This window comes from Amborella trichopoda, chromosome 13 (assembly GCF_054954075.1).
Source record: "Amborella trichopoda isolate Santa Cruz 75 chromosome 13, AtrichopodaSantaCruz75HAP2 v2.0, whole genome shotgun sequence".
Taxonomy (NCBI): domain Eukaryota; kingdom Viridiplantae; phylum Streptophyta; class Magnoliopsida; order Amborellales; family Amborellaceae; genus Amborella; species Amborella trichopoda.
Genome location: NC_142348.1, coordinates 24,064,547 through 24,136,635, shown reverse-complemented (window position 1 = coordinate 24,136,635; position 72,089 = coordinate 24,064,547). Strand labels below are relative to the sequence as shown.

Sequence of the window (72,089 nt, the reverse complement as noted above, 5' to 3'; positions counted from 1 at the left end):
TATACATTTCTATATACACTGATGTTTATGACCATATATATACACTTATTATTTGTTTATATAGTTGCTTGATCTCATTTACATACAATTATCAATGTATATATACACTGATATGTGTACGCACATGCACCCTAACGCGTTGATAAGTGCATATATATTGTGTATGTATACACTAATTAATACACGTATTTTATATATATTAGATGATATATGTGCACGTATCAACGTGTAAGGGTGCATGTGCGTGTACGTAGCAGTGTATATATACATTGATAATTGTATATAACAGATAGCAATCAATTGTATACATACACGCATAAACATATGAGTATATACATATCGTATATATACACACATCACCTCATACATAACACGCATATATGTGTAGTATATATATCTGTGAGTGTGAGTGTGAGTGTGAGTGTGAGTGTGTGTGTGTGAGTGTGAGTGTGAGTGTGAGTGTATGTTTGTGTGTGTAAGTGAGTGTCTGACGATTGTGTGAGTGTGTATAGTATATAAATCAGTGGACATATATGTTAATATATGTATAAATTGATAATAAGTGCATATATAGTCATATACTTCAATGTATATAGAAATGCATATTTTAGTGCAATGTATATATACAATTATGCATTTTACACAGACACACATATCAGTTTACACACATCGCCCATACACACATATCAGTTTACACACATCGTATATATACAGACATCACGCACACACACGCACATAGCAATGTATTTTTTACACACTAATAACTGTATATATAGCAGATAACTAATGTATTGTGCTGTAATATGCATCAGTATAACTAATGTATAGCAAATAACTAATGTATTATATGATTATATATAGGGAAAAAAATGGTATATACTGCTTTGCATCAATACGTACAGAAATTATGCTGATCACTGTATATATCACTGATCATAAGTATATACATGGTCGTATACATTAGTTTAAATATATGTCATCTAGACATATGCACATGAGTGTGTGTATAAACATATCAGCGTATATATAAGCTAATAACTGTATAAACTAATGTATTATATGATCATATATATCATTGTAAATAAAAATGTATGTATGCACTATCAATGCGTAAGGGTGCATGTGCGCATGTATTTCAATGTATATATACATTAATAATTGTATATAACAGATAGCAAGCATACACACATGCATAAATATATCAATATATACATATCGTATATAAACACACATCAGTCTATACACAACACGCATATATGTGTAACATATATTTATGTGATTGTGAGTGTGAGTGTGAGTGAGTGTGAGAGTGTGAGTGTGAGTGTGAGCGTGAGTGTTAGTATGAGTGTGTGTGTGTCTGTAGTATATAAATCAGTGTACACATACGTTAATAACTTTATAAACTGATAATAAGTGTATATATGGTCATATACCGCAATGTATAAAAAATTGTATATATTAGTGCACTATATATAGACAATTATTTACTTTACATACAAACATATCAATATATACACATCGTATAGATACAGACATCACACACGCACACACATATCATTATATTTTTTGTACACTAATAACGGTATATATAGCTGATAACTAATGTGTAGTACAATTATATACATCAGTATATATATATACACTGAAAGCAATGATATATATTGCTATATATCAATATGTACACAAATTGTGCTAATAATTGTATTTATCACTGATAATAAGTATATACATGGTTTTATACATTAGTCTATATATAAACCTTTTATACATATACATATGAGTGTGCGTATATATATATATTAATGTACATATACGCTAATAATCGTATAAACTGATAATAAATGTCTACATAGTCATATATATCAGTATGTTAAGAAATGTATATATGCATTATCAATGCGTAAGAGTGCACGTGCTACGCATATCAGTGTATAAATAATTGATAGCAAGTTTATACATGCATGCATAAACGTATTAGTATATATATATCGTATATATCTATACACTGCATATATATAAACTGATAATAAGGGTCTATATGGTTAAATACATTAGTGTATATAGAATGCATGTATTAGTGTATACATATACAGTATATATGCACTTATCAACGCGTAATACTTGTGCATGCGCATGCTGGTGTATATAAACATTGATAATTGTATATAACTGATAGCAAGAAAACTATATACATGCAAGCATAAACCTATTAGTATATACATATCGTATATATAGACATATCAGTCTATACACAAAATGCATATATGTATAATATATATATAAACATATCTGTGAGCATTAGTGTGAGTGTAAGTGTGAGTGTGTGTGGGTGAGTGTGAATGTGTGTGTGTGTGTGTGTGTGTGAGTGAATGTGTGTGTCAGTGTAAGAGTTTGTGTGAGTGTGAGTGTGAGTGTGAGTGTGAGTTTGAGTGAGTGTGTATGTGTATGTAGTATATATATCAGTGTGAGTGTGTGTACAGTATATATATCAATGTTCGTATACGTTAATAACTGTATAAACTGATAATACGTGTATATTTGGTCATATACATCGATGCAACTAGAAATGTATATATTAGTGCGTTGTATATATACAGTTATGCACTTTACACACACATATAAGGATAACACATCATATATATATATACATTCATCACGCACACACACACACACATAGCAATGTATTTTATACACACTAATAACTATATATATAGTTAATAACTAATGTATTGAAAGGTTATATGCATCAGTATATATATATACACTGAACACAATGGTATATATTGCTAGCCATCAATACATACACCAATTGTGCTAATAATTGTATATATCATTAATAATAAGTATATATGCAGTCTTATACATTAGTGTATATATAAACCGTTTGTTTATATGTATTTGAGTATGCGTATATACATATCAATATCCATATACGCTAATAATTGTATGTGAATACAGAGTAAATCAAAATATATGAAATGAATAAGGGTGCATATGTATGAGCATATCAATGTATATATAAATGATAACAAGTTATACATACACGCATAACTATATCAATATATATATATCATATATATATACACACTGTATATATATATAATCAACAAATGCGTATCTATATGATCATATATATCATTGTATATGGAATGCATCTATTAGTGTACACATACACAATATAGAAGCACTTATCAACGCGTAAAGGTGCACGTGCGTGTGTATACCAGTGTATATATACTTTGATAATTGTATAAAACTGACAACAAACAATTATAACATACACGCATAAACATATCAGTACATACATATCGTATATATACACACATAAGTTTATACACAACATACATATATGTGTAATATATATATTTATGAGTGTGAGTGTGAGTGTGAGTGTGTGTGTGACTGTGTGAATGTGAGTTTATGTGAGTGTAAGTGTAAGTGTGAGTGTGAGTGTGAGTGTGTGTGTTTGTGAGTGTGTTTGTGTGTCTGTGTGTGTGTGAGTCTGGGTGTGAGTATGTGGGTGTGTGTGTGTATGTTTTAGTATATAAATTAGTATACATATACGTTAATAATTGTAAAAACTAATAATAAGTGTATATATGGTCATATAAATCAATGTATATAGAAATGTATACATTAGTTTACGGTTTACATACAGTTATGCCCTTTATACATATACGCATATCAGTATATACACATCGTATATATACAGACACCACGTACACACACACATATCAATATATTTTTCCACATTAATAACTATATATATAGTTGATAACTAATGTATTGTATGGTTATATGCATCAATATATATATATATATATATATATATATATATATATATACACACACACACACTGATAGCAAATTTATACATATATGCATAAACATATCAGCATATACATATCGTATATATAGACATTGTAGATATATATATATAAATTGTTAATAAGGATCTATATGGTCATATATATCAGTGTATATAGAATGCACGTATTACTGTAAACATACACAATATATATGCACTTATCAATACGTAAAGGTGCATGTGCATACGCATATAACTGTATATATACAGTAATAATTATATATAACTAATAGATAACAACTATATACATACACGCATAAATATATCAGTATATATATATTGTACATATATGCACCAGTCTATACACAACACACATATGTGTGTAGTACATATATATGTGAGTGTAAGTGAGAGTGTGTATACGTACACAATACATTGACACTTATCAATGCATAAGGGTGCATGTGCATGCACGTAACAATGTGCATACATTGATTATTGTACATAACAACAGATACAAAGCAATTGTATACATACAGACATAAACATATCAGTTTATACATGTCATATAAGTACATACACAACACGCATATATGTGCAGTATATATATCTGAGTGTGAGTGTGAGTGAGTGTGAATGTGTATGTGTGTGTGTGTGTAAGTGTGAGTGTGAGTGTGAGTGTGAGTGTGAGTGTGAGTATATGTGTGAGTGAGTGTGTGTGTGAGTGTGAGTGTGAGTGTAAGTGTGTAGTATATAAATCAGGGTACATATACGTTGATAATTATATAAACTGATAATAAGTGTATATACAGTAATATTGATCAATGTATAATGAAAGGTTAAATGCATCAGTATATATATATACACTAAAAACAATGGTATATAATGTTATACAACAATACGTACAAAATTTGTACTAATAATTGTATATATACCTGATATTAATTATATACATGGTATTAGACATTAGTGTATATAAAAACCGTTTATACATTTGCATATGAGTGTGCGCACATATATATCAGTGTACATATACGCTATTAACCATATAAATTGATAATAGGTATCTATATGGTCATATATATCAGTGTAAGTAGAAATTTATGTATGCACTATCTATGCGTCTGGGTGCAAGTGCATGCGCATGTCAGTAGATGTATAATTGATAGCAAGTTCATACATACACGTATAAACATATTAGTATATATATATTATGTATATATACACCCTGTTTATATATATAAACCACTAATAAAGGTCTACATGATCATTATATTAGTGTATGTAGAATGCATGTATTAATGTATACATATACAGTACAAAAGCACTTATCAATACATAAGGGTGCATGTGCGTGCGCATATCCATATATATATATATATATATATATATATTGATAATTATATATAACTGATAGGAAGCAACTGTTTGCTACACGCATAAACGTATTAGTATATACCTATCATATATATACACGCATCAGTCCATACACAACGTGCATATATGTGTAGTATAAATATCTGTGAGTACGAGTGTGAATGCGAGTGCGCGAGTGTGAGTGTGAATGTGAGTGCAAGTGCGAGTGTGTATTTTTTACACACTAATAACTATATGTATAACTGATAACAAATGTGTTGTATGGTTCTATGCATCAGTATATATATATATATATATATATACATTGAAACCAATGGTATATATTACTTTACATCAATATGTTTTCAAATTGTGTTATTAACTGTATATATCACTGATAATAAGTATATACATGGTCTTATACATTAGTGTAGATATAAACCCTTTAAACATATGCATATGAATGTGCGTTTATACATATCAGTATACATAGACGCCAATAACAGTAAAAAAGTTTGGGTAAAAAATAACAGCAAAAATTGATAATAAGTGACTATATGGTCAAATATATCAATGCATATACAAATATATGTACGCAGTATCAATGCGTAAGGGTGCATGTGCATGCGCGTATCGGTGTATATATAACTGAAAGCAATTTTATACATACACGCATAAACATATCAATAAATACGTATCGTATATATATACACACTGTATATATATATATATATATATAAACAGCTAATAAGTGTCTATATGGTCACATATTTCAGTGTAAGCACTATCAATGCATAAGGGTGCATGTATGTGTGCATATCAGTGTATATATAACTGATAGCAAGTTTATACATAAACGTATAAGCATATCAGTATATGCATATCGTATATATACACACTATATATAAATATAAACTGCTAATAAGTACATCGAATGCATGTGCGTGCACATATGCGTGCGTATATTCTTCGATTATTGTATAAAACTGAAAGCAAGCAAATGTATACATAGTATATACATATCGTATATATATGTATATATACACACATCAGTCCATACACAACAAACATATGTGTAATATATATATCTGTGAGTGTGAGTGTGAGTGTGAGTGTGAGTGTGAGAGTGGATGTGAGTGTGTGTGAGTGTGAGTGCGAGTGCGAGTGCGAGTGCGAGTGCGAGTGTAAGTGTGAGTGTGTGTGTGTGTGTGTGTGGGTGTAGTATATAACTCAGTATACATATATACCTTCATAACTGTATATGAACTAATCAACGCGTAAGGGTGTATGTGCATGTGCATATCAGTGTATATATATATTGATAATTGTAAATAACTGATAACAAGCAACTGTATACATAAACGCATAAATATATCAATATATACATATCATATATATACACATATCTGTCCATACACAACATGCATATATATGTAATATATATATATATCTGTGAGTGTGAGTGTGATGTGAATGTGTGTGTGAGTGAGAGTATTAGTGCACGCGTGTGTGTATGGGTATATGGATGTAATATATAAATCAGTGTACATATCATATATATACACACATCAGTCCATACACAACACGCATATATATGTAATAAATATATCAGTGAGTGTGTGTAACTGTGAGTGTGAGTGCGAGTGCGAGTGCGAGTGCGAGTGCGAGTGCGAGTGCGAGTGCGAGTGTGAGTGTGACTGTGAGAGTGAGTGTGAGTGTGATTGTGAGTATGAGTGTGCGCGTGGGTGTAATATATAAATCAGTGTACATATATGTCCATAACTGTATATATAAAGTTATGCATTTCGCATATACACATATATCAGTTTATACACATTGTCTATACAGACATCACACACACACATCAATGTACTTTTTACACACTAATAACAATATATATAGCTGATACCTAATGTATACATGCAAGCATAAACATATCAGTATATACATATCGTACATATACAAATATCAAAATACATAACAAGCATATATGTGTAGTATATATATATTTATGTGTATGACCATATATACACTTATAATCAGTTTATACAGTTATTAGTGTATATGTATATATATATATATATATATATATACTACACATATATGCGTGTTGTGTATGGACTGATGTGGGTATATTTACGATATGTTTATGCGCGTATGTATACACTTGCTTGCTATCAGTTATATACAATTATACATGTATATATACACTGATGCGCATGTAGATGCACCCTTACTTGTTGATAAGTAAATATATATTGTGTATGTAAGTATGTATAATATATGTATTCTATATACACTGATATATATGACAATATAGATACTTATTAGCAGTTTATATATATATACAGTATTTAATATACGATATGTACATACTGATATATTTATTTGTGTGTGTATACACTTACCATCAGTTACATAAACAGTGTTTATATATTCGATATGTATATACTGATATATTTACGCTTGTATGTATATACTAGCTATCAGTTGCATATAACCTGATGTGCACACGCACATGCATCCTTATGCATTGATAAGTTCATACATACATTACATATACACTGATATATATGACCTTATAGACACTTATTATCAATTTATCAGTTATTAGCTTATATGTGCATTGATATGTATATACGCACACTCATACGCATATGTATAATATATAAGACCATGTATAAACTTAATATCAGTGATACATACAATTATTAAAACAATTTGTGCACATAATGATATATAGCAATACATACCATTGTTTTCAATGTATATATATATATACTGATGCATATAACTATACAATATTATAGTTGTGTGAGCATGAGTATAAGTGTGAGTATGAGCAAGTGTGTATGTGTTTGTGAGTGAGGGAGTATGTCTATGTGAGAGAGAGTGTGTGTGTGTGAGTGAGTGTTTTTGTGAGTGTGAGTGTGACTGTGTGTGTGAGTAACATATAAGTTAATAACAATATAAACTGATAATAAGTGTATATATGGTCATATACATCAATGTATATAGAAATGTATATATTAGTGCACTGTATATATACAGTTATGCAGTTTACACATACAAACATATCAATATATACATATCATATGTATACAGACATAACACTCACACACTCACTTATAACAATGTATTTTTAACACACAAATAACTGTATATAAAGCTGATAACTAATGTTATGTAACGATAATTGCATCAGTAAATAAATATACACCGAAAACAATGGTATATATCGTTATACATTTATACGTACACCAATGGTGCTAATAACTGTATATAACACTGACAATAAGTATTTACATGGTTTTATACATTAGTGTACATATAAATCGTGTATACATATCCATATGAGTGCATATCAGTGCACATATACGCTAATAACTGTATAAATTGATAATAAGAGTCTACATGGTCATATATATCAATGTAAATAGAAATGTATGTATGCACTATCAATGCTAAAAGGTGCATGTGCATGTGCATAACAAGGTATATAACTGATAACAAGTTTATACATACACGAAGAAACATATCAGTATATACATATCGTATATATACACACAATATATATATATATATATATATATATATATATATATATACAAAACAACTGTATACATACATGCATAAACATATAAGTATATACATATCGTATATATACACACATCAGTCCATACACAATACACATATATGTATAGAATATATATCTGTGAGTGTGAGTGTATGGATGTGTGTGTGAGTGAGTGTGTGACTAAGTGTGAGTGTGAGTGAGTGTGAGTGTGAGTGTGTGAGTGAGTGTGTTTAGTATACAAATCGCTATACATAAACGTTAATAATTGTATAAACTGATAATAAATGTATATATGGTCATATACATCAATATATATAGAAATGTAATATTAGTGCACTGTACATATACAGTTTACACATACAAAATCAAAATATACACATCGTATATATATAGACATCACACACACACACATATCAACATATTTTTTACAAATTAATAACTGTATATATAACTGATAACTGACATATTGTAAGGCTATATGCATCAATATATATATATGTACACACTAAAAATAATAGTGTATACTACTATACATCAATAAGTTCACAAATTGTGCTACTAACCTTATATATCACTGATAATAAAGTATATATATGGTCTTATACATTAGTATATACATAAACTGTTTATACATATGCAAATGAGTGTGCGTGTGAACATATCAATGTATATATACGTTAATAACTGTATAAACTGATGAAGGTGTATATAGAAATGTTTCTATGCACTATCAATGCGTAAGGGTGCATGTGCGTGTGCATGTGCGTGTGCATATCAGTGTATATATAACTGACCGCAAGTTTATACATACATGCATAAATATTTCAGTATATACATGTCGTATATATACACACTATATATATATATATACAAACTGATAATAAGGGTCTATATGGTTATATATATCAGTCTATACATAATGCATGTATTAGTGTAAACATACACAGCATATATGCACTTATCAACACGTAAGGGTGCATGTGCATGGGAATATCAGTGTATATAAACAATGATAATTGTATATAACTGATAGCAATCAACTGTATATATAGACGTATAAACATCAGTACATACATATCGTACATATACACATATCAGTCCACACACAACACACATATATGTGTAGTATTTATATCTGTGAGTGTGAGTGTGAGTGTGAGTGTGTGAATGCGTGTTTGTATATATGTGTGTGTGTAGTATATAAATCAGGGAACATATAGGTTAATTACCGTATAAACTGATAATAAGTATATATATAGTCATATACATCAATGTATATAGAAACGTATATATTTTAACACACTAACAATTGTATATATACAGTTATGCACTTTACACACTATGCACTTTACACACAAACATATCAATATACTCAACGCATCTATATAGACATCACACACACACACATATCAATGTTATTTTTACACACTAATATCTGTATATATACCTGATAACTAATGTGTATTAAGGTTATATGCATCAATGTATATATTCACACTGAAAACAATGGTATATATTGCTATACATCAATACGTACACAAATTGTACTAATAACTGTATATATCACAGATAATAAGTAAATACATGGTCTTATACATTAGTGTATATATAAGCCCTTTTTACATAAGCATAAGAGTGTGCATATATACTTATCAGAGTACATATACGCTAATAACAGTATAGACTGATAATAAGTATCTATATAGTAATATATATTAGTGTATATACAAATATATGTATGCACTATAAATGCTAAAGGATGCAAGTGTGTGCGCATATCAGTATATATATAAATAATAGCAAATTTATGCATAATCGTATATATATACACACTGTATATATATAAAAATAAAAATAGCTAATAAGTATATATATGGTCATATATATCAATGTAAATAAAAATGCATGTATTCGTTTAAATAAGTATCTATATGGTCATATATATGTCAGTGTAAATATAATGCATATATTAGTGTATACATACACAATATATAAACACTTATCGAGTATGGGTGCATGTGCACGCGCATAAGAATGTATATATACATTGATAATTGTATATAACTGATAGCAAGCAACTGTATGCATACACGTATAAACATATCAATATATACATATCGTATATATACACACATCAGTCCACACACAACATGAATAAAAGTGTAATATATATATCTATGAGTGTGAGTGTGAGTGTGAGTGGGAGTGTGAATGTGTGTGTGAGTTTGTGTGTGTATATGTATGTGTGAGTGAGTGTGAGTGTGAGTGTGTGTATGTGTGTAATATATAAATCAGTATACATTATATAAAATTAGTGCACTGTATGTATACATTTATGCACTTTACACATACACACATATCATTATACACACATCGTATATATATAGACATCAGATACACACACACATATCATTGTATTAACCACTAATAACATCATATATAGATGATAACTAATGTATTGTACTGTTGCATCAATTTATATATTTACACTGAAAACAATGGTATATATTGATATATTGAAGGCTTCCGAGCTTGGCGGGTCGTGCGCGGCAGATCGGGTAGCATGGGCTCAGTATGCCCCTACTGAACTCGAGTCTTATATGCTGATCGCGTAAGGACCGGTTCTTGATGGTCCTGGGATCGTGACAGTTTGGTGGTCAGGTCATATTTTATGACGCTGACCACTATGCCGGATTCACGCACTTCCTCTTCGGGCCCTGTGATTTGAAGAGGGTAGAAGGGGTTCTAGTGAACAGGGTCATCAGAGTTGGCTGCCCCGATTGTTTTAGTGGCTTCTCTGATCAGGATTTTCTAACCACTGTCGTGCTTAGCTTTGAGGCTTTTATGGACCTCATGCCAGAATTGCGATTGGGATTGCGGCTGGCCGACTTTTCTTGCGCAAGAAAGAGTCGTCTCCATCAGATGAAGAAATGGGTGTGGGTCAGGAACTGGAGTCAACCTAGGCCAAGGAGGACGAAGGACTTGATCTCCCAACGGGTCATTACCCTGAGCTCTCTTATGGGCTTTAGAGACATGACCGAGCCGATGGAGCTGGCTCAAGATGGTACTCTTGGGGAAGGCCTTCAGATGTGCAGATGCACAAGAGGCGAATAAGGTATTGGAAAAAGTACACTCAAGCATATGTGGGCTGTATCAGTCCGGCCCTAAGCTCTATGTACGAATACACAGATTGGTGTATTATTGACCTTCGATGGCTGCTGATTCCTTAAACTATGCCAAGAGGTTCCCGGTGTGCCAAATGCACTCGAGCCTTATTCATTAGCGTCTAGAGCACCTACTCCCTACAATGGCATCATGGCCCTTTTCACAAAGGGGTATGGACATTGTAGGTCTTATCGACCCTCCTTCTGCAATGGGTCATGTCTTCATTCTAGCGGCAACAGACTATTTCTCCAAGTGGGCTGAAGCGGTCCCCCTCAAGCAAGTTCTTAGGGCTACAGTGGCCAACTTTGTGCGGTATCACATCATATACTGATTTGGGGTGCCTGACCGAATTATATCTGACAATGGCCCTCAATTCAGAAGCCATCATCACATTGATCGCTTGGTTAACCATTTGGGTTTCAAGTGGAAGTATTCAACTGTGTACCACCCTCGGGCGAACGGCTTAGCTGAGGCTTTCAATAAGACCTTGCGCAGTGTTTTAAGGAAGTCAGTATCAAAGACGAAAAAGAACTGGCAGGAGAAGCTTCTTGAAGCAATATGGGCCTATCACACCACCACAAGAAATGCCACCGATTCCACTCCTTATTCTCAGGTCTATGGAGGTGAAGGAGTCTTACCTCTTAAGATTCAACTCCCTTCGTTGTGTCTCACCATACATCAAAGACTGATCGAAGATGAGAGGGCTAAGCTTCTCTATCAAGAATTAGATGGCCTCGATGAAAAGATGTTAGAAGCTCAGCAGAATCTCGAACTCAACCAGGGGAGAATGAAGAGGGCCTTTGATAAGTCTGTCAAAGTCTGCTCATTCTCTCATAGAGATCTGGTTCTCGTCGTCAAAAGGCTGATAATTATGCATGGGCATAGTCATGAAAGTCTCGCCAAATGGGGCTTACATACTGGCCCATCCTAATGGAGAGGAGGCGATGCCCCCCATCAATGGGTGATACCTAAAGAAGTATTATCCTTGATACTCTCTCAAAAGACTCAATAAACAACAAAAAGGAAGTAAGAACAAAAAGAAAACAAAAGGAGGAAAAGAAAAGAAGCAAGACAGTTCAAACAAAGTTTAACTCTTTTTATTGCATTAGAAGGAATTACAAGCCAAAAAGCCCATTATTAGGGAGATTACAAATCTAGCAAGCAGTATTGCTCTCACAGCAGAAGAAAAGAGGGTAGTTGTGCCAGAGTTTCGCCCTTGCATCTGAGGAAAAGATGATGGTTACAGGCCAAAAAGTTGGTCTCGCATCAGAAGAAAAGAGCGTAGATGCGCCAGAGCATCGCTCTTGCATATGAGAAAAAGATGATGCTCTCGCAGCAGAGGAAGGCAAAAAGGGTTCTAGATGGCTTTTATCAGACATACAAGGCAAACCCTTCTAACAAGGAACTGGCCTATGATGGAGAGCACGCCCCCTTCACAGTGAGTATCCTTCCACAGAACAACATGGAGTTCACAGTTGTGCAGGAGGACTTGGCTTCCAACAGACTTCATAAGCCTGGCCTTACCATTGGTCACCACCCTTTGCCTACCCAAGTCATCGTCGTGCATGACTATCGCCGCGCGTGACTCAGCGCCATGTGTGATCATCATTGCGCACGACTCAGCGCCGTGCGTGATCATTGTCACGTATGACTTAGTGTCTTGCGTGATCATCAGCACGCATGACTTAACACCGAGTGTGATCATCGCCGCGCATGACTTAGCGCCATGCACAATAATTGTCGTCCTCAACTCACTGCCGAGCATGAACACAGTCGGGCACGACTTGCCGCCGTCCATGAAAGGATCGCCGAGTGGGCATGAGGGCATAGTTACTGCCGCTCACTATGAGAGCCGTGTGAAACCTACCACTGTACGTGTTGGCCTGCAATTGTTCAGGCCCTGTGAATCTTCGTCTCCCCAGAGACTATTCAACTCCCTTCAGTTTCTGTGACCCTTCGGTTGCTTATGGCTCTTTGCACCCTCCCAGTGACCGTTCGTCTCCCCTAGTGATTGCTCACTACCCTACTACCTCTCGGTTTCTAGCTAGGAAACCTTATACCCATCAAGGAACTCTGCCACTTAATGGGACCTTTCCCCTACCTCCACACCATCAGAAAACCGTCAGAAGTCTGCGGAACTACACCCTCAATCCCTATTTTCTCGCTCGACCGGTATCTCAGAACCCTTGCCATAATAACTTAGCTAACAAGACACCAACAATAGTGACCCCCGCGAACACCTCGGTGTTCCCAGCCAGAACTCTCTTTCTTGCTACTCTCGCCCTATGTTCTTGCCAAAATCACCGTCAGGAAGTTTCCCTCTGTCACTGCTAAACCTCTAAACGTTTTACCTTTAGTAAAATAGTGAAAAGGAGTTTTACCCCCTTAAGTAGACGCCATTCCCTAGAAGTGCCCCAAACAATTGAAAATGCCAGTCAGGTCCTTAAAGGCCAAAAGGCGATGGGCTGGACCGGAAGCCCAAACACAGGTCACTGCTGCCCATGTAGCGCCGAACATCCAGTGTCAGCCGGATCAAGATTAGGTCGAGCTCAGGCCTTAGGCCCAAACCTAGCATCGCGCATGAAAGTCACTAGCCAACGTCGTGCATGACCGTCGTTTATGAGCGCTGCTCAGCGCCGTTTGTGCAATTGTCACCTTGCCTATCGTCGCACATGTTGTCGTCGACCACACTAGCGTCGTGCGTGCCTAAGCATGGCTACCGCCATTTGTGTTCTACGGTTATCCCTAGTGGAATTACATATGTGCCCCGGTCTGTCATCCTCAGTGGAGTTGCCAAGCTGGTTCTCGCCCTCCGAGTGGTAATGACCACGTGGCATATGGCTCGGGTTTCAAGGAGAACCCGAGACTTGAGATCGCTCTCTCGAAAACCTTGTTAAGAAACAATGGTAGGTACACCAACCCGTGAGAGAGGAATTTAATGTGAGGCGGGACACACCTCACCTGGGTTCGTGACTCACTCGGGCTAACTCACGTGGCCACCCTCTTAGATCACGACGGAAAGCCCCCTAGTCCTACAACTAGTTAAAAATTGACTCCATTGACATGTACTCTCATGTTTTTGCAATCACACATACACGATTAATTTACAAGACAAGTGGGCCAAGGGACCTCACCTTATCTTTGGGCCAATTCACACACATTCAAAGGAGAAAGGGAAGAAGTGATGAGATGAAGATTGGGGTGATGGAAGGAGAAGAAAGAAATAGAATAGAGAAAAGAGACATTTGACCGAGTGGCTAGCCTGACACAGTGGCTAGACTGGTATGGTGGTTGACCTAGCGTGGTAGCAAGATAGGCACGGTAACTCAAACTGACACAGCTAGCGGTTTTGGGATGAACCATACCTGGGCTGTCATAGATAATCAATGGTGTCATTCTATTCTCTTTCCCGATGGAAGGGTGTGCCATTAGTGCCCTATGTAATAGGAACCCTAAAAAGGGACCTTGTGCCTAATCCTATGGGTTCCCTCCACAAACGGAAGATTTGGCTGAGAGCCACTGATATCCCCCTCCATGTGTGGCATAACAATACTTCTAGACAGATTGGTGAGACCTATGGCAATTTCTTTGCGGTCCATTGGAAGTCTTTTAAATTTCTCCCATTGGACACCATTCAGTTGCTCATTGAAGTCGTAGATCCCCTGCTCATACCTTCCAAGTCATGGCTTGCCATAAAGGCCACTTTTTTTGGGTTCATATTGCTTGGTATACTAGCTAACCCCAAAATAGTTGGGATAAAGCTAGGACAAAGATGATGATAGCCTCGCATTCTACATGATATACTCTTGGCAGCCATGGGCAGAACCATGGTGTAAAGTTGAAGAGGGACTATGGTAAGGTCCATTTAGAACAGACAACAGAAATCCATGAAGGGTGAACTGCTGTAATCCACAGACACCAAGGAGAGCTCTTGTAACTATCGAATGGTAAATCTTGGGGGTCCTCATGTTCGTACCACCTCCGTTTAGATTCTAGATGCGAATGCATCTCATCATTGACGCTCCCTAATCTCTTTTGTGTAGCGCTGACACATGCCCTAGTGAGCTCTCCCCCAACACCTCCACTTCAAGACTACCATCATCATGTGTGCTAAAAAGCCTGCTAGTTCATGTAGAGGGATGATCAACTTGTGATCCTGGACCTGTCGATCTTCCCTACAACCAATACATGAGACAACTGGCTCCCCTAATCCCATCTGATAACCCACAATCGCCCCCCCTTCGCCCATCATGTGATATTCCACCACGTCTCCTCGATACAATCGAAGGCTGCAGTTTCATGGGATTGTGACACCTGTTCCCCCAACCTTGTCCTCTCATGTTTCCATTCGACCTATTTCTTTGGTTGTCACTTGTCAACTAACTCACCCTTCCCCACCTCTCTTGAGTAAAGAGTTGCGCGTGCTACTGTGGGAGGCACCCTCTAGCCATCTCCAATGTCATGTCAATCCCCTGTCACCGAACTCATCACCACCTCCCTCTCATCCACATGTACTCTCCCCTAGGGCTCTACTTTCCCACAATCAATGCAGGTTCTGACCCCCCTCCTTTCCTAAGTAAATCCACCACACCACCTCTCATCCCCCATCTTACCTCTACCATCTCTCATCCTGCATAACAGGATGTACCCCACCTATTGGCCCCCATTCCGCTTACAGACCTGAAAAGATCAATCCCATGGGTGAATGCTTAAAAAATGGGTGAATGCTTAAAAACGAAACTTAATTACAATTTAGGAAATTGGAAATAAATCCCGAAATTAGGCGCAATGACCAAAATGTTCCTGAGATCTTTTCGGTTTAATGTCGAAGCCGTCTCTGCATGCAAGTTGTTTTGCCATGGCCAGATCTTGGAAGCTTTTTCTGCAACTTGTGGTGATGGTTCAGATGATTCGTAAGCATATCTTCAATGTCCTTGCGACTCTGAGCGTTTTGATGCCCTTTAGTATTGCTGTGGTGGCCTTTTCCCACGGGGTGGAAGTCCAGCCAAATTTGTGAACTTTGTTTGCCAATGCAGTTTAACTCGCGATGTTCTAGCTCCTGGCTCTGCTTGCAAATGAGAGAGGAGATAGTCGCAGTCATTTTGCACTAAGTTTGGGCTGATTTTGTTCTGGTTTACGTTTTTGCCTAATTTGGGAGGTCACCAGAAAGAGGGATTTCGGCAACCGAGAAGATTTACTTATTCTATGACCTGGGGACTTGCATTCATCGGCCCTTGGAATGCAAGAGTCATACCAGTCTGCAGCTCTTTGCGAGGCGGTTGCATTGAACTCGTCCCCACTTTGATTCGATGCTTGGATGTTGAGCTATGCTTCACTGGATTTGAGGCTTTATTTTAAGCACAACTTCGGCTTGCCGGTGTCTTGTGTACCCAGAGGACCAGGCTGTTGCCGGCTCTCTCCTTGTTCACTTGGGAGATGTAAGTATGTAAAAAATGACGTACAACACTCACGCTCACCTTAAAGTAATCTCAGGATTTAGCGGGGCAATTCCAGCCTTTGCTTGTAGGGATGTCTGATCGAGGTACGAAGAGGACTAGGGTCACATTGCCCGCTGAATTACCCGACTCTGGTGAGCAAGTTGAGGTAATGGTGGTGAGCCATGACGGGGAAGACCCTAAAAACCCAATGGCTTGCTATGAGAATGTAGTAAACAACATTCTTGACAAACTCAAAGGGCTGGAAGACGTCTGTCCTATGGTGTCTTCCCATCAGGAGGTGAACTCTTCTCTTGAGCTGCCATGTGGAGAAGAGGAAAGACCTCAACTTTCCCCTCTTGTCTAGGCCTCGAGGCCTCCGAATACCCCTGTCTCTCTTGAGGACCAGCCCAATGTAGCTTCCCAAGCTACGCCATCGATGTTCACACAAGAGGACGTACAAAGATGATCAATAAAAGCATCCAAGACTTACAGGCGTCAAAAACACATGAAAGTGTTTCATACCATAAGCCTTATCTGCCTTTTATTGATCAAATCCCCTTCCCTATCAAATACTAAAAAAAGAGATTGTCGGTCTTTGATGGCACTGGTTCGCCTCAACAGTACATGGCCCACTGCATGTTCGCATGCCCTCTTTCTCTAACTTCTTTCTCTCGTCCCTCTCTCTCCCTTTCTAAACCCATAAAATCCTTCTCTCTCTCTCTCAAACTTCTTTCTTCTATCTTTCCTCCCAATCCACCTCTACTTGTCAATGGTAAAATTTAGATAATATATATCATCTTATATATTCATGGGGACAATGGGTTTGCATGATTAATACTGTAAAAATGTGAACTTCAGAGTAAAAGCATCACACAGAAGGAAAGGGATAAATGCATAATTTTTTCCACTTTGTTTTTTCAATGCAGCGAGAGTTGAATTCCCCGATTTTCCATTTTTCGATGCAATGAGTTGACTTGCAGGATTTTTTAATATTGTGCGATGTTGTGAATTTCAAATTTCAGGTATAATATTGTAAACTTTACAAAATAGAAAAATAAATATCAGAAATTTCCTAAGGGGACACAAAAACCACTAGTGTTGAATCAAGCAAAGTGGGATAAAAGCCTACTTTTAGGTTTACTTGTTTTTTCTCTTCATCGATTTTTCAGATATTGTGCGATGTAGTGAAAGTTTCAGAGATTGTGCGAGGTAGTGAGAGTAGAAGGAGAGTATGATGATTTAACAAAGAAGAGAATTGCCAGGTGTAAAGTAAAATGGATAAAATGGAGTAGAGAGAATGAGGAAAGAGAGGAAATGAAGGAGACTTGAAAATATCAATATCATACGTTTTATAATATTGACGGTGGTTATGAGATGTTTATAAATGACATTTCTTTTGGTGGAAAGGTATCTTTGTAATATTTTGCAAAATAAGAGGGAGGTGACCCATTCCATAAAAATAGGGCAAGTCCTCTTTAAAAAGAGGGAGATAACGGTGTAGTTTTCTATTTTTAAAGATGGGGAGAAAATCACGTATCTTTTGGTGGAAAAGTATCTTTGTGATATCCATAGCTACTAATCTCCCGAAAAAAAGGATGGGGAAGAAATGACATATGTTTTGGTGGAAAGGTATCTTTATGATATTCATAACTACTAATTAAAAAAAAACAAAAAACAAAAACTAAGAGGGAGATGACAATATCATAAAAATAGTGCAGGTTCTCTTCTGGTTTAAGATATAGTAGATAGATAGATGGATAGATAGATAGATAGATAGATAGATAAGGGAAAGGTTTATCGTGGGAGGAGTCTTTAAACAATCAAATTTGTGCCTCTCTCAAAAATTTTAGTAGAAGAGGTTGTTTTGATGCCCAAGTATCATCAAATTGATCATCTTGAAATTAGACATGAGAAAAAAATAGATTTCAAGTTTTAAAAATAATATATTTTGTAAAGCATTTTTGATAGTCAATTTTCAAGATTTTCATATATTTGTCCATCTACACTATTTTGAAGCTTTAAACAAAGATGAAAATATTATTTTAAAAATAAAATGACAATTGTCCACTTGAAATGCGGCATTAGGGCCTAGCCGGCATCCAACGGGGCCTGATTGCAGTCGCTGATGCATATTTCTTCTTCCCTATTTTATTCTGACTGGTGAGGATGGAGATGAGCACAAGATTGGGTTTGCATACAATACAATGGAAACAGAAAAAGGGAGGGCAAGCCCTGTATTCAGTCATGGAAGGAGGGAATTTGAAAGGGAGAGAGCAGGAGCAGGTGTCAATTCCTTGCAAAAATTCCATCTCAACTCCACCTCACAAAGACCATCTCCCTCTATACAAACATCGACCTCCACTCCATTTAATTCTTTCTTCCCTGATTCCACGTCGCTTGGCGGTGAGCTTTCTTTTTATTTTCTCTCCTTTCATTCTTTCGGATTCTTGACTACATTTTGATTGTAACTTTTTGTGTTTCCCTCTTTGTTTTTCTCATATCTGATGTTTCTTTTGTGAGGAACATCCTGTTTTATCAAAACTTGTGTGTGATGACCTGATTCATAGATGATGAACTTATGCGTGGTGAGGATATGATAGATTGGTGACAATGATGGTTGAGGAGGTTCCATTTCTGTTTTTTCTTTATGATGAACTTATGCGTGGTGAGGATATGATAGATTGGTGACAATGATGGTAGAGGAGGTTCCATGAAATGCCCCCAAACAGAAAAGAAACCTCGGAACCTGAACACTCTATGTATTCTTCTATGCTGGTTGTGTTCTCATTGTCCTCTTTTATGCCCATGGGGCAATGATACAAATTCAGGACCTGACTGCCGTTACCAATCACACTGATGTTGGAACCTAAATGCTTGTTTTCTTTTACAAAAATGATGTGTTTTCAGTTCTAACAGAATTGTGATGTCAATATAATCAGCATCTCTGCTCTATGCTCCTTTTGATCCGAGATGGGTCGTGTAGACTCTTCCAGGGATAATCTGTCCATGTTTGAGTAGTCACGAAATGAGATGTTAAGAGCGCATTCTGTACCAAGAACTTGTATTTTGACTTGAATTGTTTAATGATGAACTCATTGGTTATTTTTATGATCAATCCATTTGTTTGTGCTTGAATCCTTTTATGTAGGTGCCTGCTACCAGTTATCTCTAGTGCCGGGTTTGCTAGGACTTAGATGCATTTCAGTTGTTTTCTACTAATTAATTTTTATTGTATGAGGTGATTTTATGTGTTGTCTAGGGCTGGAGGCATTGATTGTTCTGGATCCCAATCAAATTTGACATTCATGGATAATTTATTGTTTTTGATAATTTTTAATTGGGGTGCTTTTATGTTTTTGACGAGAAAAGAGTGTTAAGTGCCATTTGTATTGTCAATCATATGTGCTTTTCTCATTCTAATTCTAAGTATAATTGGGCTCTTTTATGGGCTAGAATGTGAAGTTAATAGCATCGCTTTGAGAGTCAGTAACCATTGAATTGTGTGTCTTGTTATATTGATGATGACTAAGTTTCTTAAGAAGTGAGTCATCATGGTATGTTTTCATTGCCAATGTTTGATATCCATCCTAGATGCTGCAGTAGTGGTGGTACCTGGTAGGTGTAACATTGTTGGAAGCTATTAAGGTTTATCTTTGGCTTTTTCACTTGGATTTTTCTGTTATGGCCCTGCATAGCATAGATTAATGTGGTAGAGCTGGACTGTTAACCTTGTGCTTGAAAGAATTTAATAATTAGCTCCATGGAAATCAACTATTCTTTTTCCCTAAAGGACTCTATAGTAACTACTACCATTTAATCCACTTGTTATCCACAATTTTCAGGCACTAATGACAGCCTCAGCCCTCTATTATTCCTGCATGATTCCCATATAGATGGTATAGTGTGGTCTAGATGGACACTAAACGTGGTGTTTGAAGGAGCTGGATAATTAGCTCTATGGACATCAACTATTTAAAGGAAAAACAAATCTTAAAGGAAATTCCTAGTGCTCTTCAATTACCATATGTGTTTCTTAGTTGGTGGAGACCACCCTGTATTGTTTGCAATTCTATTTAATAGCAACCATTAATTCTTTACAAGGAAACGAACAAAAATTTGAATTACCCTCATGAGTTCCTCCCTTGATATATCTTCTTCGAATAAAAAAATAATAAATTTCTTTCTTTTCTTCCCAAAAATCCTCCCATCTCTCTCTCCCCCCTCCCTCTCTCTCTCCTAGATATCCAACTATATAAGTCATTTAAATTTCAACAATCAATTTTTCTTCTATACTCTTAAATAAAATCTGTCACATATCGGCTCTTATTAAATCTCTTTTAGTCACATTCCCCCTTTCTTTAACTCTTCTTCCATAAAGAGGAACTGAATAATAGTTTCCTTTTTTCTTTGCATACATGTTGCATTATCATCTCAGTTGCATGTGGATTGATTTATATCAATCCCATATCTTGATACAATAGATAGGGTGGTAAAAAATAATTCACATAGAAGTGCTTGACATGAGCTTTTTGGAATCAATGTAATTGATGGTTTGATAACTTCAATCTAGGTTACATGGATTCTTCTGTTTGGGTACTGTAAGGGTGTCAGAGAAATATTAAGACCCATACCAGCATGGATTATTTGTTGGGTAGATTGCTCGCCTGGTGTGCACTAGTGGCATACAGTGCAGTTCCTATGGTGGCATTTGGATCAATGTTTAAAAAATCGTCGACCCAATCCAGAATCGGGCGATTCGGATCGGGAATCGTTCAGGCCATCCCGGATACACTAATAAAACAGGATCCTGCATTTTTCTACAGTGAATCATCATGATGATGTTATGATTCGGAAATGAATCGCTATTATGACAACATGGTTCGGACACCTCACATGTCCGTACTGTTCTGATGCCATCCCTAAAAGAGTTTTTTATACAAATGGACCCCGAGCTTTCAGTGGCCTCCATCCGTAAACACGTGTACTGATCATGAGGGCTTTTTCCTTTTATAGAGCTTCATGCTTTTTAGATTTCCCAATGTGGGATAATTATCCCAAGTTTTTGTGGCACACAACAATCATCTCTCATCCATAAATAAAAATCAATAGCTTCGATGCCCTTCCATACCCCCTTTGTCTCTCTCATCAACTGTCAGTACACTCCAGTCTCCAAACTCCCATCTCTCTTTCTCTCTTCAATATTCATCTTCCTCAGTACACCCATCTCTCTCTTCAATATTTAGATCTCTCTCTCATCAATACTCATCTCTCTCTACCTCTATTTTACATTGCAGTCAACACTCTTTTCCCCACCCTCTATCTACTCCTATCTTTCTATCTCTTTAACAAGACTCACATAACCTTTTGAACCCCTTTCTCTCTGTATAAAATTAGCATTCCCCTACATTACAAACTCCACCACCCAAAACCAAATCTCCCAAAAACCCAACCCAAACAAAAGCTGAAAAAACTGATAAAAATGGCCGTAACAGAAGCCCTGCCTTCAAAACCAGATACTCTAAAGAGATTACTCTCCATCTCTTTGTAGTAATTTATAGGCAGATCGATCGATCTTTTTTTTTTTTTTTACCTAGTTTATCCTCTCCCTCTCTCTCCCCCCGTTAGCATCCGTCTCCTTATCTCTCTCTCTCTCTCTTTGTAGCTATTTGGGCCACAAAGTGGCGATTTTGATAACTTAATTTTTTCGGATATACATATTTAATGTCATAACATTAAAATAAGGTGAGCATGAATCATGGACAAGCTTCGGGGATTTTGGATTATGAGCACAACAAAACACTAACACTCAGGGAGTTAGGTATAGTCAGGTGCCCACTAATTTGGATGATTCGTTTCTAGATCGATTCAATGAATTGTCACGCGAATTCAATCGATGGCACCAGTGTGACCAAGATGAAGAACGACATCGTCTTTTATTTTGGTATTAGGTCATATTTTACGAATTGTATGCTTTATTGTAGTCCATGTATGACAATATACTACATCCATGATACTTTTATGCTTCTCCTTTTGTGTGATGTAAATTTAATGGTTAACAGTAGTTCATACAAAGAAAGAATATCTCAATATTCGCAAAAAAAAATGAAAGTTTTTAATGGAGTACCCCCATTTCTTATTGGACTCCTAAAAAATAACATTTATAATGATTTTAATATATTTTTTAATATTGGTTTTTGGATTTTTTCAAGCCGAATCCGATCGATTCGGTCGATTCCCGATCCGAATCGTCGATTCACCGATTCGGATGGGTTTTTGGGGTGCTCGATCCGGGGCATAGATCCGTTTTTTAAACCACTGATCTGGATTATATTTTTTCGAAACCTAATCTTGTCCAGTGTCTAATTTCCATATAACATTTATGCTCAACCCTCGAATGACTTCAAGTGGACCTCCATTGCAATTAATCAAGAATTAGACATGTACTGATGACTCACCCCACACACCCCACACGCCCCCCACAAAATATAAAAGAAAAGCTTTGAAATGTTTCAAATGGCAGAAGGTCGTTTTCAAATGGCGGAAGGTCGATGTCGCCAACGTCTTCCTCATCGCCACCGTCTTCCCCATTTCTCCTGGAATGAAATTTACGCGTTATACCCAATAACCCATCTTCGCACCTCCCACCAGAAGAGACTTCCGCCTCCATTTCTGTCCATCTCTCAGTCCTATGCTCGAGTTGCATCTTCCCCCCCTCCTATTCTACTGGAGAAGAAGCATCAGGAGTCTTCCACCCCTACCGCGTTTTCTCAGATTTCCCCTTTTTTACCTTACTGTATTACCACAATCCCAGAAGAGACAGATAGACTAGTCAGGAAACTTTCAGCATCTTTGGTCGGGAGTTTTCACCTGGGGCGAGATGACTCAACAGGGATCGAGAAGTGGGCCAGAACCCTTTGGGGGGAGCCCTATCTTATCAGTAGACGGCTCTCTAATGGAGACTACTCTCCTTCCCCTCTTAGGAACAGGCTAACCACCCCTTACTCAAAGAACCTAACCCTTCCTTCAAAGGTGTTCCCTGCTCCTTGCGCCGTTGGTCTCCTAAAGAAAGTTCCTACAGGAAGCAAAGGGTATGGCTTACCCTTCATCATATCCCGTTGCATGCTTGGTTTCTAGAAACCCTTAAGAGACTGGCGGCATCCTATGGTAACCTAGTTTCCATCCACTGGATCTTGCTGGAGTCCTTGCCTTTGGGCTCCATTCGCCTCTTGGTCGAGGTCCTGGACACCACAAAGATTTCCGAGCACTCTTTGGCTAGATGTCAACGAACTCTTCTACCCTATTTCGATCTCATGGTCCTTTGCTTTGCCTCCCTCCCCCGATTTCCGTCACCAACCTATCGGGGATTCTCTTCTGGCTACCTCAGCAGTGGGTGGTGGTGACAAAGAAGAAACACAAACGTTTGAGACCTCGTCGAAGACCCTCAGAAATGCTGCATCAACAAACTTGGCGCCCTCGCCGGTCGAATCCTACTCAGAAACGGGCTAGGAAATCCTCTTCGATCCTGGTAAGGGATTCACAGGAAGGCCAAACTCAGTTTGACTCGCTTACCTCTCAGGAATCGGTGATGGACTAGATGTGGTCTCCGAGTCCTTTGGAAGATGCGAGTGTTGTCGCCGACTTAAATCGATGCTTGGGGAAAGAGGTAATCGTGGACAACATGCCTCAAAACTGTTCGGGGTTAGGCGATCGACCTGGCCCATCGTCCCCCCTTCCCCCTCTTTTGCTTCGCAAGTCTCCGGGTCGTCCCCTCTACCCGACCCATCCTATCCCATTCCCCTCATCTCCCCTTCTCACTTTGCCTCTCTCTCCTCTCTTGAGGCTACCACGTGCTCCACTCCCCCACCTACCCCTTCACATATGTTGCATGCCTTGGAACCCACGCGGCCGCCTCAGCTGACTGCCTCCTCTCGTGTGGCATCAGATAGCTCTTCGCAGCAGAGGGAGCAACCCGAGGCCATCCCCTGTCCCTGCTTCAGGCCGCCTCCTCACCCTCTCTCCCCCAGGTGTCACCTTCCGACAACTCTGACCCCTCACCTACCCCATGTCCTTTCCCCCTTGGTGGCGAGCCTCAGCCCGACCCGCCATCCCTTGATCTACCCCTCTCTCATCCCCCAAAGAAGGGCCCGCTACCCGATGTTATTGCAATGGTCCTCTGTCACTTGATCCCAGCCAGCTGGCCATCATCCAGCCTTTGTTCGAGAAGGCCCCGTCGAATAATATTGACGTACCTCCTACGGAGCATTCATCAAGAGGCTCTGTTACTCCACCAATCTCCTCCCTTATATGTCCCTCCTCACAACCACCTCACCCTGAATCTGGGTCTGTCTCCGTTCATACCTCCATCTCATCCATTGATTTTGGGGTGGTGCAGCACGTCGAATCTAGCCTTGTTTTGCCTCAATCTGCTACTTGGTGGGTTCGTCCTCATCTTCACTCTACCTTCCTCTCTCTTTCTTTCTATCTGTTAAACCTTGACTCCCTCTCTCCCGTGGGCTCCAGACCGTCCCCCGCATAGAAGATGGACAACGATCTCTTCCCAGTTGGCATCGTCACCGCCCAATCGCTGGACCCTTCCCCTCTTGATCCTGCTTCAGTCGCAGACATCCTGGCCCCCCACATTTCCTTTACCCCTCACCTTGTTCATATCCAAAGAACTCAGATCATCCACTATGTGTGGCCCCCAAACTCCCCTTACCCTCTGTCCTCCTACACCTCCATCCAGACTTACCAATTCCTGACTTATATTCTTGCCTTCTCCTTCCTACTGATAATGCCTTCCCCTATCTCGGCTAACCCTACTACTCTTAATGTTCAGGACCTGGAAAACACTCCGGTTGATAACTCTCCACTATACCGCATTCCGAATAGTTCCTTTGGTCAACCTCTCCATCTTTCCGCTCACGACATTGACCCTGTGCTGACCTTCTTTCCTCCCGCTCATACTAGCTCTAGCTCCCCTCCTCTTCCAACCCTACCCTCTGACCTTTACCTGTCGGCCCAGCCCTTCAACTTTTCCTCTTAAAATCTTGTTGAACCTTGGTCCCAAGGTGCCGAGGTTGCAGAAGAAAATTTAGAAGACAGGTCTAACCGAGAGGAAGATAGGATGAGAACAATGTACATGATAATGGGTTTTGAGTACAATGGACCTGAAGGACCAGCACAGGTTCATCACGGCTGACGCAGAAAGTAGAATGTAGGTGAGAATCAAAGGACAAAGAGAGTTAAGCAACTTCTTTTCTTCCTTTTCCTTCCCAGGGAAAGTAACTGATTTCAACCCTTCCCCATCTATTCTTGGTCGCCCGAGGAGGTCCCCCAAACTGTCATCCTCCCTTGCTATCACCTATCACAAATGAAACGACTAATTTGGAATATCAGAGGCCTTGGTCAGGACTCTAAGAAAGACGCCGTCAAAGCCTTAACCTTGAAACTCTCCCCAACTATTCTTGCCCTTCTAGACCCTGACCTAAAGCTTGTTCGTCTGGTCTGGGGCAGGAGACCTTGCCAATGGGTCTCTCTGCCGTCTATTGGAGCCTCAGGAGGAATATGGGTGATTTGGCATCCATCAGACCTTTCTCTCATCTAACATTTCGTTTGGAATTTTCTATGACTCTCCTACTTTCTAATAATTCAGATGGAATCCCTTGGAAATTTTCGCCTGTCTATGGCCTGAACTCAAACACCATCAGACAAAGATTGTGGGCTGAGTTGGATCACATTGCCTCCCTTCCACATCCCATTTGGTGTGTTGGGGGAGATTTTAATGTGGTCCGCTGGTCCCACGAGAGGAACTCCTCGTCTTCAATCACCCAAGAAATGAGGGATTTCTTAGATTTTATTAACCGTAATCAGTTGATAGATATCCCTCTTCAAGGCTGCAAATACACGTGGTCCAACCACAACTTAATAGGTTCTTGATAGTTTCTTGATTTCAGCAAATTGGGAGGAACATTTCCCTAGATCGCTATTGTTGGCCCTTCCTAAACCTACTTCGAACCACTGTCCCATCCTTCTAGACACGAATCCTGTAAATAGGGGCACCCGACCTTCCAGATTCGAACTGCATTGGCTCCTAGAGAAGGACCTCCCAGCCCTTGTTAAATCTTGGTGGACTTCCTTCGATTCTCAGGTCTAGGTGAGAGCGGGATTTATCCTCCAAAGGAAAATTCAGCTTCTCAAAGGAGCTCTCAAATCTTGGAGCAAAACCATTCCTGAGAACTTCGCGCAAGTATAGTCCTCTTTACTAGAAACCATCAACAACCTTGATGATATTGAAGAGACCAGACCCTTAGGCGTCTCAGAACAGGATCTTAGGTCTAAGACTAAGATGGAGTATCTCGCCACCCTAAAAAAAGAAGAAATCTTTTGGTTTCAGAGATCCAGAGTTTCGTGGTTGAAAGCAGGGGATCATAACACTGGCTTTTTTCATCAGATAGCCAACTGTCATCGCAGATTCAACGCTATCATGACAACAAAAGTCAACAATACTTACCTTACCCAAGCTGGTGATATTCAACAAGCCATCCTACAGTTATTTCAGAACTTATACTCAGCTCCCCCTGAACCCAGACTCAGATTCTCGACCTTAGACTTCCTTTCAGTCAATGAAGGCCAAGCAGCTTGGCTAGAGCGACCTTTTTCTGAACCTGAGATTCTTAAAGCGGTCAAAGCTCTAGCAAGTGACAAGGCCCCTAGGCCTGATGGCTTCTCGATTGCCCCCTTCAAGGAGTATTGGGACGTAGTCAGCCATGACTTCGTCAAATTTTTTGAGGATTTCTTCCATAGGGGCATTTTAAATACAGCCATGAATGCCACTTTCCTAGCCTTGGTGCCCAAAAAAGAAGGAGTTTAGGAAATTAAAGACTTTCGGCGTATCAGTCCCCTCAACTCTTCCTACAAGATCCTGGCAATGGTTTTAGCGTTTAGACAGCAACATGTTTTGCCTTCCATCATCTCTAACTCACAATCTGCCTTTATCAAAGGTAGACAAATTCTGGATGGGGCCCTTGTGGCCCACGAATGTGTCCATTCGAGACACATTTCCAAACAACCAGGTCTCATCTTCAAAATTGACTAGGAGAAGGCATATGATCATGTGGATTGGTCAGTCTTTGATGCGACTATGGCCAGAATGGGTTTTAGGGAGAGATGGAGGAAATGGATGAGGGGTTGCTATTCGAACCCTCACTTCTCCATCTTCATCAATGGAACCCCTCTAGGCTACTTCCCCTCTTCTAGGGATCTCAGACAAGGAGACCTCCTTTCCCCCTTCCTTTTTGACATAGCTGCTAAAGTCTTTAGCCATTCCATTGCTCGAGTCTACCAAGCAGGCCTTATTATAGGTTTCAAAACTAGTAGACAAGGGCCCACTATCACTCACCTACAGTACGCGGACGACACTTTAGTCTTCCTGGAAGCTACTGCTGCTGAGGCAAAAAATCTAAAAACTTTTTTCAGCTGTTTCCAATTAGCTATTGGGTTCAAGATTAATGTGGAAAATCTTGTATGCTGGGGGTGGCTTTGTCACTTGGTGAGATTAGGGATCTCATTTCAGATTGGGAATGTAAAGTCCAAAACCTGCCTACAACCTACCTGGGCCTTTCCTTTGGTGTTGGTAAGCCAAGAAAGTAGCTTTGGTCCCCAGTACTGGACAAGATCAATCAACGATTGGCCGGGTGGAAGGGTAGATACCTTTTCTTTGCAGGAAGAACTACCTTGATAAAAGCTACCATAGCAAACTCTCCAATCTACCTCATGTCCCTTTACCATATGCCTGCTCATGTGGCGAACCGCCTGAATCAACTCATGAGGAATTCCCTTTGGTCTGGGCAAGAAGACAAGAGGAGATACCACTTTGTTGCTTGGAACAAGGTTTGGCAACCAAAAGTACAGGAAGGTCTTGGGATAAAGGTACTGCGCAATCACAATGCAGCCTTGCTTGGGAAATGGTGGTGGCGCTTAGGCACTCAGCCAAACGCCCTTTGGGTGCAGGTCTTAAAACTCAAGTATAAGATTACATCAGAAAATTGGCTCCCGGGAAGAGCCCAAGTCCATAATACCTCAGGGGCCTAGAAGTCGCTTTTAACAGTCCTGTCCTCTTTCAAGATACACATTAGGTTCCACCTGAGAGAAAGGTCGAGAGTTAAATTTTTGCAAGATATATGGCTAGGGACTTCCCCTCTTCGTGAGGCCTTCCCAACTCCCTTCTCTCTCGCACAAAACCAAGATTCTTCTGTGGCCCAGGAACTTAGCACCTTGGGAGGCTGCAGAGTTTGGAATCCTTCCTTTAGCAGGAGCCTAAACGAAGTCGAGACGGCAGATTTCCAGCGACTATTGAACTCCCTGCACTCTCTCTTCTTCATTTCTCAAGGAAGAGATGATATCATTTGGACCTTAACTCCCTCGGGCAAATTCTCTGTGGCTTCACTCTACAAAAACTTTTCCTCCTTCCCCTCCCCATCCGAACACTTCTCTAGAATTTGGTCCACTATTGCACCACCCAAAGTACAGGCCTTCAACTGGCTCGCCTTCTCACAAAAAGCTCTCTCAGTTGATCAAGTACAAAGAAGAGGGGTGCCCATTCTGAATAAGTGTGTTTTGTGTGAATGTGAGGAGGAAACAAACTCCCATTTGTTCCATCTTTGTGCCTTCTCTTCAGACTTATGGGGCAGGGTACAACTTTTTGGCTTACAATGGGTTACCCCACCCTCGGTAAAAGGCCTCCTTACCATCAATTTTGAATCAAGCTGGCCAAAGGCAGGTAGAATCCTGTGGAAAGCGACCTTAGCTGCTACCATTTGGCTAGTATGGATGGAAAGAAACTCCAGATTTTTTCGAGGGACTAAGCTTTCAATTCCGGCCATTTTTCAAAAGGTAACCACCCTGGTGACCTTTTGGGCATCCAACATGAAGTTCTTAGCTGGAATTCCAAGATCCTTCTTCCTTTCCCAATGGGGAAATATCCTTCATCACCAACCAGCAGGGGCAGCTAGGCCAAGTCTCTGGTTACCACCGAACGATGGGTGCTCCTTGAGGAACCCTGGCCCAGCAAGGTCAGGAGGGGTTTTAAGAGGCTTTGAAGGCAATATTCTCATCACCTTCTCCGATTACCTCGGCATCAAGGACTCTCACGATGCGGAAGCCTTAGCCCTCCTCCTTGCTCTAAAAAAATTCAACTCCTCCTAGGGCTCTAGCTTGATAGTGGAAGGTGATGCCAAGAATGTCATCTCATGGGCTAGTAGGACATGTGATCCTCCATGTTACTTGATCCAAGTTTTTAACGAGGTTCAATAAATTTGCAGGGCTATGTACTTCTCATGGCAGCATACCTAGCGGATGTCCAACGACTTCGCGGATTGGTTGGCGAAGGAGGGTGCTAGAAGACAGGGTGAGGCAGTTCAAACTGGGTCCACCTTCTTTTTTGCTTTGGACTAGTGAAGCCCCTTTTTAATTTTTTGGGCCCTTTTATTTTTCCTTGTCATTGTACATCTGAAGGTGGGGTGGGGGGGGGGGGGGGGGGGCAATTTTATAAAGCCCTATCCTAGCCTCTTTTTGTAAACCGCACTTATGGGGGAAATCCTATTACTGTACATGGGTTTTTGATCTTCTTTTTACCGGGTCGTCTAGAGGATTCTCCTGGAGAGAGAATATACTGTAATTCCCTTTCTCAGCAATACAAATGTTAACATTATCAAAAAAAAAAAATTTGTGGTGTGTAGGTGGTGACGTCAATGTCATAAGTTGGTATTTTGAATATAATAATGGTGGCTTACATCTAGCTGATAGACTTCTCTTCCCATGTGTCTAAGCATAACCTCATACACCTCTAACTCAATAGTGCCTCTTCCACTCGGTCAAATTACCTCGTCAACCACACCCTAATGAAGCTCGATCCACTTATGTTCAGCCTGGATTGGGAGGCCGCTTTCCAAAGCGTTCACACTAGAACCTTGCGCAAAACTTTATCAGACAATGCCGCAGTCATCCTAGACTCTGAACCGGTCTTCAATGGACCTTGATCTTTTCGGTTTAGAAACGATGTGGCTGGAGGACAAATGTTTTCGTCAATTGATCCCCCAATGGTGGTTGTCTTTTGCGGTTGAAGATGTGCTGATTTTTGGTTTTCTAGAAAACTACAGTGGCTGAAAGAAAGACCATGAATACTTTGGTGAAGTCGATATAAAGAATGAAGCTTTGATGGTTAACATTGAGGATATAGATCTGTTGGTTTCATCATGAAACCAAAGTTCAAGAGTCGTTAGAGAGGACCAAGAGAACCATTGCCAAGTCAATATACAAAATACTAAGCAAGAAATACTTTATTGGCAACGAAGATTGAGATGCAAATTGTAGAAGCAGAGACAACTCCTCTAAATCAAAGACGGGCAGAATTTATGATGACCTTTAGTAGTTATTTCTGAAAGATTTTCTCGGTAGAAGAGGTGGAGCCAATCTCCAGTTCCGAAGAATCACTAACAGTGATGAAGCATGGCTAGAGTGGCCATTTTTGAAGTTTGAAGTACTTAAAGCTATCACAAAGCTTGGCCAAGACAAAGCCCTGGCTTAAGGTATTCCCAATTGCCACTTTTGGGAGTCTTTGGGGCCTGATGTGATGGGGATCTTTACCCCTCTTCATCCTGATTTGATGGAGATGTTTGCCAAATTACACCAAAGAGTTATCATTTACAAAGGCCCTAAACCCCAAGCTTGAAGTTGCTTAAGAAATTTAAACTTCAGACTATAAGCTTATTGAATGATTCCTACAAAAGTCTTAGCCAAGGTTGTTGCATCCGGGCTTTGCCTTCTTAACGAGGTTGTTTCTCCACCCCAAGGTACTTTTGGACAAGGTATGCAAATCTTGGATGCAGCCATCATTGCTAACAAGTGAACTGATAAAAGGCATAAGTCTGGAAGCCACCTACATTGATCTATTAATTGGGCCTTGAAAAGGCAGACGACCATGTTAACTGGGATATGTGGGACCTAGTTATGACAAATATGTTGTTTGATTATGACTGGGGAACATGGATGACTAGTTCCATATCAAGTGTTCATTTCGCATTCCTCATAAATGGATGTCCCCATGAATGTATCCCATCTGTTAGGGGCTTGAGTCAAGGTGACCAAGTGTCGTTTTTCCTTCTCAATCATAACCAATGTGTTCAAGAGAGGTGAAGAAGTACAAAAATGTCTCTTAAAAGGAGAGCAATATTGGGCCAAATGTCTAATAGCCTTCGAGTTATATGTTCTCAGTGGGAGTTGTACCCTAGTCCCTATCTCTCCAACGGCTTTAGGGAAGTGGGTTGGTTTCCTCTATTTAATGGCCTAAGGGTGGTTTTGGTATTTTGATGTTTTCTATCTAAGGTTAGGGTTTGTTGGGAATTGTGGTTAATGGGTTTGGGTTAAGGTTCTGTCTTTGTGGAGGTTTCTTTCTCAAACCCCATGGAGATAGTGTCGAGGCTTCAAATATGTTCTACACGTCGAGCGCTTTCCAATGCAGTGTATTTTGTGGGCATTTTCTTGCTGGAATGTGGTTTATTTTTAGAAAGAAATTGAGATTTTTTAGCATCATGCAATCTTCAAGTTTCATGATCTATGCTCGGTTTTTCGGTGATTTCTCACCATCTGGGAGGAAATTTTCGATGAAATGAATCGGGATTCCACAACTGTTCTTTTCATAAATATCAAGCCACGATCAACCCAGAGATGGGAGGTGATTTTGGGGCCTATCTATGTCTAGCTTTTGGCTTGGACACCTTCAATGACCAATAACTCATCGGGTTTGAGGAGTTTTGGGTGACTCTTGCTGCAAATCATTACAGGATCGAGCTCTACAATTCTAGGGCAACAGAATAAAGAAGAAGACATGTATGGAAAGTGGCACGTTGCTGATATTTTGATGTTCATCCATAAAAGACTCAAAATCCCTTCAAAGCTTGAAGTCTTTTATTCAAATTTGTTGCAAAACAATTGTTACGTGACTCTCTGCAATTTGGTGGTGTCCAATCATTTGTTTGATAGTAAGTGCCTGTACGGGTATGGGTTAAACCAAGTTTTCCAAGGACAAATATAGATATTTTGGGCATTTTTATGTCAAGAAAATTGCCCTTTTTGCATCATAACGGGACAAAAAGGTGATAATTCAGCCATGTAAGGCCCATACTTTAAATAATCCATCCATGGTTCAAGGCATCTATATAAAATCCTGATGGGGACAATGGTTGGAAGCTATTTGCATTGTTTGGACTGTTTACAACAGTTAGAAAACCATCGAAATGGGCCATTTTGCTGTATTTCCTACCTAAAAACAATAGTTGCATGAAATTAACTTTTCAATAGTTTGCTATGACACATTACCTTTAGTAAATGTGGTCAAATGGCGTCAGATTGATGTTAAATTTTAAAGTTATGGGTTTTTTGCCTCGTGCTACTATTTTCGAAAGTCTCGGGCCCGTCAAGTTCCAATTTCTAGTTGTTCTTTTGTAACTTTGCTATCTTTTGTGTGCTTCATAGGCGATGTACTATAGTCTGAGAATAGTTCTCCCTATTTCTCATCATCGAGCATCCTTTTGAGCTGATTTTTAGGGGATATCTTAGGGGTATCTTGGATTAGATTTGAGTCATGCTTTTGTCATGCTCTATTACTGACGATTTGATAATAGATCTGGGTCATAACTGACTTCATAACTCATGGCTTTTATTTGTTGGGCCTTCCATCATCCAAAATGATCCCTTGAATTTAGGCCCAATACGTTTCTGTTTGGGGTCCCCCTCTACCATCTTTGGTATGTCCGGCTTTTTCCGATGCATACTATCATATTACTATCAGACTGGACTACCATTAATTTGTTTGCAATCTGTGGGCTGCCTTAGACTGGGAAACATCATCTACCATACTTCTCAAGGATTTTGGGTACAATGTGGCCTGGATACCCGTCCTCGGGTTTCAAACTGGCATTTTGCTACAGGTTTGCCATGTGTGGCCTACCAGGTGCTATATGGTGTAACAATAGGCTCGAACAAATGTGTGCAAGATTCATTTGATAGGAATAGGTTTCAAAGTGGAGGCTTGGAGAGTGGGCGAAACGAATGAAATAAAGGATATAGGACAATTTTTTGGAACAAATGTATTGGTCTTCACTAATGTGTAGGTAAACCCAATAAAGCTCAATGGCATTGATTATAGGAAGGTCCCAAAGAAGGTCGGCATCATGGAAAAGCTTATTCTTATTCCTGGAAGGTTGTCTTACGCACATTAAAGCCACCCTTTAAAGCATTCCCATTTTCTACATGTCCTTGATTCATAAGCCTATGAGCATAATAAGAAAAACATGAATGACTAAAAAAACATGAATGACTGATGTGTTAGTTCCTCTGGAGCACGCGTAGAGACCTACATGAATTCCATTTGCTGAACTGGTAAAAGGCTTGCTAACTCAAGGAGCCATTTGGTCAGGGGATCAGGAGGTAAAGAGTGTATCAAGCTAGGGAAATGGTGGTGGTTCACAGTGCACCTTGACCACATTTGGCTTATCCATCATCCAACCATAGTTATGCAACGGAACCTTCATGAAGGTTTCCTAGAAGATCATCTACGTCTCGGACATCAGGCTCATGGAAGGGTATCAATTTTCTTCGCCATTCCTCTACTCATACCATGTTCATTTCATTGCCAAGTCAGGTGAAGAAACCTGATTTTTGAGAGCTTGTAGCTTAACCAACAGACTTGGAGGTCCACTTTCTATGTAACCCGTGTTGCACATGGTGTGGAACAGTTTTTGTAGGGTGCTGGGGGGCGCTCTGCGGGCATGGGAGGGGGCATAACAAGTTTGAGCTCCTCTCTTTTGTCATAATTGGGATGATGAAGAGGTGAATTTGGAGGCTCTAAGAAGCCACTTCATCCCCTTTAGAGGCGGCTGAGATTATTTGGTGCCCCACCTCAGCAGGTGCCTTCTCTGTATCCTCCTCCTAAAGAGTCCTCACTTCACAGCATTGGCTCGTGAACCATTAATTGTCCGAAGAGTCTGGTCCATCCCTGCCTTGTCAAAGTTGCACGCATTAAATTGGCTTGCTGAATCCAACAATCCTTTGACCGTCTGACGTAATAAAAATAGAGGCATCCTGCTTTCAAACTGCTATATCATGTGCATACATGGAGAAACGGTCAACCACCTTCTAATACGTTTCCAGTTATCCTCACAGGTATGGTCCTTTCATTGTATTTCCGAGTGGCAATAGGTCACCGCTGTGCCTTTAGAGGGCCTTTTCGAAAGTCGGCTATTGCCACAAGAAAAACAAACCCCTCTCCCCTAAACACAAACACACATAAAAAAAAACAAAGGAAAAAAAGCAAAGAAAAGGAGAAAATTCCTTTCTGGCCTAGGTGTTGCTAGCATGGCATTTCACTTTCCTAGGCATAATTTGCTCTTTACTGGTAGTGCATTCTGTCTTCTATTTGGTGGTCTTATTCAGGATGGAGAGGGGGAAAATCTGTAAGTTTTTCCCAAGGCCTTTGTGCATTTGTGATTGGGTTTGCAGAAGCAAAGTGCTGCTCAGAGGTTTAATGTTTAAACATTTCAGTTAGGCTTCCATTATTGAAAAGGATTGTCTTAATGTCACTAGCCAATCATGGAGACAAAAAGAAATTCCTAGTGGTTCAAGATGGGCGGTGACCCTTTCACCTTTATGAACAACGCTTGCATTTGTTTTCCATTTTGGAATTTTGTTATAGATAAAAAAATCCAATTGAATCATTTTGTCATTTTCATAGTTTGGTCTCATTGATGCTGATGGGGGTGCTTCCATATAGCAGCAGTTTTAGGTCATGTAAATTATTTAGCATATGATAGATGTAATCCTAAAATTCCTGAGTCTATTCAGCTCTTGAGAGTGGCTAATTTGGAATTTGAGATGCGTTAGCCATGTCATACTAGATATTCGTTTTGATTGGTGCATGTATGGCTAGGTTTCTATAGTCAGAATATTGACAAAATGAAGTTTTGTCACGATGATATGTCTCGTTATTCCAGTGCTTCTCTAACACAATCTATGCTTCTCAGTGTTTGATGCATCAGATTTCTCATGTTATTTTTTTTTCATTATGCCTAGGTCAGAAATTTCAAAGTCTTGAGTACAACACAGACATAAAACTTCTCTTGCTTTGCACTTTCCTTGCCCTTTCTAGGATGTTTATTATTCCTTCAATTTGCATTTATTGCTCTTTTGAATGAATGCCCATTATTCTCTAAAACTTTGTGTTTCTTGTAGTTACTATAGAATAAGTTTCTTTTACTTCTATAAGTGTCTTTCATTTTTCTTTTGAGGGATCAGTATGGACTGAGGCTAAAACTGGATAAGTTATTAATAACATCTGAATATGTAGTCTCTACATTATTCATTGCAGGGTTACATACTGGAAGCAGGAGACCTAGAAGTCTAGTTGCCTTATGTCTTGGAGTTCTTGGCAAACATTTGGAGGATATCTTTGTTGATCTATGTGAGGTTTCTTCGATCTTTCCACCAGACATCAAGGTGAGTACTTGACTATCGAAGCCATTTGAATATCCAAGCTTAGATTTTCAAGTTGCACGTCTTTAGCATTCATTCTTCCCATTTTAAGAGGATTCTATTGTGTGAGGTCATCATTCCTTGATAAGTGATATGTCCAATCATTTTCTTTTGTAAATAATTTATGCCTGTGCATTCTTTTTACTTTTCTTTGGTGCATGAAAATAGGAGAGAAATGATACAAATGATGATAATTCTATGTATTTCCCTAGAATCTATATTTAATAATTTAAAAATCCTTCTTGTCTCTATATATCTTTCATTGTGTAAAATAATAGATCATATTTTTGTTGTTCAGGGTCTATTATATGTGTGATGGAAAGAGTTTAAGCTGGAAAAAATTGCATTTGTTTTTTTTGATTGACCAGATCAAGTCATGTCACCCCATTGGCTGTTGACAGCATGGGGTCTGCATCCTGCATTTTAAAACACTGCACAAGAGTTGAGAGGAATCTGCTGCTCCCATAGAAGATACTTGACCTGTCCACTTGATGTGCTTTGTGCATCATCATTCTCCTTTGGGTTGAGGAGAACTCACCCTCGACTTGGAACCTTCATCTTCATCTATCCCTAGCCCAAGATACTCAGACAAATCAGTAATGTTGAAGATATCCGAAGTCTCCATATTGAAAGCAAAACGACCTTGTATGCGTTGCTGCCCATCTTCAAACCGTAAACAACCCTATCGTGTGGTAATTCAACTTGTTGTATTTGCCTGTGGGATACCTTTCATCTGCTCAACCAACTCGTCAACAGTAGCATGACCCTTCATTATAAAAAAGAAGAAGCAGTAGCATGTCCCTTCCATTAGTCTAGATAGGAACAAAGTCAAGCTAATGGATTCAGTTCTTCCTATATACCACCTCGAGCGAAATCTTACCAGTTGACTTGCTATGAGCACTGTTATAGGCAAACTTGGCTTGAGGCAATGCTAGATCCCACTGTTTCTTCTTTTTCCTCACAATACTTCGGAGAAGATTTCCAAGATTTGCCAGTTCAGTCTGCCCATTTGTCTGTGCATGATAGGCACTACTGAACGACAATCGAGTATCCAATTTCTTCGACAAAATTCCCCCAAAATGGCTGGGAAACTTAGTATCCTCATATGAAGTTATCATTTTCAGAACATTATGCAAGCTCACTATCTTTCTGAAGTATAAATTTGCAACATGCGTGGCATCCAAGGTCTTCTTGCAAGCCATAAAATGAGTCACAAATATAGAATCCATACCTTGTTGAGAACCGTGGAAGTCCTAGCATGAAATCCATGCCAACATTTTCCTAAGATGCATTGGGAATCGGAAGTGGAGAATAAAGCCCTAGCCCGCTGCCCTTTGTGTGAGAGTGATATATTTTATTGTTGCCCCTAAATGAGCTGATACGTACGACATTTTCTTGACAAACTGCATAATATCCCTCTTCAATTTTGGCAACTAATACTTGACTCCAATGCTATGGCTTCATCTTAACTAAAATGTCCGCCAATACCTCCTTCATGAAGTTCTATTGCAAGGGTCTCTCTAGGGGAACTTGCAACTATAATCCTTTAAAGAGAGATTTGTCTTAGAATAAGAAAATCCCCACTAACTCTATCATGGCACCAAACGAATATCTCCTTGAAGTTAACACAGTAATAGCATCCGGCATGGTAGCCGACTAGGCCGATTTTCTACTCAAGGTGTCTGCCACTCTGTTTTGATTCCCTGCCTTATGCTGAATGACGAAAGTAAACTCCTGCAAATAGGCTACCCACGGAGCATGTTATTGATTTAGTTTATGTTGCCCACTAATATATTTCAGCGCTTCATGATCTAAGAACAAAAGAAGCTCCCTTTGGATCACATATTGGTACCAATGTCTTGAGGCTTAAATAATAACATAAAACTCCACATCATATGTGGAATATCGGTGCTGGGTGTCATTGAAGAAGGCTATAGGACTCCCCTTTGAACTTAACATTGCACCAACTGAAAACTCTTCTTGGCCTTATCATTTGATGCAAACACCCCCTTCTTAGGCAATCTGTGATAATTTCTATGATTGAACTGAAGCCCCTAACGAACCTCTTGTATAAAGTAGCCAATCCATGAAAACTGCGAACATCAAGCACTGTAGTAGGCTAATCCTTGATGGCTGCTACCTTTTTCTGTTTAACTTTAATGCCCTTAACCGAGACAACATAACCAAGAAATATTAAGTTGTTTGTCATTAGCTCGCACTTTTTAAGATTCGCCTACATCTGCTTTTCCCGTAACAAGTCAAATGCCAATCGCAAGTGCTCCGTATGCACTTGCTCACTTATGCTGTATACTAGAATATCATCAAAGTAGACCACCGCAAATTTACCGATTAGACGTTTGAAGACCTTTAATCACCGTCATAAAAATACTAGAAGCGTTGGAGAGGCCAAGTGGCATCACCAACCACTTGTAAAGGCTCTCTCATGTTTTGAACACTGTCTTCCATGCATCCCCTGGACAAGTACGGTTCTGATGGTATCCACTTCTCAAATCTTCATTCGAAAGCATAGTAACACCAGCTAGCATATCCGAGATATTTTTGAGATGCGGAATTGAGGCGGTACTTGAGTGTTATCTTGTTAATAGACTTACTGTCCACATGCATGTGCCAAGTCCCATCCTCTTGAGGTGTCAATGAGGCTGGGATAGTGCATGGACTCATGCTCTCTCGAATGAACCCCTTCTATTGAAGCTTTTTGACTTGTCTCTACAATTTTTCATGCTCCTTTAATCTCATTCTGTATGCAGCCTTGTTCAGTAGGCTAGACCTTGTTCAAGGTCTATGTGATATTGGATGTCCCTCATAGGTTGTAATCCCTAAGGAAGCTCATTGGGGATGACATCACAAAAATCTCTCATAAATGGCTGCAACCCTTCTACTTAGACCACTGCATAAAACATCTTGGACTCCTCCAATCCATCCACATCCTGAACCAAGTCATCTTGTATGGCTTTGGGTGGTTTTCCATCTTCAATTTCAACTTTCACCATCTCCTAAGACATATTTTTTTCACAATGCCCCCTGCCAATCATGATTACAAACCTTCCCATAGGTGGTGCATCATGTGTGAAGATATTAGTGCGCAACCAATTTGCCTCCTCTACTTCTTGGGGTAGAATCATACTACCCTGGATCACCAAAGCTTCCCCATGATCTCTAAATGTCACTTCGAGCTCTTCTTTCTCTAGTGGCTCATCATAAACTAGGTCTCTCGCAATTAATTGCTTGGTGTCCTCTTCAAGAAATTCCTCAGCAAGGTTTACAAATGTTCTGTTTGGGCCTTGAGAGGAGACGTGGCTGATTCCCAAATACTTAAAAGCACTTAAATAATGTAGGTTTTTGGGCTATTTAGGCTACTAGAACTGCCCCCAACACTTGCAATATCCTAATGTTTGGATGAACTAACAGGCTGTGAGGTCTGTCGAGCTACCAAATTCCCACTCTTTTCTCTACATTCGCTTATGCTGGCAGTTGTACTGCCTAGGCTGCAGCCCACTTTAGCTGCAAGGTTGTAAGCTTCATCTAAAGTCCAGTAACATTTTATGACCACCACATCTTGTATAGGTGTTCTTTGCCCCTCCTACTTAATGAGCTAGGGACTGTTCCTCTTTTTCAACCACGTCACATCGAGCCATCAACCGATGAAATTCATTGTTGTACTCTTCTATACTCTTTTCTCCTTGACGAAGGTTATTCATCTTATGATAAAGGGATTGTAGATGATTTTCATGTAGGTATTTTTCCTTTAATTTCTTTTTCATCATCTCCTTGGTATTAATTTTTGGCTTTGCCATTCTTTCCCTTCTAGACCTAAGTTTTTTCCTACCATGCCAAGGCACCCTTCTTCAATTTTATAGTAACAATTTGTACTTTTTTATTTTTGAGAACTTCCTTGTAATCAAGAACCCTTCTTACAGTATTTAACCAATCTATAAACCCCTTGGGTTGAGGATTACTGTCAAAATCAGGAAGATCAACCTTCATGTCGAAAACCGTAGATTGGTGCCTCCCTGGTGTCTAGGCCTTCCATTGCTGTCTGTATCACTTGACTTCACGCCAGGAGCGGGATGGTGAAAGAGATTAAATTTGGCTTCTTCGTGGGCAAATAAATCCCATCTTGCCCGTGAGTGATGTCCGCACACTTCTGTGTAAGCTGCTGGACTTGCCTTTTGAGGTCTTCAATCGCCTCTTCTCTGGGGTCATGGGCAATATCTAGGAGAGCTTCCTTTCCTTAGTGCCTTCTCGCGGCTATGGGTTCACCGTAATCACAAGCCTAGATAATCAATATTATCTAGCAGAAATCAACAAGTTATAGGCAAAATTTGGCAAACCTTGGGTTGAGATCAGTAAACTTTTGGATGAAATTAGCAAAACATGGCCCAAAATCAACAAAACACCCTAGACTTGGTTATAGTTCTCTGGTCTTGTTGTTGAAGAAACTTGGGCTCCCACACGAAATTGATGTGGGAAACTTTTTAGAGAACAACAATATCAGCAAATTTCAGGCCAAGCACAAGCATTAAAATAGGAGCCTAGGGTTTCTTATTAAAGCACAATTAGAGCTCCCAAAAGCCCAAGCTTTCTGTCTTTTTCATTCTGAAAAGTCACGTGAATGGCTGTCCATAGCCCCACACACCTCTTAAATATTATTACTTAATGATCAGACATTAAATGTCCATAGAATAAATGAAATAACCCAAAAGTCCTAAACTTAAGTGACTTTTAAAATAAATGACCCTGCAAATAAAATGAAAATCCCCAACTGGTCCAGAAAATAAAAGCCATTAAAATAATTTGAAAATCATCCTAAGCAATTCTTGCCCTTCTTGTTCTTCGTAGTAGCCCTCCTAGGGTTTACATCCCTCAAATTATACACAAGAGTTAGGAGGAATCTGCTGCTCCCATGGAAGATACATGCCACCCTGTCCACTTGATGCACTTTGTGCATCATCACATATAATGATGTGTCACCTTCCTATCATGCTTTCTATCATCATTTGCCTACCGTTAGCATTCCATCCCATGTAACAAAGGCTCTATCACAACCTCAATTGAAGGCTGTAATTTGGCAGCTACGGCAAGTTCTTGAAAAGAGAAATACTTGGGAGATCCGTAGCCTTCATAAAGGAAAGGTGCTAGGATGCAAATGGGTGTTTACAGTGAAATACGAGGCGGATGACATGATTGACGGATACCATGCTAGGTTGGTTGCAAAAGGTTTTACTCATGGTATAGATTACAAAGAGCTTTTTGCCCCTGTGGCAAAGTTAAATACTGTTTAGAATCATGCACTTATTGGCTGCAAAAAAATCTTGGTCCTTGCATCAGCTAGATGTGAAAAATGCCTTTTTATGTAGGGATCTTCATGAGGAAGAGTGTATGCCCATGCCTTTAGGTTTTCAACTTCAATTGGAGATAGGAAGGGTGTGCAGATTGAAAAAGGCAATATATGGACTTAAACTATCATTGAGAGCTTGGTTTTGACAAATACAATTAAGCCTTAGTAAAAATTGTATTTAGAAGGAGTCAAGTTGATCATACACTATTTGTGAGGAGAATAATGTTGGGATTATAACACTCATATTGTAAATAATATTTTAGTGACGGGATAGCTTGGCACTCATCAAAAAACTTAAATGTTACCTAAGTGTTTGAAATAAAAGATTCGGGTCCACTGAGATATTTTCTGGATATTGAAATGTTAAGATCAACGAAGGGAATAACTATTTCCCCGAGGAAGTATGTGCTAAATCTGTTACAACAAACTAGAATGTTGGGTGCCAAATCAATGGATACACCTATGCGAACCAATCATAGACGTCATGAACAGATGGGAGAGTTACTGAAGGATTCTTGTCAATAGCAAAGGTTACTGGGCGTTACATGTCTCACAATTATGCAGCCAGATATATCTTATGCGGTTTATGTAGTTAGTATTCATGCATGCCCCTCAAAAACCTTATTTAGATGTCTACTATATCCTAAAGTATCTAAAGTCATCTACTAGTAGAGGGTTGTTGTTTATTACTCATGGTCATATGGGTGTTGCAATCTACACTGAGGCAGATTGGGCTGGTTCACAGATTGATAAGAGGCCAATTACAGGCTATTGTACCTTGTTGATAGGAATTTTGGTTTCATGGAAGAGTAAAAAAACTAAATGTGGCCAAACCAAGTGTTGAAGTTGAATATAGAGCTATAGCACATGGAACATGTGAAGTCATGTGGGTGGAAACTATCTTGGCTGATCCGGGAGTTAAAGTTCAGTTACCTGTGACCCTTTATTTTGACAATGAAGCAGTTATTCACATTGTTAAGAACCTTGTTTTTCATGATAGAACAAAGCATATTGAGGTATATTAGTTTTTCACAAGGGAAAAACTTGCGGCCAGAATTATTTGTACTCATGTGAAAAATCAAGAGATCATTTGGAAGATATCTTCAACAAAATAGTTGTCTGTGACAGACTGCAAAATAGTGTTCTCAAGCTGGGCATAATTGATGTCTGTGCTCCATATTGAGGGGAAGTGTCGAAAGTACAGCAGTAAGGTAGGGACTTAAATAGAATAATTGATTCTATGTCATGTATTAAATGTACAATTGTAAGTTAGGGACATAAATGGAATAATTGATTCAATAGGGTTATGTGTGATTTATAAAGTCACACCAAGATACCGTGTGTAATCTTTAATAATATAAACATATGGTGGATTCCAAAAAAATGGGTCATTTCATTCTCCTCTCTCTCTCTCTCACACACACCTCTGTTTCTTTCTTCCCTTCATTCCCCTTCCACCATCAAATACTTGTTGATAAGTGTAGATTTAATATTTTATATTTTTCAACTAGAGCTTTATAGCCTCATAGGGGTTTTGTTCATGAGCCAATTTGCAGGTTGGGAAGCACCCAGCTGTCTAAATTTGCTTGTGTGAATGAAAGCACCATATTTGTGACTCGTTGTGCCTGGTCACTTTTTTATGTGGGAGAAATACAAAAGCCAGGTATGGTGTATGTTGCCGATAATTCTCATATTTTTTCTGTGTAGATCTGGGCAATATGAAAACAAAATGAAGCATGATGGCAAAGCCAATATGTAGTACTTTTTCAGGGAGATCAACAAGGTAATACCTTTAATGCTGATGAAAGAGTGTAAGTTTCTATTGAGAAGCCAGAAAAGAAGCCAACATGTGCCTTGATTACTTGCCAGTCATTTTATGAAAACTTAAAGCTGGCCACACTGCTCCACCAGGAAGTTAAAGATGCCTATGGCATACAGACAGTTGAGCAGTAGCCCTAATTTCATCTCACTTGTGGGTAGTGGACTATCACTACAAGGCATTTATCTTTTGGTCATGACTAATTTGGACTTTTTGTAAAAAAGAAGTCGTGCTTTCTTTAATAAATATATTACATGTAGAGGCCCTCAAACTTTTATAGTAAGGTTGGCACATGAGTGGGAATTTAGTTTGAGCAGAAACACCATGTTTTCGTGTGTCAGACTGCCCTTAAACCAACATATGAGGAACAAGTAACGTGACAACGTACTCTAGATTCTGTGAAAGAAATGGAGAGATGACGTTACTCTCCAAAAAAATAGAAAAGGACAGTTGAAGTTTATCCCTCATACGTACAAGTTTACACCCACCCAACAGAAATAAGAAAAAGAAAGAAAAGAGGGAAAAATAGAATATTCTTCCCAATGATTTTCTATATCTGTTGAAGATCTAGGTTATGTATGCTTCATGAGGTTCTTGCTTTGTGGGGTTTTGTTTGTCCCTGCCGTGCAATCATTGCGTATATTTGTGGGGTTTTGTTTGTCCCTGCAGTGCAATCATTGCGTATATATGGTTCCTTTATTTTCGAGAAACACTTCTGATTGTCTTGCAACTGTGGTTTATTCCTTCGATGAGTACCTTGCAGTAGGAGTTATTTCCTTGTATTTGCTCCTTTAATGAGACTTGTAACTGTGTTTTAACTGTTTGAATAGTTACTTTATGGGAGTTTTGTTGGTCACTGCAGTGCAATTATGGCATATATGATTACTTTATTTTCGAGAAGCACTTCTGATTGTCTTGTAACTGTGTTTTGTTCCTTTGATGAGTATGGGCTTGTGTTTGGAGTCATAACCTTGCGTTTTGTTCGTTTGATGAGTCATGTAACTGTGTTTTTATTGTTTGCCTGAGTCTCTTTCTATCTTGCAACTCGCTATGATTCTGGTTTATAAAGTGATATATTTGTGTTTCTTGTAAACAAGTAAAGATCTGGAATGTGCTTCTCATCTTCTAAATTTATTTGTGGCTTAAAAATCACAACCTCATCTTGTTTGATGTCTCATGAACTGCAGATGGCAATATTGAGCATCTCAAGGAGAAGGAAGTTACTAGATGATTACAGCCTCATTGCCCTAGCAGACACCTCATGGGAGCTATTGGATATTTCGGGGTCTGCTGTCAGCAATGTTGGCTTGGAAAGGGTCCCAGGCATCTGTCCCAATGTGAAAGCTCTCGATATAAGGTTTGGAACAGGAAACCAGATCTCAGAATAATGAGACCTTTATTTATTTTTATTTTGATAAATAAAATAATTTTTATAGATAACAGATAAAAACATGAAGAAAGAATAATGTTTACTGACAAAAAAATAAATGCAAAAATGAATTGCAAAGAGAAAATAAGCTTAGTGCTTAATCATGTAAGGAAATATTTTTTGGCCCAAATGGACTCATCAGAGTACAACACAGTCTGACTCTAAAATGGGATCAAACCTGTTGGCTGGGATTTTGTCTCCATTACTAAGTTCCTCAGATCCACAACTGAGGAGGATGCTCTAAAGACCAACCATTCTGTTGTGTTAGCCACCCAAAGTCTTGGATCACATGATCAATGTGCTTTTTGGGTGCCCGGAAAAGGGGGAAACTGTAGGTATTCAATGTAACACTTCTAGACTAACCACCAGGAGGAGGATAGACCTACACTCATGATCTATGAAAATAATTACTTGCCTCTTCCGTCAAAGCACCCTAACTACTTGGCTAACCAGTGTAAGGGACCATGTTATCCCAAGTAATATAGAGTTACTGCTAGAAATCAGCAAACTGAGCAAAAGAGAAGGGGCTAAAATCAGTTATAAAAACCCAAAATCAAATTAGAAATACATTCGTATGCAATTGTTAAAGGTTTCTCCAAAGAAAGACATCAGTTTAGTTAATTGAAGGATTTTCAATTAACTTAGTCCTTTTGAAGATCTATCTTAAAACAAAACGCATTCTCTAGTTGTTCATTGCACAGGCTGTGAACAATTTCATGGCCAACAATAGCTTGCTTGAATATGCCTCTGTTTTGGCAAAGGCATCTTGTATTGATTGATGATCAATCTAGCTTTTGCGCTGATATAACTAATTAGCAATGATTTTGAAAATCTTCTAATGCAGATTACAAAGGTCTATCGGTTTAGAAGCAATCACAGAAATTGCAGCTATTTTCTTTAGAATGAAGGTGATAAATGTTGATCTAAGAGATCTCATGATGGAGTTAAGATGGAGAGAGCTATGATGGATTGATGGTTAGCCATATTTCATCACTCATTATATGCCACGGTTTGTGGAAAAATTGGGTTGGGAACTATTTGAGTGGGGAGATTTATTTGTGCTGAGGTTCATGAGGGTAGAGGCAATCTCCTCATTGCTGACTTACCTCCCTAATTACAATTTTCTATTTAATTATTTTGGTGTCACTAGGTGTGGGAGGTGTGAAGGAAATTGGCTGAATGGTGCCGAGCGATTCCTCGAAAAACAAAAAAAGTTAATTTCATTGATGATCTCTTGTTTTTGTGAAGTGATGGATCCATCTGAATCGTTTAAGTTTGGATATGGTTGTACTAGACTTGGGGGCCATGGTTCTGTAAAGGAGAGAACTTGGTGCAAGAATCGCCTTCCCAGTTTGGCCCTGAGGCTAGAATCCCCAAATGAAAGAGGAAATGAAGGTTGAGGATGCAAAGGGCTAGAATTCCATGAGATGGTATGGCAAGTGTCGTGCTCCAAGGGATATGTCGGCTTCGACTTGCTTCAATGTTGGAAGACCGGCCACATATAAAAAGAAAACTGAGTTCAAACCCACAATTTAATGATGACTAGGATGTCATAAAAATGGACAAAAGATGAAAAGAAAATTAGTAGGATTTATATTTCAATCATTATCATCAATTTCTTCATAATCATTGGCTTCATTCCTGTCTCCTCCATCCGATTCCAAACCATCATTAGAATCGTCATCTTCTTCAACATAATGGTCCTCAGTTTCTTGTGAATCGGCCTCCTCTTCCTCACCTCTCTTTCCTCCTCCTTTGTGTACTAGTAGTGGTGGTCATTAGCCCTCCTATGGGTGGAAGCTGGTCCTAAACTTCCTCGACCATATCCCAGGTCAACCCTCACTAAGGATCTTCAACCAACCACTCTTTTGGCATCATCCAAGTCTTTGGATGAAATGGGATCTCTCTTTGGGATCTTAAAAATGCTCATCTATAGCATCAGATTATGCTTGACAAAGACTAAATTATTGAGCCTCTTTTTCTCAAGCTGGTTCTTGCTTTTGTGTGGAACTGTAGTAAAATATATGAGCCACAATTCAGACTTATAAACTAAGATAATACCCTAATAATATGAATCACTAAATCTATGATAGTCTTAAATTTTTACCATATCAAAGGAACTCCAAATTTAATATCTAAATTCATATGAAACTATGCAAAATTAATAAATACTAAGGAAATTACCTACATTTGATTTTGTCCTTGGTCTCACCACCATTTCCTTCACAAATGATTTCAAAGTACACTTATACAAAAGTAACTCGTTAGCATATATCTTATCTTGGATATCATTGTGTAGATCTAGCCTCTCAAGACATTCATTAACGGCAAAGCCTTCCATAATTGCATCCTTTTTCTCAATACCTAAGTTTGTGCAGAAGAACTTCATGTTCAAAACCTCAAATAGTACAATTTCAGGTAATGACTGATGAAGCTGCCTAAGAAAAAGGGTCGGTTGGCTAAATATGCCACTCCTGCCCTTCGAAGTTGGGTGCTGTATGGCTATCAAGACATATGGCTGACACAATTTCTGGGCTGATGAAGCTGCCTATCCCATTTTGTAATCTATCCCATTTTGTAATCTATTATCTCCCATATTGAGCAATACGTACTCTCATCATTGACCAAAGCCTTTGCTACCTCCATCTAGTGCATCATATTTAGAGCCCATAATGGGCTTCACGTCACCATTAACCTATTTTTAAAATTCACTGAGGGTAGAAAGACTTTAACCGAGTAGACTACCCACTTGACAAACTCTTAAACACACTGTCACATGCCCTTTCCCCTTTAGCACATCTAGGCCACTTACATCTAGATAACTCTTCTAAAGTTAACATCAAACTCAATTGCTTTCTCTTCTGCAATATTCTTTGTAAACTTAGAAAAGAAGTGGCAAATCCGGTTACCCCAGCCCTTGCTAGATCGCTCTTCTAAGCGATCTTGTGCATCATGCTGAAGGCAATGGTGTGACTATATATGAACATTGTCACGAGTAGCCTTAGGAAGTGTACCTGATACCCTAGGCAGTTCACTAATAGCCTTAAGCATGGGTCTATGCACTTTGCTAAACATGGAGTTCAAAAGTTACAAGGCCGCTTTTAGTCCAATAAATTAGGAATAACCATATTTTCTGTAGCATTTTCAATTACCACTTGAATACCATTCTCTTCCCCAACCTCATTGAACTTGTCAATTAAAGTAAAAAGGAATTGTGCATCCTGTACATTATCAAATGCATCAATAAACTTTAGAATTCGTGTCCTTAAAGGACAATTCACCTTTATGTTCATTACACATCTGTTCACATCACTCCATGTACCTGTCATAATCATGATCCTGTGATCCTGTATTGGATGCTCGCATCCTTGTGGGTTTGGGGCACTCCTTTGTGAATTGTACCTCCTTATGTTATTGTTTGAAAAAACAGCTTGCCCAGTGCCTAGGAGGCTGTCTCGCCTAGGCTTGGGCAGGCCTTCCCGAGCGGAAGTTCTTAGGCGTTCGCCCTAGCAAGCTAGGTGGGTGCTTAGGAACATTCATAAAAACGGCATTTTTTTTTTCCATGTTTGGGGCCATTTTGGGTCATTTTGACCCATGAAAGGGGGTATTCTAACACCTTAAAGTAAAAAGAAAAAAAGAAAAAAAGAAAAAAAAAGAAAAGAAAGTCATACCAGTGTTTCAAAGAGCGCTAGGTTGGTCCCAGGTGGCCTGGGAGGTCCAGGCCATCCAGTGGCTAGGCAAGCGCCTAGAATCTGGGCAGCCCAGTTGAATCCAAAAAGGATTCTACAGTTATATATTGTATAAAATATTAGAATTAGGTATTTGGGGCACATCAGAATTCAAAGTATAGTACACATTAGCACACACTCCATAAGTAACCATAAGTCGGTCCATAATCCATATCCAATTAAAAGTTAAAATTTACCATTCATAGTTCAATCAAAGTTCAAAGTTTAATAATTATTCAACATTCATCATTCATCATCAGAAAAATTAGGGTCAGCTGCATTGGTATCATATTCATCGGAATTGTCATCCTCGTCGACATATTGGTCGTTCTCATCTGTCTCTTCTGAATCTGCCTTTTCTTCCTCCACCCTCGTTCTCTGTGCAGAAGATTTAGTGGCCCTAAGAAGGTCAGCTGATGTCCCTGAAGCATTTATAACCATGTCCCATGTCAATTCTTCATACCCCTCGACTCATCATCATCAACTAACCGCTCCATAGCGTTGTCCGTATTTTTTGATCTAATGGGGTCTCTCTTATCAAACATGTCCTTCAAAAATCGATTACACTTGACATAGACTAGGTCATTAAACCTCTTTGATTCAAGCTTGTTCCTTCTCTTTGTATGAATCTAGCAAAATCAAATGAAACTAATTAAAGTCTATGGTTCATGTATTATTAATACAATTATACAAATTACCTTTACGACCTTACCCCTTCAAAAGCACTCCAATTGCGCTGACAACTGGATGAGGAAGTGGTTAGGTTCAAGATCTGAATGATCAACTTTTGTAAATTTGGAGAACTACACCCATGTTGGCTCCACCAATTGGCTGCAAAGATATAGAATAAAATCATAAATAAATAATAGAATTATAAAAATGAAACTTGATTACGTGAACTTGATGAGCTTAAGAATATTATTACTACTTGGATCAATTTTGGCCCTTTACCTCGTTGCCATTGGACTCCCAAAAGACTTTAATGAGTACTTGTAATTTATCAGCTCATTAGCGCATATAATATCTTGGATATCAGGATCAAGGACTAGCACATTTACAGACTTATTAAATCCAATCATAATTGTATCATTTGTGTGTATATCTTTGTAAACATAAAACAAAGCTGGGTTCAAATAATAACCAGCTGCATGCAATGGCCGATGTAGCTGTGTATCTCATTTCTCATCAATAATCTCCCAAACAGGGTTATAACAGTTCTCATCATCATCAAAATTTTGAGCTCTCTTTCTTGCATTTCTCCATGGCCTCATATATATAGCCCATATAAGGCTTGTCACTATCAACCATGCGAAGGACTTTGACAAGAGGAAAAAATACCTTAAGAGCGGCCCTTCACCTCTAGCCAAAAAGCCTTAGAAAGGATAATATCTGTCACCTTTTTCCCAACTTGATCCTTGGACCACTTGCATGCTCTCCAGTCATCCGAGGTAAACATTTTCCTTAACTGCACTCTCCTCGAATGTATGTTATCTTGGCATAAGTACCAGGTCGCAAATCTTGTGACCCCAGGCTTCACAATCTCTTTCTTCCATGTAAATCTACGCATCATGCTGAGAGTGGGATGGTGGCCATAAATGAAATTTGTAATTGACTTTTCCTTCTTCACTGCACTTGATATCTCGGTTAAACCGCTAAGAGCCTCAAGCATGAGGTCTATATAATGTGCTGCACATATTGTCTAAAAGATTTTAGGATAAGCTATGCGTAACAAATTAGCTGCAACAACATTAGGAGCAACATTGTCTTGACAACCTGTACAACATGATGCTCCCCAACCTCCTTCATTCACTTCTCTAAAACTTGGAATATGTAATGAGCATCATGGATATGATCAGAGGCATCAATAGACCTCAAAAAAACAGTCCCTAAAGGACAATTCATAAGCAAATTCATCTGACTTCTTCTCTTCTTATCACTCCAAGCATCAGTCATAATAGATACCCCATATTGAGCCCATGCATCTTTCTTAACTTCTACAGCTTCCTTCGTGACACTCACCGCCTTTTTCAAAAGAGGCTTTGAAAGCTGGGGTTGGGGGTTTCATCCCAGGCCCAAATTGGCCAATTGTCTCTACCGCGGCATAGAAGTTGCTTAAGCGAGCGGTATTGAAAGCAATGCTCGCCTCATAAAATCATGTAGCAAGATAATAAGTAGCTCTCTCTCACTCTTCCTTTGTCATTCTATTTTCAATGGTGGTTTGCTTCTTTGTTTTCTCTCCTGCAACCTCAAGGTCAGACCAACGCTAAAAACTATCCATAGGGCCCATAACCTGAGGCTTCTTACTCCCAGAACCAGAACCAGAAAAAATTACGACTCCCTTTCCCTTTCCACTAAATGATTGTTCAACTTCTACCTCTTGACATTCCTCCCCAATCCCATCCTCATCACTATCATCATCATCATCATAATTGACCCAAGCCCCAGACCTAATCTCTGCTATGGAGGCAAATCTCTCATCTTTTTTCATTTTTACCATATTAAAAAAATTGGTTATTTCTTCTTTAACAACATCAGCAGTCTTTTTACATGGGGCAACATCCCCCCTGATACTAGCAAGATGTTTCTTGAACCAGTTTATGCCCCCTTTTGTATCCTTCTCAAAAAAATTGCATCTTATACAATTTTTATCATTAGGATCTAGGTTGTAGCCATATTCCCAACCGGGATCGCCACTCCTATGAGATCCCGAAGAAGACATCTCAAAATAATGCAATTTATACAAGCAATAAAAAAAAAATCACTTTGAGTTTGATTGCTCAATCTTCAAACTTCCACCTCAAAGATGCTTCTAAGGACTCAAAATCTTCTAAAAAACCCCCCAATAGATTTATAAAACATCAAAAATTAAGTCTAATATCAATGGGTGATGTTTTGATCAATTTCTCATAACTTTGAGGAACCCTTTGATCTCAAAGAAATCACGAAAAACTAGTTTTTTGGGGGCTTTCTCTCTCTTAAATGAGCTCCAATGTTTTAGGTTTCAAATGGACCTAAAACCCATAAAAAAAAATGGACAAAAAATACCCCCACCGAAAGCAATTTCCGCCTCTGGGTGGGGCGCTGGACCTGGGCTCCGCCCAAGTCTAGGGCCTAAGCGGCCGCCTTGGCGGTTTCCTGGGCGCCCAAGGACCACCGCTTTTTTTGGGCACCTAGGCCTGGGTGATGTGCCCAGTCTCCCAGATCCGCCTAGGCGCTGGGTGGTTCGCTTTTTGGAACATTGAGCCGTACCATATCTTAATGTGACTTTTTTGAAAATGCGATTTTTTTTGGATTTTGTTGGATATTTCTATGTTTTGGGAATGCAAAATTTTGAAATATATTATTGCAATAAATTTTAAGGCCCAAATGAAGTTCTTACAAAGATCTTTGGGGTAATTCTGAGCTGGTTAGACAATCGAAAAATTGAGCATAAAACATCGAAAATATTGAATAATTAGAGATCTCTTTCTTTTCATTTGCATGCCATTTTTTTTACAGCATCATTTTGTATTGGTATTTGGTCTCATTGGACACTTGGAGTCCATAAGCATGATTGTTTGAAATATGGACTACTGAGTATGCTGCATGGACACTAAAGGACTAGTACATCATGTACTTGTTTTGTTTCTTCTTCTTTTTTTCACTTTTTTAATTTTTTAAGCAAAAGTTTTAGTGATTTGAAAGTGTCAACATTCACACACAAATTTGCATAAAAAAGGTGGTTAGATACGCATAGGCATATATGTGCGTTTAGAAAGCACATATATGCATATATGTGCATGTTTCAAACCTCTGGGCACCTGAGGTTCTGGGTAGCTCGCTTGGGTGCTGGGCACTCGAGACAACCCCCCCCCCCCTGCGGGGCGCCTAGGGACCGCCCAGTGTTTTTCTAAACCTTGCCTATGAAGCAATGGCTTCTTAAGCTTATAAGGATTGGGCCCTTCAACCCTGGTCCAAAATTGCTTCCAATTTGCTATAAAAGCTACTTAAGTGAGATGCATTAAGGGCAATACCTATCTGATAAACAACCGATGAATATAGTAAACTTCTGTCTTGAACCTATTTTTGATCGTAACTTGCTTTTTCTATTTCTCAATTGCATCGTTGGGATTGGGGGGCAAAGGCATCCATTGGCTCCTTCATACAAGGCTTCTTCATCTACAAGCCTCTCATTGAACTTTGAGAGGAACCCACTTTTATTTCCCCTCCGTCATCATTATCATCACTCCCATTGTCACCATAGATATTCACCCCATCCCTCAACTCTACGATACTCTCCTCTTTTGCTTCCTTCTTCCCTTTTTCGGCATCCATATTCTTAAGAATCTCCTTCCTAACTTCTCTTAGGACCTCCTTACATGGGGCAATATCCCCCTTAGTACTAATGAAGTGTTATTTAAATTAATTACAACAAAAATTGCAATGGATTTTGTTGTCATTTTGTCCCGAGCAAAAACCATATTTCCATTCTGAATCAATTAGAACCTGTTGTAGACTTTTGGAGAAATTAAGAAATATCAAATGCAGAGATAAGAACGAACCTTGTGCGATCTTCGATCTGCAATGTTTTGGATGAGTATGAACCTTTAAATCACTTTAAAATAACCCTTATTACTTTTTTGTGTTCCACAATGCTTCATATAAAAGAGACAAAGTTTGAGATGATTCAAACTTGGAAAAATTCTTTGATAAAAAAAAATCCAAAATTTATGGTTGTTTTTCTAATTTTTTTGGGTTTCAATGCCTTTAAAATTATTTTAAGGTAATATTCAAAAGAAAAAAATTACTTAAGGGAGGTTGGAAACACACCTAAGCCTCTTTTCTTCCCTTATTAAGGAGGAATTTTTGTGGAAATGCTCGACATTTTCTACCGTTGGGCAAGGGCAAAACCTAGGCGGACGCCTGGTCTAGGCATTGGGAGCCCGCTTAGGCGACGTCCAATCTGCTTGGGGTGGCGCCAAGGCCTCCCAGGGGCACCCCACCTTGATAGATTGGCTGTTTTCTCTTTCCTTGGTTGATTGCTTCAAGTGATTTACGTTGGGGGTTTGAGATTCAGTCAAGGAAAATAAGTAAAGTTCTTAGAAGTGATGGGGGATACAAGTACACCCTTAACTGTTTGGTAAGTCCAATGCGGATCAAGGGATAGGTTCCGCAAGAAACGATATCCTATGCTCAGCATCAAAATGGTATCGCAAAGGAAGGAATTTTTCCCTAATTTACAAGGGAGTTCCATGATGGCAGAAACACATATCGTATTGACCTTTTGTTTGGGAGATGCTTTGTTGACTGTTATGTACATTTTTACTAGAATTCCTTCAAAACCTGTGCCTAAAACCTCTTATGAGTTGTGGACCAGTAGAAAACTTGGTCTATCACATCCCATATGACTAGTAATCTAGATTAAAGGTCCATGGAATGTCCTTTCATATGATATGTTACTTCAAAGGTATATCCTAATCTATGATTTTGAAATGGGTGGAATCTCATGATGTGAACTTCATTTTGTCGAAGTACTTAAGCACTGAGAGGTCGGTGGGATCTTAAATAGGGAATGGTGAAGCGATTCCTCTACTAAAGGGCTATAGTGTGAGTATTCCTATAGTCGTCAAGAATAGCGGGAATGAACCACCATTCATTCTCAAGCATCAAAGGGGTGCAAGTGATAGAGTTCCCCATAGACATTTTGAGATTGAAGGGGAATGCTTGACATGTATCTCCATTAATGAGGATGAATCAGGTCTATATCAGGAAAGCACTGCAATTCTTTGTTGTAGCCAATTGGATTGCCACAATGTCCCAAGAGATTAGTTCCATGGCTATGGTCGCTCTAGGATATTTTCTTACGCTTGGAGTGGGAGCGCTTTTCCGGTATAATAAGAAGCAGACGTGTTTGCTATTGATTTCCTTAGAGGCGAAGGACATTGCTTATTGTGTAGCATTTGCAGGAGGGCTGATGGCCTAGGAGGTTCTTGCAATGTTAGGGGTCGGATCAAGTGCTAGAGAGCCTGTTGCCGTGTGTTGTAACAACTCGACGACACTAGCTTCTAGAAAGAATCCAAAGTATCACAATAAGTGAAAGCACTTGGAGATAAAAAATTATCTTGTGTGAAATGTCATTGAGAAGAAAGAGGTTTTCTTGACATAAATTCCCCTGCGTAGGGTGGTAATAGACTCTTTGTTGTGCATCAACACGCTCCAATTAGCATCCCACTTGATGCATTGCTTGCGACAAGACACACGAATGTGACTGAATTGAGACATGTTTGGTGAAATCTGATATAGTATCTTGTATTATTTATCATTTACATCATGTAGTTCGACTCATAGTGTGACATGAGTCACACGTGTCGTTATTACTCATATTGAGGTGCATACGATATTCCCTGCCTCTTGTTATACCGTCGATAATTGCCCGTCACCAAGTGACCTTGAGTGCCTTCATAGATCCGGTGACTAGGTTAAGAATTGGAGACTTGATTGTGCTACTTTAGCATGTCTTCCCTATTTGTTATTTGGGGTTCTCACCCCATAGGTAGGACCTCACCACGGTGACCATTCACCACTTAGTGGCTATTCACCATGGTGGAACAAAACTCCCATATAATTGGGCCCTACAGTGGTCAATTGACCTCGATATTTAGTAAGGAGTCGCTGAAATCAAAATTAGGGGATTTGGAGGCATGAGTGAGCTTGTTTTCTTTGGAGTGTTAAATGCCCCGTCTCGGTAAAATTTCGAAGCGCAACGGTTCCGACTAGTATAATATTTTTGAGTCTCTGAGTTGCACACTCAAGGCCCCGTACAATATATATATATATAAATAAGGTTAGCCCACTAGCTAACAACTATAGTGTTAGCTCAACGACCCATATTGAATCTGGGCCGATCTGACGATCACAACCTCATTTTATAATATAATTTTAATATTTTTCTACAAATCCAAATCACATAAAATTTGAGGTGTGCATTCTTTTCTGCAAGGTGCACATAATAATAATATTAAAAAATAATTAGCAAAATATAAATTGATCAAAATACCCTTGAAGGTTTTTGGGGATATTGGTCAATTTATTTTTTGCGAATTGCTTTTTTGATGTTTTTATTTGATTCTTCTATTTTTAAAGAATAGACGCTCATAATTTCAAGTGATTTGGATTCGTAGAAAAAAAATTAAAATTCAAGTACAAAATGTAATTGGATTGTCCTAGATTCAATATGGCCGTCGGGCTTACGCTGTAGTGTTATAATGACCCTTTTCTTTGTAATTTCAACTTATTCTTAGGTCTTTCTTTTTGTTTTTGGATTTTTTATATTTAAAATTTTTATTTTTCTTACGGAATTATTTGACTTTATGTTTATGATATTTTTTATGATCTCTAATCAGTAATTTCACCCGTAAGACATCGATTGGGCATGAAATGCAGGAATAAATTTACTTTGATCGATCAATGGATGATACAAGAAATGATCCAATTAAATGTGTATTGATCAATGGATGATATAAGAAAGGTCTTGAACATTCCCACACAAAATAGAGTACCAAGTATGTGTATTTTTTCCTTATCTCTCTTGATTTTCTCTAATTGCTCATTCTCTCTTTAAATATCAAAAGTTACATACTCAATGGAGATGGAACATTAGAGAGAGAGAAATTCCGTCAAGCCCAATGCCATAGTCTGTCTCTCCTATCCGTTCTTCTCTGCATCTTGTGCTTGTTGTATATTTCCAACAAGAGAGGTAAACGAGACAATGTCCAGAAACAAAAGAGAGAGTTTTTCTCATATTGTTGAGAGAGAGGGAGAGAGTAAAATAGCCCCTTTCTTAATGCCCCCATAATTAAAGAATTATAAAAAGCTTTCACCCCACTTGGGTAAGGGAGAGAAAAAGATGAGTAATAAAATAACAAATATTAAAGAGGAAATGCCACATCAAAAGAAGGTAGTGAGCATGCTCTTCTTTAATAGATGGAAGACCATTAAAGCTATTAAACCACATGAGAATAAAGACAAAGAAGTAATGTATTACATAAAGTAGAAGGGAAAACATGGCCCACATGATAAGAGGTTAAAAGGGGGGAGCTCCATTTAACGAAGGTAGGAAATCACAGTGAAAGAAAAGAATGAGTGCACCAAGTGAGAGAGAAAAAGATTTATGGTCCATAAATTATCATCAGAACCTTTTCCCGACTATTTGAGGTTGGCTATACGAATCTTGGTTTGCTATTCTGTTCTATCAAGGATCATACCCTTAATGAGGCCATAAGTCCCCATATCTTTTCTCACTACTTCCAACCATGCCCTTTTAGACCTACCCCTTGTCGTGTTTTAGCCTTCCACTTGAACCAACTTGCACCTCCTAACAGGTGTTGTGCTGGGTCTATGCTGTACATGGCTAGCCCACAAAGTCTACTCTCTCTTTCATCTTGTCGCCTGTTGGAGCCACACGTAAGTTCTCCCTAATCGTCATCATCATAGCCTTTTCCTAATTAATTGGGGTCAGCTGCACGAATCATGTCCGCGAGTCTGCTCTATTAAAGGCCATACACTCAGTGAGGCCATAAATCCCCATATCTTTTTGGATTACTTCCAACCACGTTATTTTCGGACTACCTCTTGCCCTTTTTAGTCCTTCCACATGAGCTAGCTCACACCTCTTAACAGGTATTGTACTTGGTCAGTGCCACACTAGCCAGCCCATTTAGGTTCTCCCTAATGTATTTATCTTGAATTCTATCCCTTCCTGTCTTGCCAATTATCCATCTCAACATCCTCATCTCAGCTACATTCATCCTATGGATATGTTGTTTCTTGACCGCCAAACATTTTGTCCCATAAAGCAAAGCTAGTATCACAACTGTTCTATAGAACTATGCGGTGATCACATAAAACTCCGGTTACATATCTCCACTTTGCCCACCTAATTCTAATTTTATGTGCGGCATCTTCCTCTGAAAAAGGAATCCTATAAGATTAGGATAGTTATTTTTTGGATAGCATATTTTGAGAGAATCTTGTTTGAATTGAAAATATGAATCTAGATCTTGGATTTGGATGGATTTCTAGGTTGAAAAGATAACTATCCAGAGTAGGGAATCTTGAAAGGGGGCGTCTCTATATTAGAGAGTTTAGAAAGAGAGGAGATTCTTTTTTATAGAGATCACTTACCAGCCAAAGTGGTACACCCGTCTCTAGGTCCCTCTTTCTACCGCCCCATCAAACCATCTTTTTCCCAGTTTTCTCTATAGGGAAAAAGAAATTTAACCATACAATTTTGCAAGAACTCTCGGGCCATCTCCGTTGAGGGCCGTGACTTGCTTTGTGAGGTAACCCAGTTGGTTATTGTAATCAAGGAGGTTGACCGGAGGTTGCGAGCATCAAACTCTCGACCCTTAAAAAGGAGTAGCCACACGAGCAAAAAGTAAGAGGAGGTCCACAAAAGGGCGATTGGACTTCCAAAGGAATGTAATTTTATCTGATTCTCATTTTTTTTTTAATCTTTTTGTGTTTCTGCTGCATTGGGACTTGCCCACAGTTTCCAACCAACATGGGGTAATAATACAAGTGGTAAGGCCTTAAAAGGCCGCAAGACCCAAAAGACAAGCCAACCAGCTCATTCCTCCTACAAACTCAAAAGTATTTTATGCTAGGTTGCAGATTATGTTTGCCTGCGAAAGATTAATGGCTGCAAAATCTTATCCCATGTTCCAAGGGGGAATCTGTCTCCTTCTGGTAAACCAATCTAACATCTTCTCTGTGATTCCTAGATTTCTTGGTGCATATATTGTTAAAGGAAGCCACAACAGTCCAATTTCCCATAGATGGGTGCCAAAAACCTTCTCTTTGGCACCCATCCTAAATCTTGATGACCTTCAGTTATGCATTTGCCATCTCAATATAACATGTTAATCATTTCCAGTCCCTCCTAGAAGTGAGGCTGGAGTTGTAAACAAAATGGTGCAAAAGAAGACTGGTCTGGGAACAATATCTCATGTATTTGTTAAATGGTTGTATGTTGATTTTGCTTTTGGAAATTACCATGAACTATTATTATTCTTTGATTTTCTAATGCCAAATTTATTACAATTGGATTACAGCTTTCAGTTTATTAGGGCAGAGTTCCAGAGTCACCTTTGACTTGGGTTGTTTACTTTAGTTTTTTCTTTTTCATTTGTGCAGTCAATGTGACAAAATAACTGCAGATGCTGTTTCACACCTTCTGTTCCAGTGCCATAGATTGGAGATATTGCGTTGTGGGTATGTACTCTTCAAAAATTCTTTGTTATGTTACTATTATCGTTGCTCCAGGTTTCAATTCATGAGTAGCAAAATCCTTTAAGGTCCGATATGAAACTGTTGGTAACTGTCAAGTATGGAAGGCTGTTATGGGCCTTGACAAATGACATTCTTGAATCCAGTTTCTGAGATTGAAATATCACATATTTATCTGCAAAACATTCACAGACATCTTGGTGGTGCTGATTGTTTCACTTTCTTTCATTTTCTTAATTTCTAATGGTAGGTTGTAGCTCATTCAATTAACTTAGTAAACCTTACTGTGAGAATTGCAGAGGCAGTCACAGAAGTGATTTTACAGCATGGAGATGCTAGAAGTTTTTAAAGCCAAGTTTGGAGGTTGTAGAGGAGGAATCATGGGAAGAACTGGATAGCAGTGTTCTAGCCAAAGGTGCCCAGTCTCTACGCTGGTTGATATGGGTAGGAGCGTATCATTTCTTTCACATTAGATTCCATTTTTCATATCAGTCATCTGCAAGCATAGAAGATAATCGTTCATTCCCCCTCATTAATAATTAGTTACCTATTATGATCTCATGGCAGATTGCCATATTATGACTGCTTGTTTATCCTAAGAAATTAAATAATATGTCAGATTTTTATGATTAATTGTATTTCCAATGGAATATGTAAATTCCGGTAACCATGAAGGCACCTGATCGTGATTCCATCAAGCTTAACTTTGACGGTTGCTCCCTAGGCAACCCTGGTCCAGCTAGAATAGGCGGTCTGTTCAGGAACCATGAAGGCACTATCCTTGCCTCCTTCTCTAAACCTATTGGTGACTTTGCCTTCCACTCGGATGAGGCCCAGGCCCTCCAAAAAGGCCTCAAACTCTTCGATCGCAATTGGTCTTCAACCTTTGTAATCGAAGGTGACTCAAAGAATGTAATTGCTGGGCCTTTGGCACTGCTGCGTACCCTTGGTCCCTAGCGCTCAATTTTGAAGAAATCTCATGCCTATGTTTGGGTCTCATTGTGTCATGGCGACATGTTTGGTGTGAATGCAACTCTCAGGCAGACTCCTTCGCTAAACAAGGAGCTACAAATTTAGGGGACTAAGTGATTTTTTGTAGCATTGGTCCTTCCGTGCTGCGAGTGGATCACCCCTCTTCTCTCTACCCGTCTGGTCTTTATACACCGTCCCTTTAGGGGAGCTTTATTTTTTGTTGTATATAGCTCCTGATCTCTTGGGTTGCAATTTTGTACTTTTTTCGTTCTTCAATACAAAGTAAACATTTAAAAGAAAAATATGTAAGTTCTATAGGACAATTGTGAGACCAGCTTTGCTCAATGGAGCGGAATGTTGGGCGGTCAAAAACAATATACCCATAGAATGAGTGTAGTAGGGATGAAGATGTTGAGATGGATGAGTGGGAAGACAAGAAGGTATTGAATTCGAAATATATACATTGAGAAAATTTAAGTGTGACACCAATAATCGATAAGATGAGATATAGTAGACTTAGGTTGTTTGGTCATGTGTGGTGCAGATCCAGTACAACACCTATTAGGAAGTTCAAGTTAGTTAAAGTGGAAGGCTCAAAAAGGGCAAGGGATAGGCCTAAAAGGATATGGTTAGAAGTAATGAGAAAAAATATTGGGATTTATAGCCCCACAGAGGGTATGACACTTAATAGAGTAGAATGGTGTATCAGGATTCGTGTAGCCTCGACCCCAATTGGTTGGAAAAAGACTTTGACGATGATGATCATGATGATGATGGAAGGAGGCAGATTTGGCCAGTGGCTTTTCAATGATCCACCCAATGATCTGCTCATTGTTATTTTAATTTGTCATCCAAAAATATGGGTGAAAATATCGATAATCTAGATCTCCTGCGATCACCATTATAATGTTGGATAGATTATTTAAACCTGTAGTTGACTAAGAATAAAGCTTGGAATTTTTCTCTAAGGTACTATGGCACAAGTGCTTTCAAAATCTAATTAAAGGCCTTGGATTGATGTGATGTGTAATGTGGTAGTTGTAAATGCAAGGGCCACTTCAACAATTCTTAAATCATGCTATTTGTGGTATTCAACTGGGTAGTTTGATCTATAGTTGCTAGTGTTTAGGTGGTTTTTGTACTCCTCTAAACATTATTTGTAAGGGACTGCTTCTTTATTAAATTTTGTCAAATGGAATTTTTCAATTTGTAACTGACCAAATGTCAATTTGGTCAGTTATCTGTTTGCTCTATCATCGTCATCATCATCATCATCATCATCATCATCCAAGCCTTATTCCAACTATTTAGAGTCAGCTATTATGAAAAGGTGTAGCAAAGTTTTATGTTGGCTGCCTTACCTAACACAACCACTTTCCTTTATATGTGCTTGGGACTGGAATGATCAGCTTGGGACCTCTTTTATCCTTTAATTTTAAAATTGGAATGACAAATAGTTTTTATGTGGTTTGATAGTGGTGGTGGTGATAGTGATGGTGTGATGGCAGCTGTATAGTGTGGCAGTGATGATGGTGGAGATGCAATGGTGGTGGTGGTTGTGTTGGGGTGTGTAGTAGTGGTGGTGGCGGTGTCCCCGGGTAAGCATTGGAGTGGTGGTAGTGGAGTGACAGTGGTGTTGGTGGTGGCGGTAGATGGATGGTGGTGGAGTGATGGTGGTGTTGTGGTTATGGTGGTGGCAGGTAGGCAGTGGTAGTGGAGGTATGATGATGGGGTGGTAGTGTGGTGGTGGCAATGGTGATGTTGGTGGTGGGCGGAGAGCATATGATGATGGGTTGGTAGTGTGGTGCTAGCAAAGGTGATGGTGGTGGTGGGTGGAGAGTGACAAAGTGAGGGAGAGAGAGAGAGAACCAAGTTGAATTTTGTTGCAAAACAAAAGTTGGTTTTGCAAAAAATTCAATTTGGGGTTTAATTGCAATTGGTAATCAATTCAAATTCGCAAATCATACATTCTTTGAGGCCAAATTGTTGGGAGAAATTTTCAAATAGGCCCAAATTGCAATTTGTCTACGAAATAAGATGGTGCCCAATTGTGTTTCATATACATGTTATAGATATGTCATGAGAGATGAGTTTCTGTAACAAAAAGTCATCATATTATGGCATTGCAAATGCTACATGTGCAAATACGATGTGCATGTTCCCAATGTTATCGCAACTTGCCCGTACAATGCATATGTTACGAATTGAGATCCCTAAAGTTTTGGGCTCTCAATCCCACCTTTTGGGGATCTCCATACTGCCTTTTGGAATCTCAATCTCAACTTTATAGGGGATCTTGCTCCTGAGCTTAAAATAGAATTTCTTTATTGATAGCCAGTAAGCAATGCATAGATATTAAAAGCATAATTGCAATGCTAGTTGGCTATAAATAAAACAAATAATCACTTTGGAGATTGGGTTCCCTAATAATGGAGATCGAGATTCCAAAATTTAAAAATTGAGATCCCATTAAGATTCGTTTCCCAGAGCACCGGAGCAATATTCCGGAGCAGGATCACGACTTGGGTTGGAAGATCCCAACAACTATGGCTTGGAGTAGCCACAATTGCCCATGAGAAAATGTTCGCATTATGCCGATGCCTTAAGTGGTTAGTGTCTAACATGTCTCATGGTTCAGACATATAGCCTATCTCTAAAATAGCATATGCCCAATATGGCTCATGTCTTTCATAGATCACTAATATTTTATGAACTATTCTATCTTGTGACTATCATGATTGCATCCATGGCACACTCTACAAGGCCTATGGGAAACAGCTTATGAGTGTACATGGAAAACTCTCGTCCATATACTGTGACACTGACCTAAATGAGATATCAAGTCAATGATTTGATGCTACCTAAAGGCAACATCACGTCAGCGACTTAACGCTTCATCAAGTCAGCTCTTGCCAATATCCATTGTTAGAGGAGGTACTTGGATGAAATGTTGAGTTAGAAGACCACAGCCTCCATGAAAGAAGGAATAGCAGCTAGACGTGGGAAGTAGGCAAGGAGCACACTTTCCCGAGGACACATATCCTAATTCTAAAAGTCAAGCACACAGCCCACTTCATCCGGGTTTATGTGGTCTCAATAAACTGCCTTTATCCGTTCACTACGACAATACCTGCTCACATTGAGCAACTGTCTCCATTAAGAACCATACCATTGAGCAACTGTCTCCATTAAGAGCCTTACCATTGAGCAACTGTCTCCATTAAGAGCCATACTCTTGAGAATCTATATTGGTGCCTAAGGAAGCTTCATGTGAGGACAATTTGAGTGAAAAAGTAGGAGTGAATAAAAGGGAGAAAGAAAAGGAGACTAAGGAGGTGCCTTTTTGCTGAGTAAGGTATAAGGATAATGTATATAATGTATTATCTACCACAATTCCATTCGTCTTTTCTTTTAATTACTCTCTCTCTCTCTCCATTCTAACGATGAAGTCAATTAAACAGAGGTTCTTTGATAGAATGTTGTTTTGGATTTAAAATAAACAGGGTGTCTACTGGTGCCCAAGAACTCTAATCCCAAGAATCCAAATAACAAACATAATAATAATAAAAAAAAATCTGTTTTGGTCATATGTGTTTGTATCATTGCAAAAGTTGATGCATATTTTGAGCAAACAGCCAGGTAATTCGTAATGGATACATCAAAAAAAACTTTAGGTGTGGCACCAATAGGCGATAAGATGAGAGAAAGAGTAGACTTAAGCAGACTGGCCTTGTGTAGCGCAAACCCAGTACAACACCCGTTATGAAGTGCGAGTTAGTTCAAGTGGAAGGCTCAAAAGAGGCAAAGTGTAGGCCCAAAAGAACATAGTTAGAGGTAATAAGAAAAAATATGATGACTTATGGCCAAACTTAGGAGGTGTGAGTTGTATTTACACCATAATTTCAAAAATTAATAGTAAATAATCTATCATTTCATGTGTATTTTTTGGCCACCTATGTAATAAAAACAAGAATAATAAAAATAATAATTGGTAATCAATGAGAAATTACACAACATAATTTTCATAAGAAATTAGTACAAGCTCAATTGAAATAAGATATCTCTCGAGTCTCCTCTGATATTTTAAAATTTTTTACAATTACCAAACCTTCTAGTTTCCTAATCAAATTTTTTCTTATTTCTAACTTGTACTATAAAGATTTTGAATTTGATATCATAAATTTATTGTTTATTTGAAATTATATGGAGGGACATTTGAAAGACTTCTATAAAAAATAAATAAAAATAAAGTTTATCACAGTAAAATCATATTATTCCAATCGTATTATTCCAATGACTTATCATATTGAAACCACAGTCAAGCAAAGGCATACAAAATAGGTAGGAAATGATGTTATTATAATTTTAGAATGGTACAAGTTATTATTAGAAAATCTTTTTGGAATGGTGATGATATTATTTGAAAATCTTTTTAGAATGATGTGATAATGATTTTAATTCTGTATTTGAATGGAATTTTATGACCAAAAAAAAAAGAAATGATAATTTATAGGGAGTGCTGGTAAAATGTTGGTAATGCATTTCCCATATTTATTCCAAACATAACGAAACAGTAGCAATATATTTCTTAAGTTGCATCTAAATATTACCTAAACAGTAACAATCCATTTACAAGTAATGCATTATGCAGTAATGTATTACACCAATAATATATTTCACGGAGCCTTGAATGGCTATAATAAAGAAGAACATGTTAATCTCGTCACTAAGACTAGTTACTTTCTAGAGTGAGCATCCACTTTACTGGAGATCCCTTGAATAACGGCTATAGTGTTCTTAAAACTAGATTGGTTATCAAACCAGCGTAGAGGCTAGTGTGGTTCAACTTGTTCCGGCCGGCAGTTCGAACGAAAATCCCTCTCTCTTGCATTAGGTTTTGCACAGCTGTCTCGCTATTTCATATAGTTGGCAACGTTAAAAGTTGGGGTTGCCTTTTTATGAGTTCTCTTCTATGATTGCAGTCTCTGATGAAGCAGACGATTGGGAAGAGAGGGTTTATTCAAGCAATGAAGTTGTATCACGGTTAGCCAAAAAAAAAAAAAAAAAAAGGCTGACTAGCATGACCTAATCATCAATAAACCTAAGTTTTAGTATTCGTAAAAGCATTATGGCACCCTGTAGAGAAAGTATATATATATCTAGTATTATTAAGATTTTTGTGTTTATTTTTTAACTCAAGAACATGAGGTGCACAGGGATAGGTGGGCAAGAGTTGTGCAGGGATAGGTGGGCATGAGTTGTGAGTGAATTGATGTTGATCAGTTAGTTGGGAAAGCTTTTTACGTTCCACTACAACATAGAAGTTCTATCCTCCCCTTTATCCAACCGTTCATTTTTTAATGGACGGCTAAGATTGTCCCAATCACAATATCATGTGTCTACACTATTTTATTTTTAATTTTTTTCTATAAACTATTTTGACACCAAATTTTAGATGTCCATTCCTCTCTTAAACTAACACTAATAAAAAAATATAAAAAAATATTTTTAATAAATAAACTAATCAAAATACCCCTAAAAGATTCAAGAGGTTTTTTAGTCATTAGATTTTATCGAAAAATTATTGTTACTATTTTTTATAGGTGCGTCCCAAAGAGAAGATAATATATACCAAATTTCATAAATTCAAAAAAATTGCATTAAAAAAATTAAAAATAAAATACTTGGATCTAAGATCAAATGGTAAGTGGCTGTCTTGATAAAAAATAGATTGTTGGATGGTAAGGGAAAGGTAGAACTTTATGTTGTAGGGGAAACATAGAAAACTTTCCCCGAGTAGTTTAAAAATGTAGTTAGAATAAGGTTAAATCAAGTTAGTTTAAGAGCATAAATAGAATAATGTTAAATTTAGAGGGTTTATTTTGGCAACGTGGCTATTTATTGAAGACGGTAGATTATGGGTAAAACGTGGCTATCTATTGAAGACGGTAGATTATGGGTAAAACGTGGCTATCTATTGAAGGAGAAGGTTTGGATAAAAGGTAGCTAGGTTAAAAAAGAGAAAATAGGGGAGAGATAAAATAGGAAAGTCTGTTGTTTATCTTATTTCTTAATTTTTTTTAATATATTTGGAGGGAGATAAAAAAAGTTCATTGTAAAAAAGTTAATGAGTTAATAAATTTTGATATCGTGTAGATTCTCTTATAGACTTTAAGATAGGGTATATTATCTCAACCATTCTTTTTATTTTTATTTTTTTTTTTTTTTTCCTACATCACCCTCTATTTAAAGAAGAGAGAGAGTGTCATGGGAGAAGTAGAGGCTATAAAGAGAATCAGAAAGAGAAGAAGGAGAAGAGACAACCAGCTGAAAACCTGCGTAACAATTGTATGTCCATTATCTTCTACAGCAATAATATAAGTATCCTTCATAATTATTGGAACGTATTTACAGTTAGCCATTGTAAAAAAAATCAATCACTCCAATGGCCGGACGTTACAAATTGAGACAAAGTCAAAGCCCATTATAGTATAATCCCTAAACCCTCTATAGCATGAACCCTGGATATGTGGGTTATGCAGAGGCGACGCCCTCTGCAAATCCAGGAAACATGGTGCTTGTAAATCATGTTAATAGAAATCCCTTAACAACTGGTACCAATCTCTCTTAAAACTCAAACCAACAACCTCAGGCGCACAACGCCAGGTACTCATTGTAAACCCGCCTGTCATAAACCCGAATTTGCTTGCCTATCGAATTTCAGGCCATCACCAAGACAATCAATGGAGGAAATAGGGCAATGAACCCACCCTTCTCCAAGCAACTGATCAATCTAAGGCCTATATTAATCCTCCCCAAATCGTAAATATGAACAGTTCAGCCTCAATCTCTCATTTCCAACCTGTTCAGGAAATCACGATTTCTCAGATGGGTATTTGAATAGCACCCATGGCTTCTGATCAAACATAACAAGGGGTTCACTCTGAGTCTTTTTTCCCAACAACCATCGAATGGCATTCGAATGGCCGTGGATTATCTCATAGAATGAAACAGGGGACTGTGGACTCTGTTTCATCAAATTTACAGGGGGTTCCGATGGGTTAAAAATATTTAAAGGCGACTCAAGAGCTTCTTGATGAGGTTGATAGTGTAGGGAAGGGCATTAAGACTTAAAAGGAAGAGTTGGGGAGATTCACAGGGGAGAGAGAAACACGCGAAGTGGACTTACAAGGAGCAGTTGGGGAGATTCACGGGGTAGGGAGAAACACGCGAAGTGAAGAGAGAGAAGGGATTTAGAAGAAAAAAAAAAAAAGAAGTTTTTTTTTTTTTAAAATAAAATTTGAGCTATAAAAGATAAGAGGAAAGTGGGTAAAGTTCATCTAAGTGGTTAAAAGATAGGGTGCAGTTGGCATACGGATCCATCCGTATCTAAGTGGTTAAAAGATAGGGTGCAGGTGGCATACGGATACATCCGTATTTGTAGAGGTAAGGTGCGCTTTCTAATTTTATCATGGTATATAATTTTGATGTAAAATGTTTTTAGGATTATCTCAATTTATTTTTATATTTAATTATAAAATTTTAAATTTTAAAAATAGTTAAAATCAAGTAGATCTATAAACAAATGAAAATCTTAAAAGTGGACGGTGTAGATAATATGATATAAAATGCACTATTTTTTAGATTGAAAATCTTTTTATTTTTCATAGTCATACATCTCGATGTGGAGATGATCAATCAAACAATTTTTCAACATTAAAACTACATTTTCCGATGGATTTTTGAAGTGCATCCGAAGCTCTACATTATAAAGTTGCATCCTTATATAAACTTTTTCCTAAAAGATCGGATCTCTATGTTTCGAAATACATTTTGAAGTCTTTATTAGATAAATGAAAATTAAAAATAGAGTCTACAAAAATATTTTCTCAAAACAAAATATGCATCTTACAAGGGAATTTATTTGTAAAATTTCCTTTCTTGTTTTTACTTTGGCTCGTTTCCATGTCAAGCGGATTCACTGTGGTTAAAAAGTAATTAATGGCCAAGCATTCACACTAGTAAAGTAAAGGATCATCGCAAAACCATATCAAAAAGAAAAATTTTGGTACAAAGAAAAACCGTCTAATCAAACATTTAGACCTCGGCAATTATAGATCTGGAAATAAAAAATTAAGCCTTAAGATTGTGTATTGTAACATATTATTTGGGTCAATCCTTTTTCACATGTTCAAAATCTATACCTTTTTGGAACTTCAAGAGTTTGAAAAATCAGGGGCAGAAATAAATTTTAGTTCCAATCCAACGCGGAAACAACATGTTTTTGGCAAAGTTTGGAGTTACGGCTTTAGATAAAACTTTTTCATCGTGCTAACCAACAATATCGAGAAGAAATATACTAGTCAACAAATCTCAATTACAAAAGAAACAATCAATTTCAAAAGATTACAAACCTCCAATGACCATCTCAAACTCATATAAGATATTAACATTTTTAGTTTTGAAAAATACCGTGTAGTATTTCAAAATAATATACATTCTAGGGGAATGATTGTTGGGTTTATGTGGTCATTAAAGACCTTATAAGAGCTTGTAAAAGTGTTTTATATAGTGAGACATAAACTTAGTGGGAGTGTGGTCTTCATGTGGACCATACTATGTAAATGCTATTTGTCAATACTCAGACTAGGCTCGATGTTTTAGACCAGCTGAGTTTGGACAAACCAAAGTATCTGGGTATAGAGATATCACTGAGAAAGATTTGCTTGGTTAGCCCTTGATGAGGTTGGAGTCTGCCTAGATGAGAGCCGAGAGACTGTGTGACCTTTGTATGATGAATAGCTTTAGAGATAAGGCTAAAACCTTATCGTTATATTATCACACGACATGTACATAGATAGACGTATTGAGATTTATCATTGAGGGTGAAGCATGTACAAGTACGAGAGATTACCCTTATGCACCATTGAGTCGTAATTGCATCATGGTCTGAGGAACCATGGTTTTATCTCTAGGGAAGAACTTGAAATCCATAGACTGGGATTGCGTCCCCTAGTCTATTGGCTAATTTTGGTGGTCCAATCATGAGCCCTTGCAGTGGACTGTGGATCATGAAAACTGCTGGGTCAGATTGAGAAAAATAGGTTAATCGTGGTCCGCAGTTGAAAGTGGAGTGCTCATGTGCATTGATAAATTCTTAGATCGGATTTGATTCCCATTAAAATTAATTAATTTTATATTATATGATTTTTGAAATGTTTATTTGAATTTTTGTGAATTTTTTGATATTTTATTTTTGTCATTTGAGTTTATAAATTAAAAAAAATCATTTTCCAATGTTTTTAATAAGGGAAAGTATATAATGAGACCATTTACCTTTGGTACAAGATGGGCGCAATAAATCTGACCACTGAATGTGAATTTGGGTGGCTGCATTATTTCATTGACCAACTCAAAGTTCAAAAGAGTTTTTCTTGAACTTTGTGACATCCAAGCTATCAGATTTCACATCGGTTGTCTGTAGGTAATTGTGGTCTCTTTATTCCAAAGGTAAATGGTCTCATTGTATATAATCCCTTTAAATAAACTATGAGATTTAAAATTTTAAAATACAAATTTTATATTTTCTAAATTTATGTGGGACCCTCCATAAAATATGGGGACCCATTTACACATGTGCTAATTGGGTTGGGGTACATGAGAGGCACACCCCACACATAGGGATTACTTGATCACCAAATAAGGTGATAGTTGTCTCATGTAAGTTGGCTTTCTAATTTTAGATGAAGTCAACATAATGAAATCAAATATTTGAAATATTTAGTAAGTTTTGTTTATGAAGATTGCTTGATTCAATAAATAAGAAATTGATATATACTAAAATAGAAAGTAAGAGACTTATTTTCCTTATTTAAAGATTTCACGGGAATATGTTTAGAAAAGAGAAGATAATATTTTAACACCTTTATTTGAATCTTGATAGTGGATCAAAAGTATGGATGACTCACATCTCTCACCCTACAAGTCTCTTTAGATCGACGGTCAAGATTTGATCTTACTAATTATGACAAACTCAAAAGCATATAAAATATATAAATAGAGGTTCTCTCACTGCATAAATCTCTACACCTCTTTTATTTTCTCTCTCTAAGAATTATCAATCTGTCCAAGATCTATCTAAAAGGGGTACACCCCAACCTAGAGCATCATCTCTCTCTCTCTAAGTTTTTTAAGGGGCATGCCCCAACATAGCTGATCTCTCTTGGGTTTGAAAAGGAGCATGACCCTTTCTTGGATCGATTGTTTGCAGGTAGCAAAGGGGAGAATCCCCTAGCGAGTAGATCTCTCCCTCTCTCTCTCTCTCTCTTTGATTTTTATCTTTTATTTCTCTAAAGATCAATCCAAGGGGCTTGAGCAACGCTAAGACATTGAGGTCTTTGGTAGTTAATTCTAGATCGAGATCCATATGCTATTAAGAGGGTGTTGCCACAAGTAAGAGAAGCAAGAGACTGATCATTGATCCCGAGCACCATTAGAAGGAGGTGACTCAGCATGGGGTGTACTAAGCCCAATTGAGGTAATTGTCGACAATTTTACTTCTTCAAATTTTATTTTTTGTTGGGCTCTTTTATTCCTATAAAGCAATGAGTCAATGTTTTGATTTAAGAAATTGTATTCAATAGTGGTAGCAAGTGAGAACTGTATCTTTCTTTTTTTATTTATTCATTGATTTCAAGAGTTATTTGTTTGTAAATGGACATTGTGAGTGGTCTTGTCGATGTAAGAATAAGAAAAATTTTATTTTCTATACACCGTGCTTGATTACATAGTCCAACTTTCAATTATTGGCATGTTCAATCATCGAAAAGACAGTCTGCAGAATGAGGTATTTTGTGTTGTTTTGAAGCAATGATATGAAGAAGATAATAAGGTATTTATTTGATACATACTTCAATGATATTATGTATTTTTGAGAGGAGGACCTCCAATTTCAATGGGAGATCCTGGGGGAATTGAGAGTTATGGACTCATCAATTAATGGTGTTAGTTCTGACCATATAAAATTCAGGAACTGTCCATTGAGTTCCGTGAAACACCAACCATATGACTTTATTTTAGTTAAAATTTGACTGTAACTCATCAAATTGAGTCTACTTTCAAACAAAAATAGTTTCATGAAGCTCCTTGTGGTTTGAAAGATATAGTCATTTTATTTAAATGTGTGCAAGTGTTATTTTCTGTAATGAAAATCGTTTTAATGATTTAGAAGTCAAGATTTTATTTCTATTATTAACAGAATATTTTAAGGCTCGCTCACACCAAGTTTTTAAACTGTCATTTTGAGTCTAATTTCTAATATAAATTATTTGAGAGAGACATATCCATGGGAAATAAAAAATAGAAATTTTGGATTGGAGAGAGGTCATCTTGAATTTTTTATAGTTTGGTGTATTTTCATTGAGATGTAAATATTTATATTTATTAAGCCTACTTAACATAGTGATATGAGGCCTGTAAAGATATATTTGTTGTTATTCTGTGTCTACTTTTAAACAAAATAGGTTTGAAAGGGAAACTCCATGAAGGTGAAGAGGAAAGGCAATTTTACTAAATAGTGTTCATTCTGG

The 72,089-nt window shown here is 38.3% G+C and overlaps 2 protein-coding genes and 1 non-coding gene across 7 annotated transcripts; all 3 read left to right on the top strand.

Annotated features, from left to right (window-relative positions):
• Positions 1 to 12,114: 12,114 nt before the first annotated feature.
• Positions 12,115 to 12,837, top strand: LOC148779116 (uncharacterized). Its single transcript, XM_088856594.1, has 2 exons — positions 12,115 to 12,218; positions 12,402 to 12,837. The coding sequence occupies exons 1-2, from the start codon at positions 12,115 to 12,117 to the stop codon at positions 12,835 to 12,837; spliced, it is 540 nt and encodes a 179-aa protein (XP_088712720.1).
• Positions 12,838 to 19,417: 6,580 nt separating this feature from the next.
• LOC148779114 (uncharacterized) lies at positions 19,418 to 71,561 on the top strand. 5 transcript variants are annotated; one of them, XR_016046768.1, is made up of 6 exons: positions 19,418 to 19,747; positions 36,765 to 36,892; positions 45,294 to 45,463; positions 59,437 to 59,514; positions 59,829 to 59,944; positions 70,772 to 71,561. XR_016046768.1 is itself a non-coding variant. In XM_088854780.1 (5 exons), exons 1-5 carry the CDS (start codon positions 19,549 to 19,551, stop codon positions 59,866 to 59,868), a joined length of 615 nt encoding a protein of 204 aa, XP_088710906.1. In that variant the 5' UTR covers positions 19,418 to 19,548; the 3' UTR covers positions 59,869 to 60,162. The 5 variants fall into 5 exon arrangements, 2 of the variants coding, with proteins under 2 accessions (XP_088710906.1, XP_088710907.1); XR_016046766.1 differs by having other exon boundaries at positions 59,829 to 59,973; XR_016046767.1 differs by lacking the exon at positions 70,772 to 71,561 and adding an exon at positions 60,205 to 65,577 and having other exon boundaries at positions 59,829 to 59,973.
• Positions 47,979 to 48,106, top strand: LOC148779115 (U11 spliceosomal RNA). Its single transcript, XR_016048690.1, has one exon. It is a non-coding gene; the product is annotated as a U11 spliceosomal RNA (small nuclear RNA).
• Positions 71,562 to 72,089: the final 528 nt, after the last annotated feature.

What these genes read in the sequence shown, in the direction of transcription:
- LOC148779116 (XM_088856594.1), top strand. Translation starts at nt 12,115, where the DNA reads ATGGGTCATGTCTTCATTCTAGCGGCAACAGACTATTTCTCCAAGTGG. An exon ending in ACAGTGGCCAACTTTGTGCG is followed by an intron (nt 12,219 to 12,401) that starts GTATCACATCAT and finishes GACCTTGCGCAG; the next exon opens with TGTTTTAAGGAAGTCAGTAT.
- LOC148779114 (XM_088854780.1), top strand. Translation starts at nt 19,549, where the DNA reads ATGGAAACAGAAAAAGGGAGGGCAAGCCCTGTATTCAGTCATGGAAGG. An exon ending in TGATTCCACGTCGCTTGGCG is followed by an intron (nt 19,748 to 36,764) that starts GTGAGCTTTCTT and finishes TATTCATTGCAG; the next exon opens with GGTTACATACTGGAAGCAGG. An exon ending in GTGAAAGCTCTCGATATAAG is followed by an intron (nt 45,464 to 59,436) that starts GTTTGGAACAGG and finishes TCATTTGTGCAG; the next exon opens with TCAATGTGACAAAATAACTG.